This window comes from Eubalaena glacialis, chromosome 3 (assembly GCF_028564815.1).
Source record: "Eubalaena glacialis isolate mEubGla1 chromosome 3, mEubGla1.1.hap2.+ XY, whole genome shotgun sequence".
NCBI classification, from domain to species: Eukaryota; Metazoa; Chordata; class Mammalia; order Artiodactyla; family Balaenidae; genus Eubalaena; species Eubalaena glacialis.
In genome coordinates, this window is record NC_083718.1 from 86,821,548 (window position 1) to 86,892,873 (window position 71,326).

General features: G+C 44.8%; 11 non-coding genes across 11 annotated transcripts; 10 read left to right on the forward strand and 1 right to left on the reverse strand.

The window, feature by feature from the left end:
* The first annotated feature begins 3,913 nt into the window (after positions 1-3,913).
* Positions 3,914-4,077, forward strand: LOC133089228 (U1 spliceosomal RNA). Its single transcript, XR_009700609.1, has one exon. It is a non-coding gene; the product is annotated as a U1 spliceosomal RNA (small nuclear RNA).
* A 5,454-nt stretch (positions 4,078-9,531) lies between these two features.
* On the reverse strand, positions 9,532-9,603 carry TRNAQ-CUG (transfer RNA glutamine (anticodon CUG)). Its single transcript has one exon. It is a non-coding gene; the product is annotated as a tRNA-Gln (tRNA).
* Positions 9,604-13,751: 4,148 nt separating this feature from the next.
* TRNAN-GUU (transfer RNA asparagine (anticodon GUU)) lies at positions 13,752-13,825 on the forward strand. Its single transcript has one exon. It is a non-coding gene; the product is annotated as a tRNA-Asn (tRNA).
* Positions 13,826-21,782: 7,957 nt separating this feature from the next.
* Positions 21,783-21,855, forward strand: TRNAV-CAC (transfer RNA valine (anticodon CAC)). Its single transcript has one exon. It is a non-coding gene; the product is annotated as a tRNA-Val (tRNA).
* A 10,446-nt stretch (positions 21,856-32,301) lies between these two features.
* On the forward strand, positions 32,302-32,374 carry TRNAV-CAC (transfer RNA valine (anticodon CAC)). The gene has a single exon. It is a non-coding gene; the product is annotated as a tRNA-Val (tRNA).
* A 10,454-nt stretch (positions 32,375-42,828) lies between these two features.
* TRNAV-CAC (transfer RNA valine (anticodon CAC)) lies at positions 42,829-42,901 on the forward strand. The gene has a single exon. It is a non-coding gene; the product is annotated as a tRNA-Val (tRNA).
* Positions 42,902-45,098: 2,197 nt separating this feature from the next.
* Positions 45,099-45,172, forward strand: TRNAN-GUU (transfer RNA asparagine (anticodon GUU)). The gene has a single exon. It is a non-coding gene; the product is annotated as a tRNA-Asn (tRNA).
* Positions 45,173-53,341: 8,169 nt separating this feature from the next.
* TRNAV-CAC (transfer RNA valine (anticodon CAC)) lies at positions 53,342-53,414 on the forward strand. Its single transcript has one exon. It is a non-coding gene; the product is annotated as a tRNA-Val (tRNA).
* A 2,200-nt stretch (positions 53,415-55,614) lies between these two features.
* On the forward strand, positions 55,615-55,688 carry TRNAN-GUU (transfer RNA asparagine (anticodon GUU)). The gene has a single exon. It is a non-coding gene; the product is annotated as a tRNA-Asn (tRNA).
* An 8,170-nt stretch (positions 55,689-63,858) lies between these two features.
* TRNAV-CAC (transfer RNA valine (anticodon CAC)) lies at positions 63,859-63,931 on the forward strand. The gene has a single exon. It is a non-coding gene; the product is annotated as a tRNA-Val (tRNA).
* Positions 63,932-66,131: 2,200 nt separating this feature from the next.
* Positions 66,132-66,205, forward strand: TRNAN-GUU (transfer RNA asparagine (anticodon GUU)). The gene has a single exon. It is a non-coding gene; the product is annotated as a tRNA-Asn (tRNA).
* Positions 66,206-71,326: the final 5,121 nt, after the last annotated feature.

Below are 71,326 nucleotides of genomic sequence, written 5' to 3' on the forward strand. Positions count from 1 at the left end.
TGGCCCCCTTGGGTTGTCCTGAGGTTGCGAGGCATGGCTGACAGCTATGGCCATCAGTTTGGCTTGAGCCCTGGCCTGCCTGTTTTCACATCAGGTTCTCTCTTCTTCCTCAGCTTGATCGTGACTATTAAATACCCCAAAGGCCACCCCTAGGAGTTGGGGAATCGTGATTTGTGGGCCTAATTGTAATTTTTGGAGTTTCCACCTAATATCTGCGGCAGACTGGCTGATAAGATGTTGTCCCAGCAGGGATTGACCCTCAGGCGTGGATGGATCAGCATTAGTAAACTTTCTAAAAGCCTCCAGGAGCCGTCCCTGAAAGAGGGCTGGATTTTCTTTTTCTTCTTGGGTCATTCCTTTAACCTTTTCATAGTTAACTGGCTTTTTGATACACTTTCTCATCCCTTCTAATACACACTGTATCATGTGTTTCCTGGCTTCTGTTCCCTCCCGGGAATTATAACTTCAACAAGCCTTCTGATTTGGGACTGTGTCTCCACCCATAACAAAATGTTCCGGCTGGTCCCTGGCAAGCTGGTCAGTGTGCCCCTGTGCTGCTGCCCAAATTCTGATTTTCCTCACGGGCACAGAAAGTTGATAGGACTGTTTGGACATCCTTCCAAGTTAAATCAAAGGCCATAGTTAGGGCCTGAAACCCTTCAACAAACTTACTAGGGTGTTCAGAAAATCGGCCCAGTCTCTGTTTGCATTGGGCTAAATCGGTTAAAGAGAAGGGCACATGTACTCGGATTGTCCCTTTGCCATTTGCCACTTCCCTAAGAGGGCATCCTTTTCCCGATCCTGGGTGATAGGAAGTTCCACTATGAGTTACTCTGGAGGGACTAGTCTCTCCCTCCTGGGGTAACAGCGGGTATAAAGGGACATAGGAAGGTGGAGTTTGGGATTGGTCAGAAGGATCTGGAGAAGTAGGTGCCTCCAGAGAAGCAGGTGGCTCTGGAGAAGCAGGGGAAACTTGGCTCCCTGCGCGGCCCCCACCCCCGAGAACTGGGGAAGCTAAGAAGGGGATCATCTAAAATGTCAGGAGTGCTTTCTGATTCCCCAGGCTTTTGATTACAGGAGCCACATAGAGCAGGCTTTTGGTAAAGGACCATGAAGGCTTGGATATATGGAATCTCAGTCCATTTTCCCATCTTGCGACAGTAAAGATCCAATTGCAAGATGGTATTGTAATTTAGAGACCAATTTTCAGGCCATTTAACTCCACCCCCCCCCCCAACTTATATAAAGGCCAGGCCGTGTTACGGTAGAGTTTAAGTTTTTTCCTTTTCAGCCCATCTATTTAAAAATTTTCCAATTTTTAAGGATACATTCCAGAGGTATTTCTTCTGGCTTAGAAGAGGACCCTCCCATGCTTAGTAACCTGCAACCGAGAGCGCTCCTAGAAATGAAGTCTGGCGTCCCAGAGACATTTTACCAGGAGGCTTCTGTTGGAAGGGGGTCGGAGTGTCCTCTGAATACACTTCTTACCTAATGGGATTTTGAGCATTCTCTACTCTCCCATCAATTCCTAACCAGATGTCTCAGGTCGACCCAGTCCCTTGCACGAGGGGTCCCCGATAGGGGACGTTTGAACCAGTGCCAGTGCATTGCCAGGACTCTCCTTGAGGAGGATCTGTTGTCTATAAAGCTTATGTCCTATAACAAGTTTCCCTATGTTGGGGTGTATTCCTTGAGGTTGAGCATCTATAAAGCCTAAGATGTGGGCTGCTTGGAAGTGGCCAGCCCAATAGGTAGTCTGTAAAGGTATGGGCTGCCAAGGCCTGGAGTGAAGAGGGTCCTAGAAGTACAAAAAGGAACTCCTAGAGGAATTGGAGTTGGGAGCAACGGAAAATGTCACGGAGGGGTCAGGACCTGAAGGCCTAGAGGTGGGAGTATTCCCACAGGGGATTTTTTGGACATAGAGTAAGGTGAGAGACTAGACAGCAAAAGAACCCCAAACCCTTTCCCCTATCTGTATGGCAGCTGCAATAAGATTGGGGAGAGCCTGATGATTCCAGCTGACACAGGCAACAGCGAGTTTGGACAATGTTTCCCATGTAATTTAACATATCAAATGAACCCAGTTAGTTTAGGATCTCTGGGATGTTCCAGGTGCCCTTTGAAGCACCCCAAAGTTAGCTGGAGGTCAAAAGAACTTTAGTTAGAATTTGATACTTGGGAAGTCTGTCAAAAATCTCAAAAAGTTTTAAAACACCTGGTCAGACAGAATCAATTGTAGGTTGCTATGATACAATTATTCCTTGAGCTAAGGTGAAAAAAAGATTTCAAAAATAAATACAGATCTGGGACTTCCCTGGTGGTCCAGTGGTAAAGAATCCTCCTTCCAATGCAGGGGATGTGGGTTTGATGCCTGGTTGGGGATCCAACATGCCGTGGGGCAACTAAGCCTGCACACCACAACTACTGAGCTCGTGCGCCTCAGTGAAAGAGCTCATGTGCCACAAACTACAGAGCCCACGCGCTCTGGAGCCCGTGCGCCACAACTACAGAGCCCATGCGCCACAACTACGGAGCCCACGTGCTGCAACTACTGAAGCCCGCAAACCGAGAGCCCTTGCCACCATAATCATAAGTCCGCGCACCGCAATGAAGAGTAGCCCCTGCTGTCCACAACTAGAGAAAGCCCGCATGCAACAACAAAGACCCAACGCAGCCAAAAATAAATAAAATTTTTTAAAAAAAGAAAGAAAGGCTATTAAATAGTCTCTCCAAATTTTGGTAACTTGAAACTAACTTATATGATACTGATAGGGACAGAGTAAAGGGACAAAGTAGGTAATTAAATAGTTAATCCCACTAGGGGTTTGTAGGTATAGAAAAAAGTATGGGAGACCCCCGAAAGTTAATGATCACTCAAGAAAGCAGGTTTGCTTAACCACAAAGCCAAGCAGGCCTGCTTAGCAACAAAACCATGCAACAGAGCATGAGATATGCCCCAAAACAATAAAATAATGGTGGCACGAGAGCCACATCCTGCCCAGTGATCTCAGTAAGTTAATGACCCCTAGGCCATGCTCTCCGCACACATAAAAAACAATAATTTATGGAAAGGTGACATTTCAAAGTGAAAGACTCTCATTTTACTGAGACCTAAAATAATTAATAAATGAACATGTGTTAAAGAACGTATTTGACTCCAAAGTCAGAGGGTAGCAGATAGGTGTTAAAATCTGTTCAAGGACAGAGTCAAAACAACACCTGAAGACGGGGAATAAAATGAATGAAATTTCCGATGAACGAAATTGAACGTTCAAGAATGGAATAGAGTTCACCGCCAGTCATAATGGTTAATGCGTTTTACTAGACATACACACAATAGTACATCACAAAGACAACTGGATTTGAAAGGAACCGGTTTCCCCTGGACGCCTAAATGTTCTCTATTCCACGCATTGAAAGCCGTTACAGTTCAAAAAAGGTGCTCAGGCTTCAGCAGGCCGCCAGACAGGTGCTCGGCAGGACAGAGGTTAAGCAGCCAGCCACGCGCGCACGGCCCCAACGGGCGGGGGCGGGTGGGAGAAGAGCGAGCGGTGGACGTCACTTCCCCCAGAGGGCGCCCGCCCTCTGGTAGGCTCGGCTGGACGGCGTGGGAGGAGGGAGGCGCGGAGTAGGGCGGGGCGTGGGCTGGAGGGGAGCGGTAATTCCCGTCGGCTTGACGGATGGGGCGTGTCGTATGTAGATATCCAGCGCAGGGGCTGCTGGTTCGTGATCTGGTGGTGAAAGACGACATGATCTCCCGTGGTGTGGGAGCGAATCGAGGGCTGTTGGTTGCAAGTGCATGGACGAGCTGTGTGGAAGGGGCAGGAAGGCTCGGGGCTGCGGGGAGGAAAGTGACCGTGTGTGTACAGTAGAAGGCGTATGAGGCTGTGGGAGGGGCGAAAGCAGTGAACTCATACTTACCTGGCAGGGGAGATACCATGATCACGAAGGTGGTTTTCCCAGGGCGAGGCTTATCCATTGCACTCCGGATGTGCTGACCCCTGCGATTTCCCCAAATGTGGGAAACTCGACTGCATAATTTGTGGTAGTGGGGGACTGCGTTCGCGCTTTCCCCTGATGTTTTTTGAAGTGTAAGAGTAGATTGGTGGGGGTTGCTGTGGGGTTCCTTTTCATTTTGTTTCTCGTGAGTTTTGGAAAGCAGTGTGCTCAGATTGTTTGTTGGCGGTTGCATCGTGGTGTCCCACCACCGAGAAATTTAGTGTGAGAACAGCGAAAACAGTCATGTAGTTATAATAACCGCAAGTTGCTCAGGTCGCGAGAAACGCGGTTGCTGACGCGGTTTTTGCGGTGGTGGCGTTGCGCGTAGCGTAGCTGAGGACCCAGCGTTCCTGTGCTGAGCAGAGCGACGCTTGCGCGCAATGCCTGTGTGAGACAGTGCTGTGATTGCTGAGTGCCGAGAGGTGGAGCTGTAGTACTCTCGGTTGTGTTCCGCGGCGTTGTTTTCTGTGCTGTGCGTAACGTTTCCCGTATGTAAACCACGCAGATTGCAACTGTGGACGGAGCTCAGGTCTCAGCGATCTTTGCAGAAACGTACCCGAAGAAAGAAGCAAGGCACCGCGTGATAACTAATTTTATCTGCTTGTGCGGTGAGGGACTGGAAACATACCTTTCTTACCCAGTTCCGCGTTTCATGCCTTTTCAGCCTGGACTTTGCTTCTGGCGTGATCACCTGCTTGGCTTGTAATCGTTGTTGCAGATTTTACTGTGTAACCGTCGTACTCATTCTTTTCTTCCACCCCAAGCGCTCTGTTTCTATTTCTCGATCCCTTTTCGTTTTTTTCTCTCCGCCTTTCCTGTCAGGCCTTGTCTTATTACTTACCTTCATAAACCAGAAACACCAGCTCTCTTTCAGCCTGCAGTTTGCGCCAGACCTGCCTCACTAGTAGCCTGGCAAGTTACGAAGTTTCCTTCACAACCGTTTTTGTTTCGTTAAATGGCCGCCGGAGTTGTACATAACATTTCTTTCTTCAGTCACAAGTAGTTTCAGCTTTTTTCCTATGGAACTACAGTTTAGAAGAAAACCCCAGGCTCAGCGGTGGCAGTTGTGGGCTTTTCGCAAACCCTTTTCCCCGGGTGTGGTGTTCCCTTGTCCCACTGTCACTTCTGATCCACGAAGTCCTGGCAAATAGAAAGTGCTGGCCCAAACAGGAAAGTTAGGACCATGGAAGGAAGGACTGTCGCTGCCTCGTGGCTACCTCGCGACGGCACTCATAGATCCGCTCAGGTCCAGAAGCCTCGGCGACCCGGAGGGGTGAGGGGTGAGGGGTGAGGGGTGAGGGGTGAGGGGTGAGGGGTGAGGGGTGAGGGGTGAGGGGTGGATACTTAAGGGTAGGTCCAAAGAAAGCTAACTAAAAAGCAGACGGTGCAGATCGAGTATAGATCATTGGAAGTAAAAGTAAAAAATAAAAGTGCTCTTCTCCCCAGCCGCGGGAGTTTTCCCTGTTACGGATGAGAAAACGGGTTTTGAGTTTTTAACAGATTTCCTTAGTCTCAAGGTTGTCCACGATATTATGCTCTGGATCCCTGATCGAGGAGTTTCTGACCAAAAGAAGCCGAACAATACCGTGACTAGGAACTGCTTGGATATTGGTTTCCAGGCCTATCAGACATACCGAGGTTATTACGAGGACATTGGGTTGCGTCTGGGGTTAAGAGCCCAACCTCGGGGGAGGGGGGAGGGGGGAGGGGGGAGGGGGGAGGCGGGAGGCGGGAGGCGGGAGGCGGGAGGCGGGAGGGGCTCCTTTTCAGTCCTGGTGCCTTCTGTTTGAGCTTGGGCCAACTCCAATTTGCTAGGCCAATTTTGCAAGTGTCATATGAAAATAATATTTAGTACTTCGTGAACTTGTGTAGGTTAAATGAGATAACCTAATAATACGCCTAGCATAGTGTGTGGCTTATATTAAGTATGTCCTGACAGGAAGCAAAGATAAGCTTGTACTTCAGGCTTTTGTAACATTTGAATAAATTTTGTATTTGCGGATGTGACATCCATTCACAGAATAAATTCGTATTAAAGAAGAAAAGATTTTATATGGAATTTATGAAACATATAAACGGGACTTGTTTATAGCAGCTTTGTTCATAATAGTCCCCAAATTGGAAACAATGCAAAATGTCCGTCACGAGGTGAACGGATATAATTGTGATATATGCATTCAAAGGAATACTACTCTTGGATAAAATGAAACAAATTCCTGATACATGGCCACAATACGCATTACTCTCGAAAACATCATGCTGAGTGATGAAAAGAGTACATAGTCTGTGGTTCCATTTATGTGAATTTCTAGAACAGGCAAAACTGATCCATAGTGACAGGAACTAGATCACTGATTACCTGGGACAGGAAGTGGTAGGGGGATGCACGGCAGAGGACAGTTTGGAGTACTGGAAATGTTCCTTCTTCTTGAACAGGGTAGTGGTTACATTCATTTGTCAAAAGTCATCAAACTTGAAATGGATGCATTGTATTATTTTCAAATTACAACTCAAGAAATTTGATTTTAAAAAGTAATAAGAATCATTCCAAATTTTAATGTCTTAATTAAATTATTATCATTATTATTAGCCTTAGAGGGTTCTTTTAGAAAAGTCTCTCTCTTGTGGTAAACAATTTGATTGAAAGTTCAACAATTTCTTCATTTTTGTTTTTGTATCTTTTTCTTCCGTTAACTTTATGCACTATTAAATTGAATACTTTAAAATAAAAATAGAATCTATAAGAGCTCAATTTTATAAAAGCAAATTTATATATATATTGATATACCAAAATGACTCCATCAATATTTACCTACCTTAACAGACGTTAGTTTTGAATTTAAGATGCTTCAAATTTTTACATATTTGCATTTTCTGCATCATTTGAATTTTACATAATAAGCATATATAATTTTTGCAAAAATTAGAATAACTTAAAAATAGATTTGAAGAAAAATACGTAAAGATGTTAACAGTAGTTAATTCCAGGAGGTGGGACTATGGATGGCTGCTTATTTTCTTCTTTATATATATTTAACATTTTTAAATTTAAAGAAAATGAATGACCTGGAAGTGAAAGAACAGAATAGCTATGGAAGAGGTATGGGGTAGGTGAGAGGAAAAGATAAAGGGAAGGAAAAACCTAGCTCTGGCAGGAATTGTGTTTAAGTTGGAGGTGTGCGGGGAGCAGCTGTTGGGATAAGAAGGATGTTTGGGAGGCAGGTGGACCATGAGGATATTTAGGACAGTTTTATGCCCGTTACGTGACTCCTCCTTGGTGTTTTTTTCAAAAGAAATATACAGACTTAAATTTCTTGTCAAGCATCTTTACCATTTGTGTTCCTCTTTGATTGGGAGCATATCTTGTGGAGCCAGGCGGGCTTCCGTTCAAATTCCTGCTTTCAAATCCCACTCACTGACTGAGCGACGAGACAAGTTACTTAACCTTTCCATGCCTCAGTTTTCTCATATGGGAAGTGAGGATGATGATATGATATAGGCCTGTTGAAAGGATTAAATGAGTAAACCCATGTAAAACTTGTAGACTATGCCTGGGCACATGGCACTAACATGTAATCACTGAGTGTAAGCGCTTGTGTTTTGGGCACAGCACTGCATAAAGACTGGGTGGGATTTTATTTAAGTTACTGATACTTTTCAGTGGCTGTGGACCCTCCTAGAGAGAGTAAAGCAATCCTCTCTGACCAGCAGTAACCTCCTGGCCTGGGAGGATCCGCAAGTATATTAGCTCACGTGATCAGCTCATCAAAAGGGGAATAATGGTCCAATTCCTTGCTTCAAGAAGGCCCCAATTTTTTAAAAAAAGAAAAATTATGATTTTACAGTGGAAAACATTTCTACACATGACACAAGACCCAGAATTTTAAAAGTGATACATATGACTACATAAAAATTTATATTCAAAATACAAGCAATGAACTTTAAAAATATCACACATGTGATACAAAGTTACATATGCCCCAAAACTTGTTATGGGAAACAGTAGTCCCCTGATCCCATCCCACATTTCTTTTTGCCAGGGATAACCACTTTCTACTCACACAACCAACTGTTTGGCTATTTATCTCCTTATCTCTAAATAAATATTGAGACTCTGATTTTCCAGTTTCCCACCCCAGGCCCTGCAGACCGGCCTGCAGAGGGAAGAGTGGAGTTTGTGTGTTTCCCTACCCGCCAGTCGTCTCCAAGGCAGCCGCCAGGACTTCCACTCGCTTGCAAACCAACACAGCCCACCTCACCCCTCCAAACCCAACCGGCAAAGGGAACTTTGCAAGAACAAATGCCAGGCAAGCAGCTTGGCGATTTGGGGTGGAACCGGGTTCTCGGGCAGGTCGGTAAAGGGTGGGAGCGCTCCAGAGTGAGGCGCCGTGGTCGCCCAAACCCAGCGACTGCCCCCGCTGCAGTGCTCGCCCAGCTCCTCTCCCTTCCAGCCCCTTTCTCCCTTCTGTGTCATTCTCTCCTCTTTCCTGCTCTTTCCCGTCCTCGGATCTTTTCGCCGGCCTCACACCTTTCTCGTCACGTCCTCCAAAGACAGCTGTGTCAGTCGGTCCTTCGTAACCTCTGAAAGTTCCAAAATCTAAAACTCAGAGAGATGCTCCTTAGCACCTGGAAGAGGACATTTTAATTAGCTGTTCAAGTCCACCACAATCCTCATCCATACGTTTCTACCGAGCAGTAGAGGACAGAAGTGTTTCCATCCGGTCACGTCCTGGGGCGTCTTCTCGGTGGAGCAGAGTCGCGGCAGGACGAAGGGGCGCCCGCCGGTCCCGGAGTCGGAGCGGCTCCGGCTCGTCTCCCCTTCGGCCCCGGAGGAGCCGGGCCGGGCGGCCGTGGGTCAGGGACTTGGGGTCTCCTCAGACGCCGGAATCCGCGGCCGGGGCTCCCCTCTCTGGCTGAGCTTGGGACGAAAGGACGAGGTTTCCTGGAGTGAAGGTTCAAATCTTAGCCTAACAGCGGCTTTTCGTGTCCAACGGAGACTTAGGAGCGAGAAATTCTGAATAAAATCATAATAAACTGGGATAGGATCCATTAATATTCGGAATAATAGGGCACCTGAATACAATACAGTACTTCCCATCCAGGTCTGGAACCCTCGACCCGAAAGCTAAGACACTGTCACCCTGGCTGCTCAGCGACGTCACAGCCCCGCCCCGCGACCATGTACTCACAGGGACAACCGCGCAGTTAGTTACAAGACTTGCGGGGCGGAGCCCCCTCGCGGGGCAGGACTCAGTGGGCGCAGCCTCTGCCTTTCGCCCCCGAGACTCAGGGTGACCCGACGAGGGGGCGGCACTGGCTCGGTCGCTGCGCCCCTGGGCGGCGGGGCCGGGGCCTCCGATGGCCCGCGACGGGCAGAGTCGCCAGGGTCGAGCGGGGACGCCGCGGGCTCGTCCCCCCGCCTGCCCGCCACGTCCGCGTGGAGCGCGCGGACCGCGCCTCTCGGGGACGCGGGAGCGGGAAAGCACGTCCCATCTGAGGAGTAAAAAATCCCCTTCTTCTAACTAAACAGGAAGGTCCCACCGAGATTTGAACTCGGATCGCTGGATTCAGAGTCCAGAGTGCTCACCATTACACCATGGAACCTCCTCGATAGGTGCTTACTCTATGTCGCCGAAGATGGGTAAGTACTTATTTAGCCTCCATGCATCCCAGCGATAATGCCAAGGCATTTCTTCTCCGGTCCCGACAAGACTTGAATACGGTTGACCCGCGTGGGTGGTCATCCGTCTTGCTTTCTCTCTGCTCCTCTCCTTTGGTTGACTTCTCTCAGTTCACTTGCACCTCAGAAAATGAGGTAAAATCCACTTTGGGCTTCGGGCCAGGGAAGAGCCCCTGAAAGTCTCCATCATAAACCACATATTCTGCCTCAGTTTGCCAGAGTGTCCCATCCTGAGGTAAAATTTCTGCAAATAATAGTGTTACTTTCCTTTTCTTTGCCTTCACACTTTTCCCATTGCCCAGAGAGGGCAGACGATTGTCAGGGCAGGACTTGGGACTTCCTGGGTCCCTTGGCTACACAGCACCGATGACACTCCAAAGCTGCCACCACCTCCTATGTGTAATATATAAAGTGTGTCAGCAGTGGAGTGGGAATGGGAGGCAAGAGACCTCTCTGCAACGGTCCAGCCACCGCAGGGGGTCTTCCAGGTCCCGACGGAGAGGGCAAGGGACTGAATAGCACCTCGAGTATGGGGTCAGAAGGACCAAGACAACTGATGGTTGCTAGGCACGTTATTTAGAATTTACTGAATCTTACATAGACAGAAGAGGAACTCATTATTAGACAATAATCCCATGGAATTGCTTATCGTCTCAGTTCAGTCACTACCACTGACGTCAACACGTTTACAACAACTATCCTTGAACATTATCTTCCCTTAACCAGGCTCACACACAGCCCCCAGCCATAAGGAACAACCAGGACTCTCAGTTCCCTGAGGTCTCCTGGCTTGAGATAGCTTTGCTAATCTCTTTTACATTCCTCAGGCCTGGGGAAAAGAGTGCATTCCAAGGTAAGGGCTTTGCTTTTTGTGAGAGACATACTGTCTCCTCCAGGAGTTACCTCCGGCTAAGACTGCATGCTTCCCACACCTCTCCTTTTCTTCTTCATACACTTCTGATGAAGGGGGGCTAAGTTCTTCTTACAACCAATGTAGATTTGTTAGATTTACAGTGCAAGTAAAAATTAACGTTTACACCAAACACTGAGACAAACCAGGCCATGCTCACCTGGGGTGACTCAAAGTCAACGACATGCCGTGGAGACCACAAGGCAGGGCTCTGACACTTCGGCAGTCACAGACTCTTTCCTCAGAGCTTGGTCAAGTCAGTTTCATTCCAATTTCTTTATATGTCATGACCCAGAAATTGCACGGCTTAAAAAAAGTGTACACGTATCCAGGTACCCAAGAGCACTCATTGCTGGGTCATAGAGCATGTGTATCCAAGTTGTCTGACAGTGTATACAGTATTTATGTACACAAAATACCACCACACTAAATATTTACATGTGTAATAGGTATAAATCCACATTATGTCTCAAAATAATAATCTGCGTTATTTCATTTCCCCTTTACTTCTTCATTTTCTCCCAAAGCCATTTCTTCCCTTATCCAATACACAGAACAGAAAAATTCGCATTCAAACATAAAAGCTGTCGGCCAATAAACAGAGTCAGAAAGATGCCCAGTGTTGCTGAGAGACGTCCCAGGGACTGGACAAGAGTTGACTCAAGGGAGAAGGAGGCCCTTGTTACCAGGAGGAAGTTCACAGCACCGGGCTGAGGAGACGATGAAACTTCCTTCCGGAAAATCAAGAAGTTGAGCGGCAACAAACAACACGAAGCGCTCCTCCAGGAGAACTTCAAGATCAGTCAAGGTTTATGAGTGCAAGGACCAGAAGGGGACTCTGGCTGATACAGGAAGAAAAGAAATCCGTGGAAAGGACGTTGAGGGATCACAGAATGGCCGGGAGACCCGGAGAGCCGGGCTCTGACAAGGGGCAGAGAAATCCAATGAGGTTAGAACCGCGACGGGTGGAGGGGCGGTCTTTGAGGGACCAAAGCGTGCGTGTTGGGACTGAGAGCCCAAGGTGAGAGGTGGGGATGTGGTGATGGTGGGAGCTGCCGTGTGTCGGGGGCCAGTGAGCAGAACTACCCTGGGAAGGTAACTCTTCTTCCTCCTCCACCTCCTCCCGCTCCTCCAAGGCCTCTCCCCTCTCCCTCCCCCTCGCCCGCTCCCCCCTCCCTTTCTATTGCTCTCCCTCGCTCTCCTCTCCCCTCGTTCCTCGCTCGCTTTCTCCTCACCCCCTTGCGCCGCCCCTTCACCTTCCGATCCGTCCTCCTTCTTCTGTCGCTAGCGCTCCTCCTTCCTTGGCGCGTAAAGAATGCCACCAGACGTCGCACGGTCTGGGAGGTTTCCACAGTCTGCGAGGAAGATGTGGGAATATTTTCCACCATCGCGAGAAGCACGAATGCCTTTCTCTCTGGTCAGGACTCTTTGCGGGTCTTTGGGAGACTGAGTGAGGCGGCGCTCAAGTTGCTCTCGGCGAGGCGACGCAAGAGCGACCATCACCAGACCCCTGCCCTGGTGGAGCTCCCTTGAGGGACGCAGGAAACCGAAGAAGGACGCGGAGGACCCCACCGGCCCCAGAGGCCTCTCCAAAGGGTGGGCAAACGCTCATTTTCTCACCGCCGCAGGTTCTTCCCGTTTCCTCCAGCCCGCGCGTCGGTCCCGGTCCCGCAAGCAGAGAACTGGCGATGAAGGGCGGGCCGGCGACAGCGGAGCAAACCGGAAGAGCAATCACAGGAGCCCATGCTTTGATTCCGTTTACAGAAATTTCTAGAAGAAGCAAACTAATTTAAGGTGAAATAAATAAGGGTAGGGGTTGTCAAAAGAGTCAGAGGATCATGACCATAGTATTTATGATTTCACTGCTGGTAACGTTATTGACCCAGCAGTTACTAAACCCAGGCAACAACGGAATGAAGTAGAATGCTCTCATTGGTCCCATTTTACAGAAGAAAGAAGGGAGGCACAGAAACTTTATTTGTTCAAGGCCACGCAAGGGCAGAACCATTTTTACAACCCAGAGCTTGTGCGCCCGAGAGCACAGATGAGTTGGGTCTTTCTTCTCAGATGTGGGTATATCAGGATTTCTCAGCTGGAGGGGTGGGAAGAAGAGCAAGAAGGAGAGAGAGGGCAAGAGAGGGAGCGAGGGAGGGGTGGAAGCACAAATTCGTTTATTCTTCCCCTCCCCTCCCCTTCCTCCCTCCTTCCCTCCCTGTCCTCTTGCCTCCCGCTTTCTCTCCGACGCCAGCTCTTTCCCTCCTTCCCCACTCTCTAACAGGACAGAAACAAGGCTCATCTCTCTGGGATCCCCGCACCAGCCTCGTGGGAGATCTCAATGCCCACGTCCCCAAACCCGCCTTCCCCCGTCTTTTTTCGCTTCCCGCCGGTTCCCCGCTCCCAGGATCGACCCCACAGAACGCAGCCTGCTCAGCTGGGCGCGGGGAGCTGCACCGCGCAGACGGGGACCTGTAGGCCTTTCCGTTGCCCGCCACACGGGATGCTGCGAAATCAAATAACCAGAATAAAGGCTTTTAGAAAAGAAATGTTCACTTCGAAAACGTTTCCTTATTTCCATTCTCAGGGGTCTTCATGGGACCAAGGGCTAAAGACGACAGTGTATTCATCCAAGTGCTAAGAGCGTCCTGGTGAGTGCCAGACCCTGTTCTGGGCGTGGGGACGCAGGGGCGACCATCACGGCGACCGCTGCCGTTGTGGAAATCGCGTGATGGACACGGGAAACCAAAGCACCACACCGGCCCCCGGAGGCCTCTCGGAAGGGTGGGCAAACTCTCATTCAATGGGTGTCGGCGAGGGAACCGGAAGAGCCGTCATGGATGCCCACCGGGTGTTCAGCTATCCTTGGACCCCATTGGGTTCAGGCCCGGAGGGTCCCGGCCCGGGCTCCGGGTGTCTCCGGGGGCGCTGGCATCTGAGGCGGGTAAGGGGCAAGGCGGGGTCAGGCCATTCTGCTGCCCTTTTGGTTTCGGATAAGGCACCTAAGGCACCAGTTTCAAACAGGATAAAGAACATCATTCATCGCTCTAAATGGTCCGTTTTTCCGAGGCTTTGGAACTGGCACCGTTCTCCTGCGGGGCAGGCGGCACACCCTGGGAATTAGTAAGTGTCTCCTGCAAAGAGAGCCCAGAAAAGCCGCGTGCTGTTGTCTCTGTGGCGCAATCGGTTAGCGCGTTCGGCTGTTAACCGAAAGGTTGGTGGTTCGAGCCCACCCAGGGACGGTGGGAGAGTTTTGTTCGACTTTCGTTTTTTTTTCAGAACCCATTCAGGGTTTTCCGTGCTGAATACCATTCCAGGTGTTCCATGCTGATTATTACCTGTACATCGGCTCACACAAACTTTACCGAACTGCATTCGGGGTCCTATCCACCTCACGACTGCTGCCAGTCTTGGGCCACCCCGCCTTCCCAGCTCTATTGTCTATCGTCTCTACTGGACTCCATACTCGCCTAACTCACGACCTTCTGAAAGAGACCGAGGAATCCACAGTCTGGTGGGATAAAGTCTTTATTCTGCCAAAGTCTATAGACTTGAACAAGAAAGTTGTTTTTTATGTGCCTCAAATTTTTCATCTGTGAACGTTAGTACTTGTTCTGTGAATGATGTTATCAGTGAGCTCATCATCATAATTCTCCTCTGCATTGTTTCTGACAAAGGCATTTCTTCCATGGTTCTTTATTATTTGGTTTCATGGCTTCACGATGACGAATATGCTGCAACCATCATTATTGTACACACACCTCTGACCACTCGTGCAGGTGTTTCCATAGCGTAGAGAACTGCAAGTGCAAGTGCTACCTTTAGTGTTTCTATGCTTCTAATGTTGGTAAATCCTGCAAATTTGCCCTCCACAGAAGTGGGACTGAATCATATTCCATTTTATTTTCCAGTCTTTCAATGTCCCTTTCTTCATTTACTTGCCAACACAGCAATCTTTCTATACATCTCTCTTTGATAGTCTAACTAATAAAGGGAGCAGTGCCCTCCCGACATAACTAAGGGGAAGGACAACAGAGGGACGTTGTGGGCATTACACAGAGATATTCTATTGCATATGTTCGAAAGCTAAACATTCAATATTTTTAAAGTCCCCCAATAACTGTAATGGTTTTCTCTGCTGACCTAGTCAACAGGGTCCAGAGAAGACTGCCCAGAGTGACCTCTTTGACAACGTCCTGCCAAGCAACATATCCAAAGAGAAGAATCTCGCTGATCCCAGAGGTTTTTTTCCTTCTCCCCTTTCCTCTTCTATTTATAAGTTTTGGTTATACTTTTAATTTGATGAAAACAATCTAATGCCTGTCCTCCCTCCTATAAAATGGGGAATTCGCATGGGAATAAGTGTCTCTATATTATTCCTTGACACTTTTTTGTTTGTTTCTTTGTCTGTCTGTTTTGTGGCTGTGACTATAAACATTAGCCCATCTAAGACACCTCGTGGGAGCCAACAGAATCCTGCCCAGCACAGGTTCCTGCTTCAGACCTGGACCCTTAGAGCTATTGGCTCATGTTTGCTCTGTTCTGTTCAGTCTCATGTGAGATTGAACCGTGTGGTTCTCTTTCATACCGTGTGCTTACTGGACAGGTATTTTCTCTCTCTCTCTCTCTCCCTCTCATTTGTGCATCACTAATTTCTCCTCTCAGTGCGGGATTCTGGTTTTAATTTTAGGGAGTGAACTTCTGGGGATAATCCCTGTTGGGTGGTGGTTGACAGGGACCCATTCCCAGTTAGGTAGAAGATGACAGCTAATCCAGACCATGAGTCTTTTTTGTCTGATGCTTGTCCTGAGGATGCTGGTATTTCCTGGTATGTGACACCGCAGCAGTGAGAAGCTGTCCACCTCTTGTCTTTCCACTATTTGCTAAAAACCACGTGGGCCCAGGCAATCCTTGTCAATAACTGCAAAAGTGTAATACCTACAATAAGGACGATCTTAATATGCAATGGTTCCCTCATAAGGAACTCAACATTAATAAGGGGGATTATACAGGAAGAATATTGAATTTTTAGCACGGAATAGGCAGCTTTCTTTCATTGGTATACTCAAGTTTCTAAATAACTAAAAAAATTCAAACCAATGTCCCTTAGGGATTGCTTAAATCAGACTACAGAAAGCAGAGGAAAGACATTTATATCATTACAAACAAGCAACAAAGTCAGCAACATGAGCACTTGTGACAACCGTACAAATCAAGATTTAAACCTTCCAGAACTGTAAGCCAGTTCGGTCCTTAATAAAAATGGATGAGGAGCAATGACTTCATGCACAGATACATACCCTGGAGACTCAAAAGCATAGGACAATGACTTCATGCACAGATACATACCCTGGAGACTCAAAAGCGTATCACTTTCAGCAATGAGGGTCCTCCAAAGACCTAAACGTTGCTTAATTATTTCACTTTGTTTCCCTCACTGGCAAGTGTTATTAATACATATCATTGCCTCTGCTTTCACTTTAAATAATGCCCACCCGTTTGATGGCTTCTTTTCCCTTTTAAATCTATTTTTTCAGAAAGAAATCAATGTATTCTCTCTTCCTCTGGAGAGAATGGACAAATTAGGTCACTAACAATTTAAAGGAGTCACTTCCCCAGTTAACTTCAGGAAAGTAATAATAACTTGTATAAATCTAAAATAAGAAGATTAAGAATTTCTGGGAAAATTGCTTTACTACTTATGCTTTCAATGTGGTATCTATATAAGGAAAAATTTTGTTGTTCAATTCGCGACAAGGAAAAATAACAGATTTAGCTATAGATTAAATTAATGGTCTTGATTACTTGGAACAACAACGACAAACAAGAAAGGATATTGATAACAAAGATGAATCTTAATACTTTTAAGAAATTTAAATAATTTATACATTGGATATATAATGGCATTTAAAATGTTTCTGTCATGTTGTGTTTTTTTTTTTTTTTGAGGTGACTCAGTAAAATTAGATTGGCTTAATAATTTTGCTCTAAAAATGACTGAATATATATATATATATATATATTTTTCAGATTACCTTGTAATATAGAAAATAATGATGGTATAGCATTCTAGTATATAAGTCTTGGCTTAATTATGGCTTGAAAATCTGAGTTAAGTTGGACTTCCTAAATTTCCTATACTGGTTGTACTAGTCAAATAAGCAAACATATCCAATAAGTATTTCAACTTCTAAAAATTTAAATTTATGTGTTGAAGTATATTAAATATACTTGTCAAGTACACTAAATATACTAATATCTTCAAAGAGGAATGAATACTTGTACTTCTAGAAACCAGACGACTCAATTATTCCACTTACAATTTTTGGTAAATATTTTTAGGCGTCATCTAATGTATGATTCCATATATACCAATATATGATTCCAACAGTCTCATGTTCCAATATGGGTCAGCCTAAATTACAAATTCAACACCTAGAGTTAATTTTAATCCTTTGACCAATATTAAATTGATTTAATTAACGAATCATCTTTGGTGGCCTGCAAATTCTCTCTGTCTTTGTCCTTCCCCTTTGCCCTAATTTCCTCATAGGTCGGCTGAAAACAGCGCTTTCGTTGGGGAATGCTGTTGCTTTCGGGGTTCACATATATTTCTATATTTTGTAGGTTTGTGGCTGGTGCTGTGGCTATTCTTATGTGTTCCCTTGACAAAAGTTCAGTAGAGTGGCTTGTGTTTTCACTGCTCTGACACGTCAGAATCATAACCTTCATGCTGCGCACTGCACAGCTTCTGAAACCTTCTCAAAGCGCCTCCTTGCTTCTTGTTACACATTCACTTTTTGCATGGCACTTGCTTTTCATCACAGCAAGCACCAAAATCCAGCTTGGCAAAGACATGATATCATTGAAAAGAATGTAGAATAATCTAATGTTGGCAGATTTTACTATGTAAATTACACCTCAATAAAGCTTACTTTTTTAAAAAAAAGGACAAACAAAACCAAATGTTGACAGGATGGAGAGCACTGGAAATTCTTATTCATTTCTGGAAAAGATATACAAAAGTTCCACAGGTTGGAAAAAAATTTGGCAGCATCCACTGAGGGTCATACATACACAGTTATATGCTGTGGCCCAGAAATCGTACTTTTAGCTGTGCTATACCTTTGACCTGTGCTCTCCAATATGATAGGTACAAGCCACATGTAGCTACTGAACACTTGAAAGTTGCTAGGGCCACAGGTTGTAATGATAATATTTTGACGTAATAAGTCTCCTAAAACATTCACATAGATGAAAATAGAAAATTCAAAATTCCTTGTGACAGGTTTGAAAACTAATAAAGGGAAACGTCACTCAAATGAAGTCGGGAGACCAGAAGTGGGAGCTCTCATGGGGTACCACTCAAGTTCAAAGACAGGAAGTATCGTCAATTACAAACCCAAACAGAAGAAGCATCAACAGCAAGAATCATCGATTACAGGCCCCAACAGAAAAACATATTCGTTGCATCTCCTGCAAGAATTCAGCAACTTGGCAATGAGAAACCATCATCACCCTGAACTTTCACTTTTCTCCAATGGACTTGGGTTCAAAACAACCTCCCTCAGCTTCCTCCTCTTTCTCTGTAAAGTAAGTTTCCTTCCTCTCCTTTGTTTGTGGGACTTGCCTATGGCTTTTGCTATAGCTTGCTTGTCCTGAATTGCAATTCTCCCGCTATTCCTGAATAAACCCTTTCTGCTGGAAAAAAACAAAAAACAAAAAACCCCCCAACTTTTATATATTTTTATTTTTATAAATTTTTAAAATTTATTTTGTTTATTTGTTTTTGGCTGCGTTGGGTCTTCGTTGCTGGGCGAGGGTTTTCTCTAGTTGCAGTGACTGGGGGCTACGCTTCATTGTGGTGGCTTCTCTTGTTGCGGAACATGGGCTCTAGGCGGGCAGGCGTCAGTAGTTGTGGCATGAGGGCTCAGTAGTTGTGGCTCACGGGCTCTAGAGAGTAGGCTCAGTAGTTGGGGCGCACGGGCTTAGTTGCTCCACAGCATGTGGGATCTTCCCGGAACAGGGCTCGACCCCGTGTCCCCTGCCTTGGCAGGCAGATTACTAACCAATGCGCAACCAGGGAAGCCCCCAAAAGTATTATTTTGAAAGTCAACACTGGCATTATTCTCTTGGAATGGGGTGCCCTAGGAAAATGTGTATGTCCACCAAAAGTCATAAAAAAATGTTCGTACCATTTCAGAATATCCTCAACTGGAAACAACTGAAATGTCCAACAGTAGAAAACTATGTCGAGTTATATTCTCACAAGGAATACACACAGAGACAAAGAACTACGTGAAAAATAGGGTTAAATTTCATAGACATAATGGTGAGTGAAAGAAGTCAGACCCATGCCCCTCCATCCCCCCAAACCCAGTGCATGCCCCGTGATTCAATTTATGTGAAAGTAACAGGCAGAGAGGTTGGGAGGGGTATGTGTGTGATTACTCTGAGCTCTTGCATGGGAAGAGTCATGAGGAAGCCTTCTGTGGTCTGTTAATTTTCCATACCTTAGTTATTCAGGTTGCTTCAGCAGTTATTCAGGTTGGTGTACACTGGTAATGGTTTGGGAACGGTACACTCTTTGTACTTTATGCATATTATGCCTCATTTTTAAAAAGTTTAATGCCACTCGGTTACTGTTAAAGTGATGTTGATACTTTTTCTTCTGCTTTGTCCTGGGCTAGGAGGGAAAGTAAGTTCAAAGTAGTTACTGTGATATGTTTGCTGTCCTCAGATTTTTGGCTTCCCTTCACTATCGGATATCTGACTACTTACTCATGTGCTGCTCACAACCATTACCTTAAGCTGACATTCCACTGTTAATACTGTGTCAAAGAGAGAATCAAGTGTTCATGACCAAATCTGCTCTTTGAAGAATAAATATGAGTCAAGGAAGGGGGTGGGGTATATGAAATTGAGAAATTCTGATGAGGAAAGTAGTTCAATTAGGCTTAACTCACAGGTGCCAAAGGGGGACACTGGCAGGTAGTACACAAAGAAAAGCCGCCACATGCATTTCACCACTGAACTCTCAAGAAGTTTTGAGCATCCACACATAGCCAAAAGCGTTTACCTGATTAGTTCGGAACTTCACTAGATTAACCCGTCCAGAGTAGCTGTTTGATGGCTTTCAGCTATCTGTTCCTCTAGGAAAGGGAAAACCCCCCTTTCTCAGGCTTTGTTTGTGTGTGCGTGTGTGTGTGTGTTTCCTCTCTTCTCTTTTCTGGCTCTTTTATAAATCCTGTCTTTGTTTAATGACAACATCCTAATAACTGTTTCCCATTTTTATTAGTAACCATGTGAGCTAACTCATTCAAAATCTCTTTACTACTTGAAGTAAGTCAGAAAGAGAAAAACAAATATCGTATATTAACGCATATCTGTGGAACCTAGAAAAATGGTTCAGATGACCCGGCTTGCAGGGCAGAAAGAGAGACACAGATGTCGAGAACAAACATATGGACCCCCAACGGGGGGAAAGCGGCAGAGGGGTTGGTGGTGGTGGGATGCGTTGGGAGATTGGGATTGACATATATACACTAATATATATAAAATAAGTATTAAGAACCTGCTGTATAAAAAAATTTTTAAAAATTCAAAAATAATCTCTTTACTACTAATGTTGAAGTATGATTTTCATATTCACATCTGTATACACTATGTTGGTAGCTTTGAAATCTATTCTTGGGTGGAGACTGCCATGGAAAGGGAGAGTTTAGGCCTTAAATGGTTGGAAGATAGGTCCTTCTTAGTCTTTAAATAGACAGTTTCCAGTTAGTATGTGTTTAACAAACTCATCGTCATTCTCTCTGCGTCTAACGTCGTTGCTTCTCCAATGGTCCTGTTTACTCTTTCTCCTCTTCTTCTTCATTTCATTAATGAGTTTGGCGAGGTTTGTAGGCCTACCTTTCAATCTTCTTTTCCTTTTGAAATCTTGGAGGTTGAACAAGGAAGGGATGCAAATCTCAGTGAAGTTTTCTCAGTTACCCGTGAGCATGGTGGCCAAGGGCAGGGGCTCTGGAGGCAAACTGCCTGGGTCTGAGTGCTGGCTCTCACTGTCACCGGGGGTGAGACCCTGGAAAGGTTAGCTCAGCTTTTCAGTGCCTCAGTGTTCTCATCTGCAACAAGGGGTGGTAAAGTCCTACACTATCTTCCAGGGTTGTTATGTGGACTTAGTAAGTTATTCCACAGTAAAGCACTGAGGAACAGTGCTGGTCACTGAGTAAAGCTCGAGAAAGCTGGTATTATCGTTATCATGAAGTCTTTTATTTCCCCTTCTAACTGTACCACTGCTGACTTTCAACATGCCCCAGAACAAATTGCGATTGTTTAAATGTTTAGCTGACCTCTTCTCCCTCATATTAGTGACCTGCATCTGGAAAATTGGTTGGTTTGGACGGTGATCTAACCGGTGATCGAAAGGCAGTGGGGGACTGGATCCAGCTTCATCAGATTCTTGGACCTTGGGCAGGCATGACGATCGTTTAGCTCATGGTAGACGATCTCTTGCACATGTTTCTACAGCAAGAGCTTTTCATAGATAGTCAGACTTACGTTAAGTATTATAAGAAAAGTGCAAGTGTGTACCAGTGACCTGTCTTTTTGGTTGTTGTTGTTTGAAGAAATCAAAGGAAGAAAAGAGAATTTACCTGGAAGTTGTAGATTTCCTCCTTCAGGTACGACGGAGTGTTTGTAGCAAGCTAGCATTCACCCTGAAAACGACTCAATCAAGTCTGGATGAAAGGAATTCTGTTTGCAGGCTTTGGAGAAATGCAGCTAGGACCCACAGGATCCGCTCCAGAGAGAGAGAAGCTCACTGGAGTGAACCTACTTCTCTACCTTTTCCCCTTAGGCCCAAAGGGCACTTGCCCGAAGCCCCGGCTCCCGCGGCTTCTGGGAGCTGAGGAGTCAGCAGCGGGGGCGACCCCTGCACTCGCGGGCACAGCCGTGGATCCGCGGACTCTGCGGTCGGTGCGGGAGCCCGAAGGCCGGCTGTGGGAGGCTCGGGGGTCCTCCCTTCGGGGCCGGCGAGGAACCCTGAAAGCAGGGCCTCTCGGAAGCCGCAGTCTCCTTGCCTGAGAGATCTCGGGGCTTCAAGGTTCATTCTTCAGTTGAAAAAGTTGGCGACTAGGATAGTGGTGGCAGGACCTACGGATTTCAGGGACGTGCCACTAAGGCGGTAGCACCCGCCGTGTTTCCGTAGTGTAGCGGTTATCACGTTCGCCTCACACGCGAAAGGTCCCCGGTTCGAAACCGGGCGGAAACAAACGTCCTTCCTTTCTGAAGTTTTTACCTTCCCATTCAAAAAACCCAAACGGGCGAAAGGCAGGGGGTGAGGCAGCGGGCGCAGCCTCAGTTTCCATCCCCAAGGTACAGGGCAGGAGTCCCCTTACTGCCTGAGAGCCTGCTCAGCACCAGGAACCCGCCCTCCTTTCTCTGCTCTGAGGCACTGCGGAGGGCAGGCCACAGCCAGCTAATCCAAGTGGGCAAAGGACCAGGCTGACTTCGGGTCATTTTTACATCCGGAAATCCCCTCACCTACTAAGCAGGCGCCTAAACCTCTTCCACATGTTCACACGAGTTATGTCTCTGAAAACCAAGGAGTTCATCCCTGTGAAGCACACTTGGCTTTCCCCCACCTCGGCACACGTACGCAACAGTTTGATTTGCGTGACGCAACAAAAGAGACCGAACCCAACTGTGCACCGGGGACCCGAGCCAAAGACACAGAAATGAACAACGTCAGGCTCCACGAATTGAGCCGGTCGCGGAGGGGAAGGAGCCCGTACCGGTGCCGTCTCCAGGAGAGCCCCCAGAGCCAGGGCAGAGATCAGGAAGTGGACGGATCCGCCCATCACCTGCTGACATCCCAGTCGGCACCTGACTCAAGGGAAAAGCGAGGTTCAGAAAGAGAGCAGGACCTTGGCTCGGCAGCACACAGCGCTGAAGCTAGAGCAGGACGGACCTTGGGTCCTGTCTCAGGGCCCAAGGCGTCGCCCAAGACTGGAGAGGTGAAGGGTGATGAGCAGCCGGGCAAGGGCTGGGAGCCTTGCACAGCTGCATTCAGCCCTGGGCTTCTGGGAAATCTCCGTTCCTGCGCTCCGGGTCTCTGAAGTTTAATCTTGACTTTTACCATTTGCATCTGGAGACGCTACGTCGGGGCTCCTCAATGGTTCCCTGGTGGTCTAGTGGCTAGGATTCGGCGCTTTCACCGCTGCGGCCCGGGTTCGATTCCCGGTCAGGGAAGCCTTTGTAAACATTTTTTTCTTTTTTTCCCCTTCAGCGTCTCCACTGGCAGGAGTCTTCCTCTTCCTGCCCCGACCAGAGCTGTGTTTTGCTTCAAGGTTCAGATGCAGAAGAGCTTCTGCACTGAGTCCCCAAATGCCGCTGAGTCCCGGCCTCAGGGTCCTTGACGTCGCGCAGGCTGGAGGACGTGAGATGTAAGGAACAGCCTGGGCTGGCCGGCTCTCGCCTCGGCTCTTTTCTCCCTGCATGGTACAAACCCGAAGTCTTATTTACCGCGTTCTCATCCCAAGAGAATCGGGGACTCGAGTTCCAAACATTCATTAAGAACCCAAACCAAAGCCCTTTGAAACATACAAGAAAGTTGCAAGAGTAATAACATCGTATATTCTGTACGTAAGTGCACAGTAAACATTTTCCCACGTTGGGTTTCTCACTCTCTCTCCGTATATAAGAATGGCGACACCACTTGAGAGCTCCTTGCAGACATCTCCACTCAAGATTGCTCCTTTCGTTTGGCGTGTCTCTCAAAGGCAGCTTCTGCGGGACTTGTCCTCCAAGACCAGGGGAAGCCTCTGTCCTCGCGAGGAGGCCCCCTTGCCCTTTCAGGAACCTGAAATCCGTTCTCTTCAGGCTGTAGAGAAGCTTCAGGAGGAGTTTTATTCAGCTCCCCCCCGCCCCCGAAGTGCAGGCCAGGCACGTTCTGTGCTAGTAGGAATCCCCCCGGACCGGCTACCCTCCGGTCTCCTTCCCGGTTGCCTTGGCGGGCAGTGGGGTCTCGGGTCAGCCTGAGCGCTGGAACCGCCTACCTCGGGAAAGGCCCTTCTGGGAAGTGCAGCTGCCCCTTGGCTGTGGCCTGGATCTCTGTGCCCTGCACGGAGCGTAAAGGGTTCTGACAGGACACAAAGGTGACGAATCCTTCCCTGTAGTGAGTGGGAGGATGAGAGGACCAGATGGGAAATGCGTCCAAGGGAGGGGGGAGTATTCTCAAGTGCTTGTCAGAATTGTCTGCATGGGTGGCTGCCCTATGATAATAGTGCTTAGTGTTGTCTTTTCCTGACCTCGCCCCAGTCTCAGGTCCAGTGCGATCGGCTGCTCTAAACTTTCCGTTTTCCCGAAGCTTTGGAACTGGTACCGTTTTCCTGCGAGAAAGGCGGCACAGCCTAGGAATTGGTAAGTGTCTACTCCATAGAGAGGCCAGAAGAGCAGCGTGCTGCTGTCCTGTGGCGCAATGGGTTAGCGCGTTCGGCGCTAATCGAAAGGTTGGTGGTTCGAGCCCACCCAGGAACGGTGAGAGAGGTTTTAGAACCCATTCAGCGTTTTCCGTGCTGATTACCATTCCAAGTGTTCCATGCTGATTACCATTCCAGGTGTTCCATGCTGATTATCACCTGTACATCTGCTCCCGCAAAGTTTACCGAACTGCATTCGGGGTCCTATCCCGGATAGTCTTTTTTGTCTGAGGCTTGTCCTGAGGATTCTGGTATTTCCTGGTATGTGACACCGCAGCAGTGAGAAGCTGTCCACCTCTTGTCTTTCCACTATTTGCTAAAAACCACGTGGGCCCAGTCAACCCTTGTCAATAACTGCAAAGCTGTAATATCTACAATAAGGATGATCTTAATATGCAATGGTTCCCTCCTAAGGAACTCAGCATTAATAAGGGGGATTAACAGGCTCCCTGACTTCAGACTATATTACAAAGCTACAGTAATCAAGACAGTTTGGTACTGGCACCAAAACAGAAATATAGATCAATGGAACAGGATAGAAAGCCCAGAGATAAGCCCACGCACATATGGTCACCTTATCTTTGATAAAGGAGGCAAGCATATACAGTGGAGAAAAGACAGCCTCTTCAATAAGTGGTGCTGGGAAAATTGGACAGGTACATGTAAAAGTATGAAATTAGAACACTCCCTAACACCATACACAAAAATAAACTCAAAATGGATTAAAGACCTAAGTGTAAGGCCAGACACTATCAAACTCTTAGAGGAAAACATAGGCAGAACACTGTATGACATAAGTCACAGCAAGATCCTTTTTGACCCAGGTCCTAGAGAAATGGAAATAAAAACACAAATAAACAAATGGGACCTAATGAAACTTAAAAGCTTTTGCACAGCAAAAGAAACCATAAACAAGACCAAAAGACAACCCTCAGAATGGGAGAAAATATTTGCAAATGAAGCAACGGACAAAGGATTAATCTCCAAGATTTACAAGCAGCTCATGCAGCTCAATAACAAAAAAACAAACAACCCAATCCAAAAATGGGCAGAAGACCTAGATAGACATTTCTCCAAAGAAGATATACAGATTGCCAACAGACACGTGAAAGAATGCTCAACATCATTAATCATTAGAGAAATGCAAATCAAAACTACAATGAGGTATCATCTCACACCGGTCAGAATGGCCATCATCAAAAAATCTAGAAACAATAAATGCTGGAGAGGGTGTGGAGAAAAGGGAACACTCTTGCACTGTTGGTGGGAATGTAAATTGATACAGCCACTATGGAGAACAGTATGGAGGTTCCTTAAAAAACTAAAAATAGAACTACCATATGACCCAGAAATCCCACTACTGGGCATATACCCTGAGAAAACCATAATTCAGAAAGAGTCATGTACCAAAATATGCATTGCAGCTCTGTTTACAATAGCCAGGACATGGAAGCAACCTAGGTGTCCATCATCGGATGAATGGATAAAGAAGATGTGGCACATATATACAATGGAATATTACTCAGCCATAAAAAGAAATGAAATGGAGGTGTTTGTAATGAGGTGGATGGAGTTAGAGTCTGTCATACAGAGTGAAGTAAGTCAGAAAGAGAAAAACAAATACAGTATGCTAACACATATATATGGAATCTAAGGGAAAAAAAAAAAAAAAAGAGGTCATGAAGAACCTAGTGGCAAGATGGGAATAAAGACACAGACCTACTAGAGAATGGACTTGAGGATATGGGGAGGGGGAGGGGTGAGATGTGACAGGGTGAGAGAGTGTCATGGACATATATACACTACCAAATGTAAAATAGATCGCTAGTGGGAAGCAGCCGCATAGCACAGGGAGATCAGCTCGGTGCTTTGTGACCACCTAGAGGGGTGGGATAGGGAGGGTGGGAGGGAGGGAGATGCAAGAGGGAAGAGATATGGCAACATATGTATATGTGTAACTGATTCACTTTGTTGTAAAGCAGAAGCTAGCACACCATTGTAAAGCAATTATACTCCAATAAAGATGTTTAAAAAAAAAAAGGGGGGGGATTAATACAGGAAGAATATTGAATTTTTAGCACGGAATAGGCAGCTTTCTTTCATTGGTATACTCAAGTTCCTAAATAACTGAAAAAATTCAAACAAGTGTCCTTCAGGGATTGCTGAAATCAGACGACAGAAAGCAGAGGAGAGACATATCATTACAAACAAGCAACAAATTCAGCAGCATGAGCACTTGTGACAACCCTACAAATCAAGATTTAAACCTTCCAGAACTGTAAGCCAGTTCGGTCGTTAATAAAAATGGATGAGGAGCAATGACTTCATGCACAGATACATACCCTGGAGACTCAAAAGCATAGGACAATGACTTCATGCACAGACACATACCCTGGAGACTCAAAAGCATATCACAGAATTACTCCGATTTTCATTAATGAGCTTCCTTCAAGGACCTAATGTGGCTTACTTATTTCATTGTGTTTCCCTCACTGTCAGTTGCTGTTAAAACATATCATTGCCTCTGCTTTCACCTTAAATAATGCCCACTAGTTTGATGAATTTTTTTCCCTTTAAATATATTTTCTCAGAAGCAAAACAATATACTTTCTCTTCCTTGGGAGAGAATAGACAAATTAGGCCTCTAAACATTTAAATTAATTAAAAATTAATTCCCCAATTAATTTCAGGAAAGTAATAATCACTTGTATAAATTTAAAATAAGAAAATTAAGAATTTCTGGGAAGAATGCTTTACCACTTATGCTTTCAATGTGGTATTTCTATAAGGAAAAATTTTGTTGTTGAATTGGTGACAAGGAACAATAACAGATTTAGCTGTAGATTAAATTAATGGTCTTGATTACTCGGAACAACAGTGAGAAACGAAATGAAATTGATTACAAAGATGACCCTTAATACTTTGAAGCAATTTAAATAATTTATACATTTTATATATAATGACATTTAAAATGTTTATGTCCTGTCGTGTGCTTTTATCGAGGTTACTCAGAAAAATTAGATTGGTTTAATAATTTTGGTCTAAAAACGACTATATATATATTTTCAGATTATGTTATGATGTAGAAAAGAATGGTGGTATAATATACTGTTATATAAGTCTTGGCTTTATTTTGGCTTGAAAATCTGAGTTACGTTGGACTTCCTAAATTTCCTGTACTGGTTGTACTGGTTAAATAAGCAAACGTATCCAATAAGTTTTCAACGACTAATAATTTAAATTTATGTGTTGAAGTATATTAAATATACTAGTCAAGTACATTAAATATACTAATTTCTTTAAAGAGGAATGAATACTTGTAATTCTAGGAACCAGACGACTCAATTATTCCACTTACAATTTTTGGTAAATATTTTTAGCCGTCATCTAGTATATGATTCCATATATACCAATATATGATTCCAACATTCTCATGGTCCAGCATGTGTCAGCTTGAATTACAAGTTCAAGATCTAGAGTTAACTTTAATCCTTTGACTAACATTAAATTGATTTAATTAACGAATCATCTTTGGTTGCCTGCAAATTCTCTCTGTCTTCGTCCTTCCCGTTTGCCCTAATTTCATGATAGGTCGGTTGACAACAGCGCTTTCGTTGGGGAATGCTGTTGTTTTCTGGGTTCACATATATTTCTATATGTTGTAGGTTTGTGGCTGGTGCTGTGGCTATTCTTATGTGTTCCCTTGACAAAAGTTCAGTAGAGTGGCTTGTGTTTTCACTGCTCTGACACGTCAGAATCATAACCTTCATGCTGCGCACTGCACAGCTTCTGAAACCTTCTCAAAGCGCCTCCTTGCTTCTTGTTACACATTCACTTTTTGCATGGCACTTGCTTTTTATCACAGCAAGCACCAAAATCCAGCTTGGCAAAGACATGATATCATTGAAAAGAATGTAGAATAATCTAATGTTGGCAGATTTTACTATGTAAATTACACCTCAATAAAGCTTACTTTTTTAAAAAAAAGGACAAACAAAACCAAATGTTGACAGGATGGCGAGCACTGGAAATTCTTATTCATTTCTGGAAAGGGTATACAAAAGTTCCACAGGTTGGAAAAAAATTTGGCAGCATCCACTGAGGGTCATACATACACAGTTATATGCTGTGGCCCAGAAATCGTACTTTTAGCTGTGCTATACCTTTGACCTGTGCTCTCCAATATGATAGGTACAAGCCACATGTAGCTACTGAACACTTGAAAGTTGCTAGGGCCACAAGTTGTAATGATAATATTTTGACGTAATAAGTCTCCTAAAACATTCACATAGATGAAAATAGAAAATTCAAAATTCCTTGTGACAGGTTTGAAAACTAATAAAGGGAAACGTCACTCAAATGAAGTCGGGAGACCAGAAGTGGGAGCTCTCATGGGGTACCACTCAAGTTCAAAGACAGGAAGTATCGTCAATTACAAACCCAAACAGAAGAAGCATCAACAGCAAGAATCATCGATTACAGGCCCCAACAGAAAAACATATTCGTTGCATCTCCTGCAAGAATTCAGCAACTTGGCAATGAGAAACCGTCATCACCCTGAACTTTCACTTTTCTCCAATGGACTTGGGTTCAAAACAACCTCCCTCAGCTTCCTCCTCTTTCTCTGTAAAGTAAGTTTCCTTCCTCTCCTTTGTTTGTGGGACTTGCCTATGGCTTTTGCTATAGCTTGCTTGTCCTGAATTGCAATTCTCCCGCTATTCCTGAATAAACCCTTTCTGCTGGAAAAAAACAAAAAACAAAAAACCCCCCAACTTTTATATATTTTTATTTTTATAAATTTTTAAAATTTATTTTGTTTATTTGTTTTTGGCTGCGTTGGGTCTTCGTTGCTGGGCGAGGGTTTTCTCTAGTTGCAGTGACTGGGGGCTACGCTTCATTGTGGTGGCTTCTCTTGTTGCGGAACATGGGCTCTAGGCGGGCAGGCGTCAGTAGTTGTGGCATGAGGGCTCAGTAGTTGTGGCTCACGGGCTCTAGAGCGTAGGCTCAGTAGTTGGGGTGCACGGGCTTAGTTGCTCCACAGCATGTGGGATCTTCCCGGAACAGGGCTCGACCCCGTGTCCCCTGCCTTGGCAGGCAGATTCTTAACCAATGCGCAACCAGGGAAGCCCCCAAAAGTATTATTTTGAAAGTCAACACTGGCATTATTCTCTTGGAATGGGGTGCCCTAGAAAAATGTGTATGTCCACCAAAGGTCATAAAAAAATGTTCGTACCATTTCAGAATATCTTCAATTGGAAACAACTGAAATGTCCAACAGTAGAAAACTATGTCGAGTTATATTCTTACAAGGAATACACACAGAGACAAAGAACTACGTGAAAAATAGGGTTAAATTTCATAGACATAATGGTGAGTGAAAGAAGTCAGACCCATGCCCCTCCAACCCCCCAAACCCAGTGCATGCCCTGTGATTCAATTTATGTGAAAGTAACAGGCAGAGAGGTTGGGAGGGGTATGTGTGTGATTACTCTGAGCTCTTGCATGGGAAGAGTCATGAGGAAGCCTTCTGTGGTCTGGTAATTTTCCATACCTTAGTTATTCAGGTTGCTTCAGCAGTTATTCAGGTTGGTGTACACTGGTAATGGTTTGGGAACTGTACACTCTTAGTACTTTATGCATATTATGCCTCATTTTTAAAAAGTTTAATGCCACTCGGTTACTGTTAAAGTGATGTTGATACTTTTTCTTCTGCTTTGTCCTGGGCTAGGAGGGAAAGTAAGTTCAAAGTAGTTACTGTGATATGTTTGCTGTCCTCAGATTTTTGGCTTCCCTTCACTATCGGATATCTGACTACTTACTCATGTGCTGCTCACAACCATTACCTTAAGCTGACATTCCACTGTTAATACTGTGTCAAAGAGAGAATCAAGTGTTCATGACCAAATCTGCTCTTTTAAGAATAAATATGAGTCAAGGAAGGGGGTGGGGTATATGAAATTGAGAAATTCTGATGAGGAAAGTAGTTCAATTAGGCTTAACTCACAGGTGCCAAAGGGGGACACTGGCAGGTAGTACACAAAGAAAAGCCGCCACATGCATTTCACCACTGAACTCTCAAGAAGTTTTGAGCATCCACACATAGCCAAAAGCGTTTACCTGATTAGTTCGGAACTTCACTAGATTAACCCGTCCAGAGTAGCTGTTTGATGGCTTTCAGCTATCTGTTCCTCTAGGAAAGGGAAAACCCCCCTTTCTCAGGCTTTGTTTGTGTGTGCGTGTGTGTGTGTGTTTCCTCTCTTCTCTTTTCTGGCTCTTTTATAAATCCTGTCTTTGTTTAATGACAACATCCTAATAACTGTTTCCCATTTTTATTAGTAACCATGTGAGCTAACTCATTCAAAATCTCTTTACTACTTGAAGTAAGTCAGAAAGAGAAAAACAAATATCGTATATTAACGCATATCTGTGGAACCTAGAAAAATGGTTCAGATGACCCGGCTTGCAGGGCAGAAAGAGAGACACAGATGTCGAGAACAAACATATGGACCCCCAACGGGGGGAAAGCGGCAGAGGGGTTGGTGGTGGTGGGATGCGTTGGGAGATTGGGATTGACATATATACACTAATATATATAAAATAAGTATTAAGAACCTGCTGTATAAAAAAATTTTTAAAAATTCAAAAATAATCTCTTTACTACTAATGTTGAAGTATGATTTTCATATTCACATCTGTATACACTATGTTGGTAGCTTTGAAATCTATTCTTGGGTGGAGACTGCCATGGAAAGGGAGAGTTTAGGCCTTAAATGGTTGGAAGATAGGTCCTTCTTAGTCTTTAAATAGACAGTTTCCAGTTAGTATGTGTTTAACAAACTCATCGTCATTCTCTCTGCGTCTAACGTCGTTGCTTCTCCAATGGTCCTGTTTACTCTTTCTCCTCTTCTTCTTCATTTCATTAATGAGTTTGGCGAGGTTTGTAGGCCTACCTTTCAATCTTCTTTTCCTTTTGAAATCTTGGAGGTTGAACAAGGAAGGGATGCAAATCTCAGTGAAGTTTTCTCAGTTACCCGTGAGCATGGTGGCCAAGGGCAGGGGCTCTGGAGGCAAACTGCCTGGGTCTGAGTGCTGGCTCTCACTGTCACCGGGGGTGAGACCCTGGAAAGGTTAGCTCAGCTTTTCAGTGCCTCAGTGTTCTCATCTGCAACAAGGGGTGGTAAAGTCCTACACTATCTTCCAGGGTTGTTATGTGGACTTAGTAAGTTATTCCACAGTAAAGCACTGAGGAACAGTGCTGGTCACTGAGTAAAGCTCGAGAAAGCTGGTATTATCGTTATCATGAAGTCTTTTATTTCCCCTTCTAACTGTACCACTGCTGACTTTCAACATGCCCCAGAACAAATTGCGATTGTTTAAATGTTTAGCTGACCTCTTCTCCCTCATATTAGTGACCTGCATCTGGAAAATTGGTTGGTTTGGACGGTGATCTAACCGGTGATCGAAAGGCAGTGGGGGACTGGATCCAACTTCATCAGATTCTTGGACCTTGGGCAGGCATGACGATCGTTTAGCTCATGGTAGACGATCTCTTGCACATGTTTCTACAGCAAGAGCTTTTCATAGATAGTCAGACTTACGTTAAGTATTATAAGAAAAGTGCAAGTGTGTACCAGTGACCTGTCTTTTTGGTTGTTGTTGTTTGAAGAAATCAAAGGAAGAAAAGAGAATTTACCTGGAAGTTGTAGATTTCCTCCTTCAGGTACGACGGAGTGTTTGTAGCAAGCTAGCATTCACCCTGAAAACGACTCAATCAAGTCTGGATGAAAGGAATTCTGTTTGCAGGCTTTGGAGAAATGCAGCTAGGACCCACAGGATCCGCTCCAGAGAGAGAGAAGCTCACTGGAGTGAACCTACTTCTCTACCTTTTCCCCTTAGGCCCAAAGGGCACTTGCCCGAAGCCCCGGCTCCCGCGGCTTCTGGGAGCTGAGGAGTCAGCAGCGGGGGCGACCCCTGCACTCGGGGGCACAGCCGTGGATCCGCGGACTCTGCGGTCGGTGCGGGAGCCCGAAGGCCGGCTGTGGGAGGCTCGGGGGTCCTCCCTTCGGGGCCGGCGAGGAACCCTGAAAGCAGGGCCTCTCGGAAGCCGCAGTCTCCTTGCCTGAGAGATCTCGGGGCTTCAAGGTTCATTCTTCAGTTGAAAAAGTTGGCGACTCGGATAGTGGTGGCAGGACCTACGGATTTCAGGGACGTGCCACTAAGGCGGTAGCACCCGCCGTGTTTCCGTAGTGTAGCGGTTATCACGTTCGCCTCACACGCGAAAGGTCCCCGGTTCGAAACCGGGCGGAAACAAACGTCCTTCCTTTCTGAAGTTTTTACCTTCCCATTCAAAAAACCCAAACGGGCGAAAGGCAGGGGGTGAGGCAGCGGGCGCAGCCTCAGTTTCCATCCCCAAGGTACAGGGCAGGAGTTCGCTTACTGCCTGAGAGCCTGCTCAGCACCAGGAACCCGCCCTCCTTTCTCTGCTCTGAGGCACTGCGGAGGGCAGGCCACAGCCAGCTAATCCAAGTGGGCAAAGGACCAGGCTGACTTCGGGTCATTTTTACATCCGGAAATCCCCTCACCTACTAAGCAGGCGCCTAAACCTCTTCCACATGTTCACACGAGTTATGTCTCTGAAAACCAAGGAGTTCATCCCTGTGAAGCACACTTGGCTTTCCCCCACCTCGGCACACGTACGCAACAGTTTGATTTGCGTGACGCAACAAAAGAGACCGAACCCAACTGTGCACCGGGGACCCGAGCCAAAGACACAGAAATGAACAACGTCAGGCTCCACGAATTGAGCCGGTCGCGGAGGGGAAGGAGCCCGTACCGGTGCCGTCTCCAGGAGAGCCCCCAGAGCCAGGGCAGAGATCAGGAAGTGGACGGATCCGCCCATCACCTGCTGACATCCCAGTCGGCACCTGACTCAAGGGAAAAGCGAGGTTCAGAAAGAGAGCAGGACCCTGGCTCGGCAGCACACAGCGCTGAAGCTAGAGCAGGACGGACCTTGGGTCCTGTCTCAGGGCCCAAGGCGTCGCCCAAGACTGGAGAGGTGAAGGGTGATGAGCAGCCGGGCAAGGGCTGGGAGCCTTGCACAGCTGCATTCAGCCCTGGGCTTCTGGGAAATCTCCGTTCCTGCGCTCCGGGTCTCTGAAGTTTAATCTTGACTTTTACCATTTGCATCTGGAGACGCTACGTCGGGGCTCCTCAATGGTTCCCTGGTGGTCTAGTGGCTAGGATTCGGCGCTTTCACCGCTGCGGCCCGGGTTCGATTCCCGGTCAGGGAAGCCTTTGTAAACTTTTTTTTTTCTTTTTTTCCCCTTCAGCGTCTCCACTGGCAGGAGTCTTCCTCTTCCTGCCCCGACCAGAGCTGTGTTTTGCTTCAAGGTTCAGATGCAGAAGAGCTTCTGCACTGAGTCCCCAAATGCCGCTGAGTCCCGGCCTCAGGGTCCTTGACGTCGCGCAGGCTGGAGGACGTGAGATGTAAGGAACAGCCTGGGCTGGCCGGCTCTCGCCTCGGCTCTTTTCTCCCTGCATGGTACAAACCCGAAGTCTTATTTACCGCGTTTTCATCCCAAGAGAATCGGGGACTCGAGTTCCAAACATTCATTAAGAACCCAAACCAAAGCCCTTTGAAACATACAAGAAAGTTGCAAGAGTAATAACATCGTATATTCTGTACGTAAGTGCACAGTAAACATTTTCCCACGTTGGGTTTCTCACTCTCTCTCCGTATATAAGAATGGCGACACCACTTGAGAGCTCCTTGCAGACATCTCCACTCAAGATTGCTCCTTTCGTTTGGCGTGTCTCTGAAAGGCAGCTTCTGCGGGACTTGTCCTCCAAGACCAGGGGAAGCCTCTGTCCTCGCGAGGAGGCCCCCTTGCCCTTTCAGGAACCTGAAATCCGTTCTCTTCAGGCGGTAGAGAAGCTTCAGGAGGAGTTTTATTCAGCTCCCCCCCGCCCCCGAAGTGCAGGCCAGGCACGTTCTGTGCTAGTAGGAATCCCCCCGGACCGGCTGCCCTCCGGTCTCCTTCCCGGTTGCCTTGGCGGGCAGTGGGGTCTCGGGTCAGCCTGAGCGCTGGAACCGCCTACCTCGGGAAAGGCCCTTCTGGGAAGTGCAGCTGCCCCTTGGCTGTGGCCTGGATCTCTGTGCCCTGCACGGAGCGTAAAGGGTTCTGACAGGACACAAAGGTGACGAATCCTTCCCTGTAGTGAGTGGGAGGATGAGAGGACCAGATGGGAAATGCGTCCAAGGGAGGGGGAGTATTCTCAAGTGCTTGTCAGAATTGTCTGCATGGGTGGCTGCCCTATGATAATAGTGCTTAGTGTTGTCTTTTCCTGACCTCGCCCCAGTCTCAGGTCCAGTGCGATCGGCTGCTCTAAACTTTCCGTTTTTCCGAAGCTTTGGAACTGGTACCGTTTTCCTGCGAGAAAGGCGGCACAGCCTAGGAATTGGTAAGTGTCTACTCCATAGAGAGGCCAGAAGAGCAGCGTGCTGCTGTCTCTGTGGCGCAATGGGTTAGCGCGTTCGGCGCTAATCGAAAGGTTGGTGGTTCGAGCCCACCCAGGAACGGTGAGAGAGGTTTTAGAACCCATTCAGCGTTTTCCGTGCTGATTACCATTCCAAGTGTTCCATGCTGATTACCATTCCAGGTGTTCCATGCTGATTATCACCTGTACATCTGCTCCCACAAAGTTTACCGAACTGCATTCGGGGTCCTATCCCGGATAGTCTTTTTTGTCTGAGGCTTGTCCTGAGGATTCTGGTATTTCCTGGTATGTGACACCGCAGCAGTGAGAAGCTGTCCACCTCTTGTCTTTCCACTATTTGCTAAAAACCACGTGGGCCCAGTCAACCCTTGTCAATAACTGCAAAGCTGTAATATCTACAATAAGGATGATCTTAATATGCAATGGTTCCCTCCTAAGGAACTCAGCATTAATAAGGGGGATTAACAGGCTCCCTGACTTCAGACTATATTACAAAGCTACAGTAATCAAGACAGTTTGGTACTGGCACCAAAACAGAAATATAGATCAATGGAACAGGATAGAAAGCCCAGAGATAAGCCCACGCACATATGGTCACCTTATCTTTGATAAAGGAGGCAAGCATATACAGTGGAGAAAAGACAGCCTCTTCAATAAGTGGTGCTGGGAAAATTGGACAGGTACATGTAAAAGTATGAAATTAGAACACTCCCTGACACCATACACAAAAATAAACTCAAAATGGATTAAAGACCTAAGTGTAAGGCCAGACACTATCAAACTCTTAGAGGAAAACATAGGCAGAACACTGTATGACATAAGTCACAGCAAGATCCTTTTTGACCCAGGTCCTAGAGAAATGGAAATAAAAACACAAATAAACAAATGGGACCTAATGAAACTTAAAAGCTTTTGCACAGCAAAAGAAACCATAAACAAGACCAAAAGACAACCCTCAGAATGGGAGAAAATATTTGCAAATGAAGCAACGGACAAAGGATTAATCTCCAAGATTTACAAGCAGCTCATGCAGCTCAATAACAAAAAAACAAACAACCCAATCCAAAAATGGGCAGAAGACCTAAATAGACATTTCTCCAAAGAAGAGATACAGATTGCCAACAGACACATGAAAGAATGCTCAACATCATTAATCATTAGAGAAATGCAAATCAAAACTACAATGAGGTATCATCTCACACCGGTCAGAATGGCCATCATCAAAAAATCTAGAAACAATAAATGCTGGAGAGGGTGTAGAGAAAAGGGAACACTCTTGCACTGTTGGTGGGAATGTAAATTGATACAGCCACTATGGAGAACAGTATGGAGGTTCCTTAAAAAACTAAAAATAGAACTACCATATGACCCAGCAATCCCACTACTGGGCATATACCCTGAGAAAACCATAATTCAGAAAGAGTCATGTACCAAAATATGCATTGCAGCTCTGTTTACAATAGCCAGGACATGGAAGCAACCTAGGTGTCCATCATCGGATGAATGGATAAAGAAGATGTGGCACATATATACAATGGAATATTACTCAGCCATAAAAAGAAATGAAATGGAGGTGTTTGTAATGAGGTGGATGGAGTTAGAGTCTGTCATACAGAGTGAAGTAAGTCAGAAAGAGAAAAACAAATACAGTATGCTAACACATATATATGGAATCTAAGGGAAAAAAAAAAAAAAAAAAGAGGTCATGAAGAACCTAGTGGCAAGATGGGAATAAAGACACAGACCTACTAGAGAATGGACTTGAGGATATGGGGAGGGGGAGGGGTGAGATGTGACAGGGTGAGAGAGTGTCATGGACATATATACACTACCAAATGTAAAATAGATCGCTAGTGGGAAGCAGCCGCATAGCACAGGGAGATCAGCTCGGTGCTTTGTGACCACCTAGAGGGGTGGGATAGGGAGGGTGGGAGGGAGGGAGATGCAAGAGGGAAGAGATATGGCAACATATGTATATGTGTAACTGATTCACTTTGTTGTAAAGCAGAAGCTAGCACACCATTGTAAAGCAATTATACTTCAATAAAGATGTTTAAAAAAAAATAAGGGGGATTAATACAGGAAGAATATTGAATTTTTAGCACGGAATAGGCAGCTTTCTTTCATTGGTATACTCAAGTTCCTAAATAACTGAAAAAATTCAAACAAGCGTCCTTCAGGGATTGCTGAAATCAGACGACAGAAAGCAGAGGAGAGACATATCATTACAAACAAGCAACAAAGTCAGCAGCATGAGCACTTGTGACAACCCTACAAATCAAGATTTAAACCTTCCAGAACTGTAAGCCAGTTCGGTCGTTAATAAAAATGGATGGGGAGCAATGACTTCATGCACAGATACATACCCTGGAGACTCAAAAGCATAGGACAATGACTTCATGCACAGACACATACCCTGGAGACTCAAAAGCATATCACAGAATTACTCCGATTTTCATTAATGAGCTTCCTTCAAGGACCTAATGTGGCTTACTTATTTCATTGTGTTTCCCTCACTGTCAGTTGCTGTTAAAACATATCATTGCCTCTGCTTTCACCTTAAATAATGCCCACTAGTTTGATGAATTTTTTTCCCTTTAAATATATTTTCTCAGAAGCAAAACAATATACTTTCTCTTCCTTGGGAGAGAATAGACAAATTAGGCCTCTAAACATTTAAATTAATTAAAAATTAATTCCCCAATTAATTTCAGGAAAGTAATAATCACTTGTATAAATTTAAAATAAGAAAATTAAGAATTTCTGGGAAGAATGCTTTACCACTTATGCTTTCAATGTGGTATTTCTATAAGGAAAAATTTTGTTGTTGAATTGGTGACAAGGAACAATAACAGATTTAGCTGTAGATTAAATTAATGGTCTTGATTACTCGGAACAACAGTGAGAAACGAAATGAAATTGATTACAAAGATGACCCTTAATACTTTGAAGCAATTTAAATAATTTATACATTTTATATATAATGACATTTAAAATGTTTATGTCCTGTCGTGTGCTTTTATCGAGGTTACTCAGAAAAATTAGATTGGTTTAATAATTTTGGTCTAAAAACGACTATATATGTATTTTCAGATTATGTTATGATGTAGAAAAGAGTGGTGGTATAATATACTGTTATATAAGTCTTGGCTTTATTTTGGCTTGAAAATCTGAGTTACGTTGGACTTCCTAAATTTCCTGTACTGGTTGTACTGGTTAAATAAGCAAACGTATCCAATAAGTTTTCAACGACTAATAATTTAAATTTATGTGTTGAAGTATATTAAATATACTAGTCAAGTACATTAAATATACTAATTTCTTTAAAGAGGAATGAATACTTGTAATTCTAGGAACCAGACGACTCAATTATTCCACTTACAATTTTTGGTAAATATTTTTAGGCGTCATCTAGTATATGATTCCATATATACCAATATATGATTCCAACATTCTCATGGTCCAGCATGTGTCAGCTTGAATTACAAGTTCAAGATCTAGAGTTAACTTTAATCCTTTGACTAACATTAAATTGATTTAATTAACGAATCATCTTTGGTTGCCTGCAAATTCTCTCTGTCTTCGTCCTTCCCGTTTGCCCTAATTTCATGATAGGTCGGTTGACAACAGCGCTTTCGTTGGGGAATGCTGTTGTTTTCTGGGTTCACATATATTTCTATATGTTGTAGGTTTGTGGCTGGTGCTGTGGCTATTCTTATGTGTTCCCTTGACAAAAGTTCAGTAGAGTGGCTTGTGTTTTCACTGCTCTGACACGTCAGAATCATAACCTTCATGCTGCGCACTGCACAGCTTCTGAAACCTTCTCAAAGCGCCTCCTTGCTTCTTGTTACACATTCACTTTTTGCATGGCACTTGCTTTTTATCACAGCAAGCACCAAAATCCAGCTTGGCAAAGACATGATATCATTGAAAAGAATGTAGAATAATCTAATGTTGGCAGATTTTACTATGTAAATTACACCTCAATAAAGCTTACTTTTTTAAAAAAAAGGACAAACAAAACCAAATGTTGACAGGATGGCGAGCACTGGAAATTCTTATTCATTTCTGGAAAGGGTATACAAAAGTTCCACAGGTTGGAAAAAAATTTGGCAGCATCCACTGAGGGTCATACATACACAGTTATATGCTGTGGCCCAGAAATCGTACTTTTAGCTGTGCTATACCTTTGACCTGTGCTCTCCAATATGATAGGTACAAGCCACATGTAGCTACTGAACACTTGAAAGTTGCTAGGGCCACAAGTTGTAATGATAATATTTTGACGTAATAAGTCTCCTAAAACATTCACATAGATGAAAATAGAAAATTCAAAATTCCTTGTGACAGGTTTGAAAACTAATAAAGGGAAACGTCACTCAAATGAAGTCGGGAGACCAGAAGTGGGAGCTCTCATGGGGTACCACTCAAGTTCAAAGACAGGAAGTATCGTCAATTACAAACCCAAACAGAAGAAGCATCAACAGCAAGAATCATCGATTACAGGCCCCAACAGAAAAACATATTCGTTGCATCTCCTGCAAGAATTCAGCAACTTGGCAATGAGAAACCGTCATCACCCTGAACTTTCACTTTTCTCCAATGGACTTGGGTTCAAAACAACCTCCCTCAGCTTCCTCCTCTTTCTCTGTAAAGTAAGTTTCCTTCCTCTCCTTTGTTTGTGGGACTTGCCTATGGCTTTTGCTATAGCTTGCTTGTCCTGAATTGCAATTCTCCTGCTATTCCTGAATAAACCCTTTCTGCTGGAAAAAAACAAAAAACAAAAAACAAAAAACCCCCCAACTTTTATATATTTTTATTTTTATAAATTTTTAAAATGTATTTTGTTTATTTGTTTTTGGCTGCGTTGGGTCTTCGTTGCTGGGCGAGGGTTTTCTCTAGTTGCAGTGACTGGGGGCTACGCTTCATTGTGGTGGCTTCTCTTGTTGCGGAACATGGGCTCTAGGCGGGCAGGCGTCAGTAGTTGTGGCATGAGGGCTCAGTAGTTGTGGCTCACGGGCTCTAGAGCGTAGGCTCAGTAGTTGGGGTGCACGGGCTTAGTTGCTCCACAGCATGTGGGATCTTCCCGGAACAGGGCTCGACCCCGTGTCCCCTGCCTTGGCAGGCAGATTCTTAACCAATGCGCAACCAGGGAAGCCCCCAAAAGTATTATTTTGAAAGTCAACACTGGCATTATTCTCTTGGAATGGGGTGCCCTAGAAAAATGTGTATGTCCACCAAAGGTCATAAAAAAATGTTCGTACCATTTCAGAATATCTTCAATTGGAAACAACTGAAATGTCCAACAGTAGAAAACTATGTCGAGTTATATTCTTACAAGGAATACACACAGAGACAAAGAACTACGTGAAAAATAGGGTTAAATTTCATAGACATAATGGTGAGTGAAAGAAGTCAGACCCATGCCCCTCCAACCCCCCAAACCCAGTGCATGCCCTGTGATTCAATTTATGTGAAAGTAACAGGCAGAGAGGTTGGGAGGGGTATGTGTGTGATTACTCTGAGCTCTTGCATGGGAAGAGTCATGAGGAAGCCTTCTGTGGTCTGGTAATTTTCCATACCTTAGTTATTCAGGTTGCTTCAGCAGTTATTCAGGTTGGTGTACACTGGTAATGGTTTGGGAACTGTACACTCTTAGTACTTTATGCATATTATGCCTCATTTTTAAAAAGTTTAATGCCACTCGGTTACTGTTAAAGTGATGTTGATACTTTTTCTTCTGCTTTGTCCTGGGCTAGGAGGGAAAGTAAGTTCAAAGTAGTTACTGTGATATGTTTGCTGTCCTCAGATTTTTGGCTTCCCTTCACTATCGGATATCTGACTACTTACTCATGTGCTGCTCACAACCATTACCTTAAGCTGACATTCCACTGTTAATACTGTGTCAAAGAGAGAATCAAGTGTTCATGACCAAATCTGCTCTTTGAAGAATAAATATGAGTCAAGGAAGGGGGTGGGGTATATGAAATTGAGAAATTCTGATGAGGAAAGTAGTTCAATTAGGCTTAACTCACAGGTGCCAAAGGGGGACACTGGCAGGTAGTACACAAAGAAAAGCCGCCACATGCATTTCACCACTGAACTCTCAAGAAGTTTTGAGCATCCACACATAGCCAAAAGCGTTTACCTGATTAGTTCGGAACTTCACTAGATTAACCCGTCCAGAGTAGCTGTTTGATGGCTTTCAGCTATCTGTTCCTCTAGGAAAGGGAAAACCCCCCTTTCTCAGGCTTTGTTTGTGTGTGCGTGTGTGTGTGTGTTTCCTCTCTTCTCTTTTCTGGCTCTTTTATAAATCCTGTCTTTGTTTAATGACAACATCCTAATAACTGTTTCCCATTTTTATTAGTAACCATGTGAGCTAACTCATTCAAAATCTCTTTACTACTTGAAGTAAGTCAGAAAGAGAAAAACAAATATCGTATATTAACGCATATCTGTGGAACCTAGAAAAATGGTTCAGATGACCCGGCTTGCAGGGCAGAAAGAGAGACACAGATGTCGAGAACAAACATATGGACCCCAACGGGGGGAAAGCGGCAGAGGGGTTGGTGGTGGTGGGATGCGTTGGGAGATTGGGATTGACATATATACACTAATATATATGAAATAACGATCAAGAACCTGCTGTATAAAAAAAATTTTTTTAATTCAAAAATAATCTCTTTACTACTAATGTTGAAGTATGATTTTCATATTCACATCTGTATACACTATGTTGGTAGCTTTGAAATCTATTCTTGGGTGGAGACTGCCATGGAAAGGGAGAGTTTAGGCCTTAAATGGTTGGAAGATAGGTCCTTCTTAGTCTTTAAATAGACAGTTTCCAGTTAGTATGTGTTTAACAAACTCATCGTCATTCTCTCTGCGTCTAACATCGTTGCTTCTCCAATGGTCCTGTTTACTCTTTCTCCTCTTCTTCTTCATTTCATTAATGAGTTTGGCGAGGTTTGTAGGCCTACCTTTCAATCTTCTTTTCCTTTTGAAATCTTGGAGGTTGAACAAGGAAGGGATGCAAATCTCAGTGAAGTTTTCTCAGTTACCCGTGAGCATGGTGGCCAAGGGCAGGGGCTCTGGAGGCAAACTGCCTGGGTCTGAGTGCTGGCTCTCACTGTCACGGGGGGTGAGACCCTGGAAAGGTTAGCTCAGCTTTTCAGTGCCTCAGTGTTCTCATCTGCAACAAGGGGTGGTAAAGTCCTACACAATCTTCCAGGGTTGTTATGTGGACTTAGTAAGTTATTCCACAGTAAAGCACTGAGGAACAGTGCTGGTCACTGAGTAAAGCTCGAGAAAGCTGGTATTATCGTTATCATGAAGTCTTTTATTTCCCCTTCTAACTGTACCACTGCTGACTTTCAACATGCCCCAGAACAAATTGCGATTGTTTAAATGTTTAGCTGACCTCTTCTCCCTCATATTAGTGACCTGCATCTGGAAAATTGGTTGGTTTGGACGGTGATCTAACCGGTGATCGAAAGGCAGTGGGGGACTGGATCCAGCTTCATCAGATTCTTGGACCTTGGGCAGGCATGACGATCGTTTAGCTCATGGTAGACGATCTCTTGCACATGTTTCTACAGCAAGAGCTTTTCATAGATAGTCAGACTTACGTTAAGTATTATAAGAAAAGTGCAAGTATGTACCAGTGACCTGTCTTTTTGGTTGTTGTTGTTTGAAGAAATCAAAGGAAGAAAAGAGCATTTACCTGGAAGTTGTAGATTTCCTCCTTCAGGTACGACGGAGTGTTTGTAGCAAGCTAGCATTCACCCTGAAAACGACTCAATCAAGTCTGGATGAAAGGAATTCTGTTTGCAGGCTTTGGAGAAATGCAGCTAGGACCCACAGGATCCGCTCCAGAGAGAGAGAAGCTCACTGGAGTGAACCTACTTCTCTACCTTTTCCCCTTAGGCCCAAAGGGCACTTGCCCGAAGCCCCGGCTCCCGCGGCTTCTGGGAGCTGAGGAGTCAGCAGCGGGGGCGACCCCTGCACTCGGGGGCACAGCCGTGGATCCGCGGACTCTGCGGTCGGTGCGGGAGCCCGAAGGCCGGCTGTGGGAGGCTCGGGGGTCCTCCCTTCGGGGCCGGCGAGGAACCCTGAAAGCAGGGCCTCTCGGAAGCCGCAGTCTCCTTGCCTGAGAGATCTCGGGGCTTCAAGGTTCATTCTTCAGTTGAAAAAGTTGGCGACTAGGATAGTGGTGGCAGGACCTACGGATTTCAGGGACGTGCCACTAAGGCGGTAGCACCCGCCGTGTTTCCGTAGTGTAGCGGTTATCACGTTCGCCTCACACGCGAAAGGTCCCCGGTTCGAAACCGGGCGGAAACAAACGTCCTTCCTTTCTGAAGTTTTTACCTTCCCATTCAAAAAACCCAAACGGGCGAAAGGCAGGGGGTGAGGCAGCGGGCGCAGCCTCAGTTTCCATCCCCAAGGTACAGGGCAGGAGTTCGCTTACTGCCTGAGAGCCTGCTCAGCACCAGGAACCCGCCCTCCTTTCTCTGCTCTGAGGCACTGTGGAGGGCAGGCCACAGCCAGCTAATCCAAGTGGGCAAAGGACCAGGCTGACTTCGGGTCATTTTTACATCCGGAAATCCCCGCACCTACTAAGCAGGCGCCTAAACCTCTTCCACGTGTTCACACGAGTTATGTCTCTGAAAACCAAGGAGTTCATCCCTGTGAAGCACACTTGGCTTTCCCCCACCTCGGCACACGTACGCAACAGTTTGATTTGCGTGACGCAACAAAAGAGACCGAACCCAACTGTGCACCGGGGACCCGAGCCAAAGACACGGAAATGAACAACGTCAGGCTCCACGAATTGAGCCGGTCGCGGAGGGGAAGGAGCCCGTACCGGTGCCGTCTCCAGGAGAGCCCCCAGAGCCAGGGCAGAGATCAGGAAGTGGACGGATCCGCCCATCACCTGCTGACATCCCAGTCGGCACCTGACTCAAGGGAAAAGCGAGGTTCAGAAAGAGAGCAGGACCTTGGCTCGGCAGCACACAGCGCTGAAGCTAGAGCAGGACGGACCTTGGGTCCTGTCTCAGGGCCCAAGGCGTCGCCCAAGACTGGAGAGGTGAAGGGTGATGAGCAGCCGGGCAAGGGCTGGGAGCCTTGCACAGCTGCATTCAGCCCTGGGCTTCTGGGAAATCTCCGTTCCTGCGCTCCGGGTCTCTGAAGTTTAATCTTGACTTTTACCATTTGCATCTGGAGACGCTACGTCGGGGCTCCTCAATGGTTCCCTGGTGGTCTAGTGGCTAGGATTCGGCGCTTTCACCGCTGCGGCCCGGGTTCGATTCCCGGTCAGGGAAGCCTTTGTAAACTTTTTTTTTTCTTTTTTTCCCCTTCAGCGTCTCCACTGGCAGGAGTCTTCCTCTTCCTGCCCCGACCAGAGCTGTGTTTTGCTTCAAGGTTCAGATGCAGAAGAGCTTCTGCACTGAGTCCCCAAATGCCGCTGAGTCCCGGCCTCAGGGTCCTTGACGTCGCGCAGGCTGGAGGACGTGAGATGTAAGGAACAGCCTGGGCTGGCCGGCTCTCGCCTCGGCTCTTTTCTCCCTGCATGGTACAAACCCGAAGTCTTATTTACCGCGTTCTCATCCCAAGAGAATCGGGGACTCGAGTTCCAAACATTCATTAAGAACCCAAACCAAAGCCCTTTGAAACATACAAGAAAGTTGCAAGAGTAATAACATCGTATATTCTGTACGTAAGTGCACAGTAAACATTTTCCCACGTTGGGTTTCTCACTCTCTCTCCGTATATAAGAATGGCGACACCACTTGAGAGCTCCTTGCAGACATCTCCACTCAAGATTGCTCCTTTCGTTTGGCGTGTCTCTGAAAGGCAGCTTCTGCGGGACTTGTCCTCCAAGACCAGGGGAAGCCTCTGTCCTCGCGAGGAGGCCCCCTTGCCCTTTCAGGAACCTGAAATCCGTTCTCTTCAGGCTGTAGAGAAGCTTCAGGAGGAGTTTTATTCAGCTCCCCCCCGCCCCCGAAGTGCAGGCCAGGCACGTTCTGTGCTAGTAGGAATCCCCCCGGACCGGCTGCCCTCCGGTCTCCTTCCCGGTTGCCTTGGCGGGCAGTGGGGTCTCGGGTCAGCCTGAGCGCTGGAACCGCCTACCTCGGGAAAGGCCCTTCTGGGAAGTGCAGCTGCCCCTTGGCTGTGGCCTGGATCTCTGTGCCCTGCACGGAGCGTAAAGGGTTCTGACAGGACACAAAGGGGACGAATCCTTCCCTGTAGTGAGTGGGAGGATGAGAGGACCAGATGGGAAATGCGTCCAAGGGAGGGGGGAGTATTCTCAAGTGCTTGTCAGAATTGTCTGCATGGGTGGCTGCCCTATGATAATAGTGCTTAGTGTTGTCTTTTCCTGACCTCGCCCCAGTCTCAGGTCCAGTGCGATCGGCTGCTCTAAACTTTCCGTTTTTCCGAAGCTTTGAAACTGGTACCGTTTTCCTGCGAGAAAGGCGGCACAGCCTAGGAATTGGTAAGTGTCTACTGCATAGAGAGGCCAGAAGAGCAGCGTGCTGCTGTCTCTGTGGCGCAATGGGTTAGCGCGTTCGGCTGTTAATCGAAAGGTTGGTGGTTCGAGCCCACCCAGGGACGGTGGGAGAGGTTTTAGAACCCATTCAGCGTTTTCCGTGCTGATTACCATTCCAAGTGTTCCATGCTGATTACCATTCCAGGTGTTCCATGCTGATTATCACCTGTACATCTGCTCCCGCAAAGTTTACCGAACTGCATTCGGGGTCCTATCCCGGATAGTCTTTTTTGTCTGAGGCTTGTCCTGAGGATTCTGGTATTTCCTGGTATGTGACACCGCAGCAGTGAGAAGCTGTCCACCTCTTGTCTTTCCACTATTTGCTAAAAACCACGTGGGCCCAGTCAACCCTTGTCAATAACTGCAAAGCTGTAATATCTACAATAAGGATGATCTTAATATGCAATGGTTCCCTCCTAAGGAACTCAGCATTAATAAGGGGGATTAACAGGCTCCCTGACTTCAGACTATATTACAAAGCTACAGTAATCAAGACAGTTTGGTACTGGCACCAAAACAGAAATATAGATCAATGGAACAGGATAGAAAGCCCAGAGATAAGCCCACGCACATATGGTCACCTTATCTTTGATAAAGGAGGCAAGCATATACAGTGGAGAAAAGACAGCCTCTTCAATAAGTGGTGCTGGGAAAATTGGACAGGTACATGTAAAAGTATGAAATTAGAACACTCCCTGACACCATACACAAAAATAAACTCAAAATGGATTAAAGACCTAAGTGTAAGGCCAGACACTATCAGACTCTTAGAGGAAAACATAGGCAGAACACTCTATTACATAAACCACAGCAAGATCCTTTTTGACCCAGCTCCTAGAGAAATGGAAATAAAAACACAAATAAACAAATGGGACCTAATGAAACTTAAAAGCTTTTGCACAGCAAAGGAAACCATAAACAAGACCAAAAGACAACCCTCAGAATGGGAGAAAATATTTGCAAATGAAGCAACTGACAAAGGATTAATCGCCAAGATTTACAAGCAGCTCATGCAGCTCAATAACAAAAAAACAAACAACCCAATCCAAAAATGGGCAGAAGACCTAGATAGACATTTCTCCAAAGAAGATATACAGTATGCCAACAGACACGTGAAAGAATGCTCAACATCATTAATCATTAGCGAAATGCAAATCAAAACTACAATGAGGTATCATCTCACACCGGTCAGAATGGCCATCATCAAAAAATCTAGAAACAATAAATGCTGGAGAGGGTGTGGAGAAAAGGGAACACTCTTGCACTGTTGGTGGGAATGTAAATTGATACAGCCACTATGGAGAACAGTATGGAGGTTCCTTAAAAAACTAAAAATAGAACTACCATACGACCCAGCAATCCCACTACTGGGCATATACCCTGAGAAAACCATAATTCAGAAAGAGTCATGTACCAAAATATTCATTGCAGCTCTGTTTACAATAGCCAGGACATGGAAGCAACCTAGGTGTCCATCATCGGATGAATGGATAAAGAAGATGTGGCACATATATACAATGGAATATTACTCAGCCATAAAAAGAAATGAAATGGAGGTATTTGTAATGAGGTGGATGGAGTTAGAGTCTGTCATACAGAGTGAAGTAAGTCAGAAAGAGAAAAAGAAATACAGTATGCTAACACATATATATGGAATCTAAGGGGGAAAAAAAAGGTCATGAAGAACCTAGTGGCAAGACGGGAATAAAGACACAGACCTACTAGAGAATGGACTTGAGGATATGGGGAGGGGGAGGGGTGAGATGTGACAGGGTGAGAGAGTGTCATGGACATATATACACTACCAAATGTAAAATAGATAGCTAGTGGGAAGCAGCCGCATAGCACAGGGAGATCAGCTCGGTGCTTTGTGACCACCTAGAGGGGTGGGATAGGGAAGGTGGGAGGGAGGGAGATGCAAGAGGGAAGAGATATGGGAACATATGTATATGTATAACTGATTCACTTTGTTATAAAGCAGAAACTAACACACCATTGTAAAGCAATTATACTTCAATAAAGATGTTTAAAAAAAAATAAGGGGGATTAATACAGGAAGAATGTTGAATTTTTAGCACGGAATAGGCAGCTTTCTTTCATTGGTATACTCAAGTTCCTAAATAACTGAAAAAATTCAAACAAGTGTCCTTCAGGGATTGCTGAAATAAGACGACAGAAAGCAGAGGAGAGACATATCATTACAAACAAGCAACAAAGTCAGCAGCCTGAGCACTTGTGACAACCCTACAAATCAAGATTTAAACCTTCCAGAACTGTAAGCCAGTTCGGTCGCTAATAAAAATGGATGAGGAGCAATGACTTCATGCACAGATACATACCCTGGAGACTCAAAAGCATAGGACAATGACTTCATGCACAGACACATACCCTGGAGACTCAAAAGCATATCACAGAATTACTCCGATTTTCATTAATGAGCTTCCTTCAAGGACCTAATGTGGCTTACTTATTTCATTGTGTTTCCCTCACTGTCAGTTGCTGTTAAAACATATCATTGCCTCTGCTTTCACCTTAAATAATGCCCACTAGTTTGATGAATTTTTTTCCCTTTAAATATATTTTCTCAGAAGCAAAACAATATACTTTCTCTTCCTTGGGAGAGAATAGACAAATTAGGCCTCTAAACATTTAAATTAATTAAAAATTAATTCCCCAATTAATTTCAGGAAAGTAATAATCACCTGTATAAATTTAAAATAAGAAAATTAAGAATTTCTGGGAAGAATGCTTTACCACTTATGCTTTCAATGTGGTATTTCTATAAGGAAAAATTTTGTTGTTGAATTGGTGACAAGGAACAATAACAGATTTAGCTGTAGATTAAATTAATGGTCTTGATTACTCGGAACAACAGTGAGAAACGAAATGAAATTGATTACAAAGATGACCCTTAATACTTTGAAGCAATTTAAATAATTTATACATTTTATATATAATGACATTTAAAATGTTTATGTCCTGTCGTGTGCTTTTATCGAGGTTACTCAGAAAAATTAGATTGGTTTAATAATTTTGGTCTAAAAACGACTATATATGTATTTTCAGATTATGTTATGATGTAGAAAAGAGTGGTGGTATAATATACTGTTATATAAGTCTTGGCTTTATTTTGGCTTGAAAATCTGAGTTACGTTGGACTTCCTAAATTTCCTGTACTGGTTGTACTGGTTAAATAAGCAAACGTATCCAATAAGTTTTCAACGACTAAAAATTTAAATTTATGTGTTGAAGTATATTAAATACACTAGTCAAGTACATTAAATATACTAATTTCTTTAAAGAGGAATGAATACTTGTAATTCTAGGAACCAGACGACTCAATTATTCCACTTACAATTTTTGGTAAATATTTTTAGGCGTCATCTAATATATGATTCCATATATACCAATATATGATTCCAACATTCTCATGGTCCAACATGTGTCAGCTTAAATTACAAGTTCAAGATCTAGAGTTAACTTTAATCCTTTGACTATCATTAAATTGATTTAATTAACGAATCATCTTTGGTGGCCTGCAAATTCTCTCTGTCTTCGTCCTTCCCGTTTGCCCTAATTTCATGATAGGTCGGTTGACAACAGCGCTTTCGTTGGGGAATGCTGTTGTTTTCTGGGTTCACATATATTTCTATATGTTGTAGGTTTGTGGCTGGTGCTGTGGCTATTCTTATGTGTTCCCTTGACAAAAGTTCAGTAGAGTGGCTTGTGTTTTCACTGCTCTGACACGTCAGAATCATAACCTTCATGCTGCGCACTGCACAGCTTCTGAAACCTTCTCAAAGCGCCTCCTTGCTTCTTGTTACACATTCACTTTTTGCATGGCACTTGCTTTTCATCACAGCAAGCACCAAAATCCAGCTTGGCAAAGACATGATATCATTGAAAAGAATGTAGAATAATCTAATGTTGGCAGATTTTACTATGTAAATTACACCTCAATAAAGCTTACTTTTTTAAAAAAAAGGACAAACAAAACCAAATGTTGACAGGATGGAGAGCACTGGAAATTCTTATTCATTTCTGGAAAAGATATACAAAAGTTCCACAGGTTGGAAAAAAATTTGGCAGCATCCACTGAGGGTCATGCATACACAGTTATATGCTGTGGCCCAGAAATCGTACTTTTAGCTGTGCTATACCTTTGACCTGTGCTCTCCAATATGATAGGTACAAGCCACATGTAGCTACTGAACACTTGAAAGTTGCTAGGGCCACAGGTTGTAATGATAATATTTTGACGTAATAAGTCTCCTAAAACATTCACATAGATGAAAATAGAAAATTCAAAATTCCTTGTGACAGGTTTGAAAACTAATAAAGGGAAACGTCACTCAAATGAAGTCGGGAGACCAGAAGTGGGAGCTCTCATGGGGTACCACTCAAGTTCAAAGACAGGAAGTATCGTCAATTACAAACCCAAACAGAAGAAGCATCAACAGCAAGAATCATCGATTACAGGCCCCAACAGAAAAACATATTCGTTGCATCTCCTGCAAGAATTCAGCAACTTGGCAATGAGAAACCGTCATCACCCTGAACTTTCACTTTTCTCCAATGGACTTGGGTTCAAAACAACCTCCCTCAGCTTCCTCCTCTTTCTCTGTAAAGTAAGTTTCCTTCCTCTCCTTTGTTTGTGGGACTTGCCTATGGCTTTTGCTATAGCTTGCTTGTCCTGAATTGCAATTCTCCCGCTATTCCTGAATAAACCCTTTCTGCTGGAAAAAAACAAAAAACAAAAAACCCCCCAACTTTTATATATTTTTATTTTTATAAATTTTTAAAATTTATTTTGTTTATTTGTTTTTGGCTGCGTTGGGTCTTCGTTGCTGGGCGAGGGTTTTCTCTAGTTGCTGTAACTGGGGGCTACGCTTCATTGTGGTGGCTTCTCGTGTTGCGGAACATGGGCTCTAGGCGGGCAGGCGTCAGTAGTTGTGGCATGAGGGCTCAGTAGTTGTGGCTCACGGGCTCTAGAGAGTAGGCTCAGTAGTTGGGGCGCACGGGCTTAGTTGCTCCACAGCATGTGGGATCTTCCCGGAACAGGGCTCGACTCCGTGTCCCCTGCCTTGGCAGGCAGATTACTAACCAATGCGCAACCAGGGAAGCCCCCAAAAGTATTATTTTGAAAGTCAACACTGGCATTATTCTCTTGGAATGGGGTGCCCTAGGAAAATGTGTATGTCCACCAAAAGTCATAAAAAAATGTTCGTACCATTTCAGAATATCCTCAACTGGAAACAACTGAAATGTCCAACAGTAGAAAACTATGTCGAGTTATATTCTCACAAGGAATACACACAGAGACAAAGAACTACGTGAAAAATAGGGTTAAATTTCATAGACATAATGGTGAGTGAAAGAAGTCAGACCCATGCCCCTCCATCCCCCCAAACCCAGTGCATGCCCCGTGATTCAATTTATGTGAAAGTAACAGGCAGAGAGGTTGGGAGGGGTATGTGTGTGATTACTCTGAGCTCTTGCATGGGAAGAGTCATGAGGAAGCCTTCTGTGGTCTGGTAATTTTCCATACCTTAGTTATTCAGGTTGCTTCAGCAGTTATTCAGGTTGGTGTACACTGGTAATGGTTTGGGAACGGTACACGCTTTGTACTTTATGCATATTATGCCTCATTTTTAAAAAGTTTAATGCCACTCGGTTACTGTTAAAGTGATGTTGATACTTTTTCTTCTGCTTTGTCCTGGGCTAGGAGGGAAAGTAAGTTCAAAGTAGTTACTGTGATATGTTTGCTGTCCTCAGATTTTTGGCTTCCCTTCACTATCGGATATCTGACTACTTACTCATGTGCTGCTCACAACCATTACCTTAAGCTGACATTCCACTGTTAATACTGTGTCAAAGAGAGAATCAAGTGTTCATGACCAAATCTGCTCTTTGAAGAATAAATATGAGTCAAGGAAGGGGGTGGGGTATATGAAATTGAGAAATTCTGATGAGGAAAGTAGTTCAATTAGGCTTAACTCACAGGTGCCAAAGGGGGACACTGGCAGGTAGTACACAAAGAAAAGCCGCCACATGCATTTCACCACTGAACTCTCAAGAAGTTTTGAGCATCCACACATAGTCAAAAGCGTTTACCTGATTAGTTCGGAACTTCACTAGATTAACCCGTCCAGAGTAGCTGTTTGATGGCTTTCAGCTATCTGTTCCTCTAGGAAAGGGAAAACCCCCCTTTCTCAGGCTTTGTTTGTGTGTGCGTGTGTGTGTGTGTTTCCTCTCTTCTCTTTTCTGGCTCTTTTATAAATCCTGTCTTTGTTTAATGACAACATCCTAATAACTGTTTCCCATTTTTATTAGTAACCATGTGAGCTAACTCATTCAAAATCTCTTTACTACTTGAAGTAAGTCAGAAAGAGAAAAACAAATATCGTATATTAACGCATATCTGTGGAACCTAGAAAAATGGTTCAGATGACCCGGCTTGCAGGGCAGAAAGAGAGACACAGATGTCGAGAACAAACATATGGACCCCAACGGGGGGAAAGCGGCAGAGGGGTTGGTGGTGGTGGGATGCGTTGGGAGATTGGGATTGACATATATACACTAATATATATAAAATAAGTATTAAGAACCTGCTGTATAAAAAAATTTTTTAAAAGTCAAAAAATAATCTCTTTACTACTAATGTTGAAGTATGATTTTCATATTCACATCTGTATACACTATGTTGGTAGCTTTGAAATCTATTCTTGGGTGGAGACTGCCATGGAAAGGGAAAGTTTAGGCCTTAAATGGTTGGAAGATAGGTCCTTCTTAGTCTTTAAATAGACAGTTTCCAGTTAGTATGTGTTTAACAAACTCATCGTCATTCTCTCTGCGTCTAACGTCGTTGCTTCTCCAATGGTCCTGTTTACTCTTTCTCCTCTTCTTCTTCATTTCATTAATGAGTTTGGCGAGGTTTGTAGGCCTACCTTTCAATCTTCTTTTCCTTTTGAAATCTTGGAGGTTGAACAAGGAAGGGATGCAAATCTCAGTGAAGTTTTCTCAGTTACCCGTGAGCATGGTGGCCAAGGGCAGGGGCTCTGGAGGCAAACTGCCTGGGTCTGAGTGCTGGCTCTCACTGTCACCGGGGGTGAGACCCTGGAAAGGTTAGCTCAGCTTTTCAGTGCCTCAGTGTTCTCATCTGCAACAAGGGGTGGTAAAGTCCTACACTATCTTCCAGGGTTGTTATGTGGACTTAGTAAGTTATTCCACAGTAAAACACTGAGGAACAGTGCTGGTCACTGAGTAAAGCTCGAGAAAGCTGGTATTATCGTTATCATGAAGTCTTTTATTTCCCCTTCTAACTGTACCACTGCTGACTTTCAACATGCCCCAGAACAAATTGCGATTGTTTAAATGTTTAGCTGACCTCTTCTCCCTCATATTAGTGACCTGCATCTGGAAAATTGGTTGGTTTGGACGGTGATCTAACCGGTGATCGAAAGGCAGTGGGGGACTGGATCCAACTTCATCAGATTCTTGGACCTTGGGCAGGCATGACGATCGTTTAGCTCATGGTAGACGATCTCTTGCACATGTTTCTACAGCAAGAGCTTTTCATAGATAGTCAGACTTACGTTAAGTATTATAAGAAAAGTGCAAGTATGTACCAGTGACCTGTCTTTTTGGTTGTTGTTGTTTGAAGAAATCAAAGGAAGAAAAGAGAATTTACCTGGAAGTTGTAGATTTCCTCCTTCAGGTACGACGGAGTGTTTGTAGCAAGCTAGCATTCACCCTGAAAACGACTCAATCAAGTCTGGATGAAAGGAATTCTGTTTGCAGGCTTTGGAGAAATGCAGCTAGGACCCACAGGATCCGCTCCAGAGAGAGAGAAGCTCACTGGAGTGAACCTACTTCTCTACCTTTTCCCCTTAGGCCCAAAGGGCACTTGCCCGAAGCCCCGGCTCCCGCGGCTTCTGGGAGCTGAGGAGTCAGCAGCGGGGGCGACCCCTGCACTCGGGGGCACAGCCGTGGATCCGCGGACTCTGCGGTCGGTGCGGGAGCCCGAAGGCCGGCTGTGGGAGGCTCGGGGGTCCTCCCTTCGGGGCCGGCGAGGAACCCTGAAAGCAGGGCCTCTCGGAAGCCGCAGTCTCCTTGCCTGAGAGATCTCGGGGCTTCAAGGTTCATTCTTCAGTTGAAAAAGTTGGCGACTCGGATAGTGGTGGCAGGACCTACGGATTTCAGGGACGTGCCACTAAGGCGGTAGCACCCGCCGTGTTTCCGTAGTGTAGCGGTTATCACGTTCGCCTCACACGCGAAAGGTCCCCGGTTCGAAACCGGGCGGAAACAAACGTCCTTCCTTTCTGAAGTTTTTACCTTCCCATTCAAAAAACCCAAACGGGCGAAAGGCAGGGGGTGAGGCAGCGGGCGCAGCCTCAGTTTCCATCCCCAAGGTACAGGGCAGGAGTTCGCTTACTGCCTGAGAGCCTGCTCAGCACCAGGAACCCGCCCTCCTTTCTCTGCTCTGAGGCACTGCGGAGGGCAGGCCACAGCCAGCTAATCCAAGTGGGCAAAGGACCAGGCTGACTTCGGGTCATTTTTACATCCGGAAATCCCCTCACCTACTAAGCAGGCGCCTAAACCTCTTCCACATGTTCACACGAGTTATGTCTCTGAAAACCAAGGAGTTCATCCCTGTGAAGCACACTTGGCTTTCCCCCACCTCGGCACACGTACGCAACAGTTTGATTTGCGTGACGCAACAAAAGAGCCCGAACCCAACTGTGCACCGGGGACCCGAGCCAAAGACACAGAAATGAACAACGTCAGGCTCCACGAATTGAGCCGGTCGCGGAGGGGAAGGAGCCCGTACCGGTGCCGTCTCCAGGAGAGCCCCCAGAGCCAGGGCAGAGATCAGGAAGTGGACGGATCCGCCCATCACCTGCTGACATCCCAGTCGGCACCTGACTCAAGGGAAAAGCGAGGTTCAGAAAGAGAGCAGGACCTTGGCTCGGCAGCACACAGCGCTGAAGCTAGAGCAGGACGGACCTTGGGTCCTGTCTCAGGGCCCAAGGCGTCGCCCAAGACCGGAGAGGCGAAGGGTGATGAGCAGCCGGGCAAGGGCTGGGAGCCTTGCACAGCTGCATTCAGCCCTGGGCTTCTGGGAAATCTCCGTTCCTGCGCTCCGGGTCTCTGAAGTTTAATCTTGACTTTTACCATTTGCATCTGGAGACGCTACGTCGGGGCTCCTCAATGGTTCCCTGGTGGTCTAGTGGCTAGGATTCGGCGCTTTCACCGCTGCGGCCCGGGTTCGATTCCCGGTCAGGGAAGCCTTTGTAAACATTTTTTTTTTTTCTTTTTTTCCCCTTCAGCGTCTCCACTGGCAGGAGTCTTCCTCTTCCTGCCCCGACCAGAGCTGTGTTTTGCTTCAAGGTTCAGATGCAGAAGAGCTTCTGCACTGAGTCCCCAAATGCCGCTGAGTCCCGGCCTCAGGGTCCTTGACGTCGCGCAGGCTGGAGGACGTGAGATGTAAGGAACAGCCTGGGCTGGCCGGCTCTCGCCTCGGCTCTTTTCTCCCTGCATGGTACAAACCCGAAGTCTTATTTACCGCGTTCTCATCCCAAGAGAATCGGGGACTCGAGTTCCAAACATTCATTAAGAACCCAAACCAAAGCCCTTTGAAACATACAAGAAAGTTGCAAGAGTAATAACATCGTATATTCTGTACGTAAGTGCACAGTAAACATTTTCCCACGTTGGGTTTCTCACTCTCTCTCCGTATATAAGAATGGCGACACCACTTGAGAGCTCCTTGCAGACATCTCCACTCAAGATTGCTCCTTTCGTTTGGCGTGTCTCTGAAAGGCAGCTTCTGCGGGACTTGTCCTCCAAGACCAGGGGAAGCCTCTGTCCTCGCGAGGAGGCCCCCTTGCCCTTTCAGGAACCTGAAATCCGTTCTCTTCAGGCTGTAGAGAAGCTTCAGGAGGAGTTTTATTCAGCTCCCCCCCGCCCCCGAAGTGCAGGCCAGGCACGTTCTGTGCTAGTAGGAATCCCCCCGGACCGGCTGCCCTCCGGTCTCCTTCCCGGTTGCCTTGGCGGGCAGTGGGGTCTCCGGTCAGCCTGAGCGCTGGAACCGCCTACCTCGGGAAAGGCCCTTCTGGGAAGTGCAGCTGCCCCTTGGCTGTGGCCTGGATCTCTGTGCCCTGCACGGAGCGTAAAGGGTTCTGACAGGACACAAAGGTGACGAATCCTTCCCTGTAGTGAGTGGGAGGATGAGAGGACCAGATGGGAAATGCGTCCAAGGGAGGGGGGAGTATTCTCAAGTGCTTGTCAGAATTGTCTGCATGGGTGGCTGCCCTATGATAATAGTGCTTAGTGTTGTCTTTTCCTGACCTCGCCCCAGTCTCAGGTCCAGTGCGATCGGCTGCTCTAAACTTTCCGTTTTTCCGAAGCTTTGGAACTGGTACCGTTTTCCTGCGAGAAAGGCGGCACAGCCTAGGAATTGGTAAGTGTCTACTGCATAGAGAGGCCAGAAGAGCAGCGTGCTGCTGTCTCTGTGGCGCAATGGGTTAGCGCGTTCGGCTGTTAATCGAAAGGTTGGTGGTTCGAGCCCACCCAGGGACGGTGGGAGAGGTTTTAGAACCCATTCAGCGTTTTCCGTGCTGATTACCATTCCAAGTGTTCCATGCTGATTACCATTCCAGGTGTTCCATGCTGATTATCACCTGTACATCTGCTCCCGCAAAGTTTACCGAACTGCATTCGGGGTCCTATCCCGGATAGTCTTTTTTGTCTGAGGCTTGTCCTGAGGATTCTGGTATTTCCCGGTATGTGACACCGCAGCAGTGAGAAGCTGTCCACCTCTTGTCTTTCCACTATTTGCTAAAAACCACGTGGGCCCAGTCAACCCTTGTCAATAACTGCAAAGCTGTAATATCTACAATAAGGATGATCTTAATATGCAATGGTTCCCTCCTAAGGAACTCAGCATTAATAAGGGGGATTAACAGGCTCCCTGACTTCAGACTATATTACAAAGCTACAGTAATCAAGACAGTTTGGTACTGGCACCAAAACAGAAATATAGATCAATGGAACAGGATAGAAAGCCCAGAGATAAGCCCACGCACATATGGTCACCTTATCTTTGATAAAGGAGGCAAGCATATACAGTGGAGAAAAGACAGCCTCTTCAATAAGTGGTGCTGGGAAAATTGGACAGGTACATGTAAAAGTATGAAATTAGAACACTCCCTGACACCATACACAAAAATAAACTCAAAATGGATTAAAGACCTAAGTGTAAGGCCAGACACTATCAGACTCTTAGAGGAAAACATAGGCAGAACACTCTATTACATAAACCACAGCAAGATCCTTTTTGACCCAGCTCCTAGAGAAATGGAAATAAAAACACAAATAAACAAATGGGACCTAATGAAACTTAAAAGCTTCTGCACAGCAAAGGAAACCATAAACAAGACCAAAAGACAACCCTCAGAATGGGAGAAAATATTTGCAAATGAAGCAACTGACAAAGGATTAATCTCCAAGATTTACAAGCAGCTCATGCAGCTCAATAACAAAAAAACAAACAACCCAATCCAAAAATGGGCAGAAGACCTAGATAGACATTTCTCCAAAGAAGATATACAGATTGCCAACAGACTCGTGAAAGAATGCTCAACATCATTAATCATTAGAGAAATGCAAATCAAAACTACAATGAGGTATCATCTCACACCGGTCAGAATGGCCATCATCAAAAAATCTAGAAACAATAAATGCTGGAGAGGGTGTGGAGAAAAGGGAACACTCTTGCACTGTTGGTGGGACTGTAAATTGATACAGCCACTATGGAGAACAGTATGGAGGTTCCTTAAAAAACTAAAAATAGAACTACCATACGACCCAGCAATCCCACTACTGGGCATATACCCTGAGAAAACCATAATTCAGAAAGAGTCATGTACCAAAATATTCATTGCAGCTCTGTTTACAATAGCCAGGACATGGAAGCAACCTAGGTGTCCATCATCGGATGAATGGATAAAGAAGATGTGGCACATATATACAATGGAATATTACTCAGCCATAAAAAGAAATGAAATGGAGGTATTTGTAATGAGGTGGATGGAGTTAGAGTCTGTCATACAGAGTGAAGTAAGTCAGAAAGAGAAAAAGAAATACAGTATGCTAACACATATATATGGAATCTAAGGGGGAAAAAAAAGGTCATGAAGAACCTAGTGGCAAGACGGGAATAAAGACACAGACCTACTAGAGAATGGACTTGAGGATATGGGGAGGGGGAGGGGTGAGATGTGACAGGGTGAGAGAGTGTCATGGACATATATACACTACCAAATGTAAAATAGATAGCTAGTGGGAAGCAGCCGCATAGCACAGGGAGATCAGCTCGGTGCTTTGTGACCACCTAGAGGGGTGGGATAGGGAGGGTGGGAGGGAGGGAGATGCAAGAGGGAAGAGATATGGGAACATATGTATATGTATAACTGATTCACTTTGTTATAAAGCAGAAACTAACACACCATTGTAAAGCAATTATACTTCAATAAAGATGTTTAAAAAAAAAATAAGGGGGATTAATACAGGAAGAATGTTGAATTTTTAGCACGGAATAGGCAGCTTTCTTTCATTGGTATACTCAAGTTCCTAAATAACTGAAAAAATTCAAACAAGCGTCCTTCAGGGATTGCTGAAATCAGACGACAGAAAGCAGAGGAGAGACATATCATTACAAACAAGCAACAAAGTCAGCAGCATGAGCACTTGTGACAACCCTACAAATCAAGATTTAAACCTTCCAGAACTGTAAGCCAGTTCGGTCGCTAATAAAAATGGATGAGGAGCAATGACTTCATGCACAGATACATACCCTGGAGACTCAAAAGCATAGGACAATGACTTCATGCACAGACACATACCCTGGAGACTCAAAAGCATATCACAGAATTACTCCGATTTTCATTAATGAGCTTCCTTCAAGGACCTAATGTGGCTTACTTATTTCATTGTGTTTCCCTCACTGTCAGTTGCTGTTAAAACATATCATTGCCTCTGCTTTCACCTTAAATAATGCCCACTAGTTTGATGAATTTTTTTCCCTTTAAATATATTTTCTCAGAAGCAAAACAATATACTTTCTCTTCCTTGGGAGAGAATAGACAAATTAGGCCTCTAAACATTTAAATTAATTAAAAATTAATTCCCCAATTAATTTCAGGAAAGTAATAATCACCTGTATAAATTTAAAATAAGAAAATTAAGAATTTCTGGGAAGAATGCTTTACCACTTATGCTTTCAATGTGGTATTTCTATAAGGAAAAATTTTGTTGTTGAATTGGTGACAAGGAACAATAACAGATTTAGCTGTAGATTAAATTAATGGTCTTGATTACTCGGAACAACAGTGAGAAACGAAATGAAATTGATTACAAAGATGACCCTTAATACTTTGAAGCAATTTAAATAATTTATACATTTTATATATAATGACATTTAAAATGTTTATGTCCTGTCGTGTGCTTTTATCGAGGTTACTCAGAAAAATTAGATTGGTTTAATAATTTTGGTCTAAAAACGACTATATATGTATTTTCAGATTATGTTATGATGTAGAAAAGAATGGTGGTATAATATACTGTTATATAAGTCTTGGCTTTATTTTGGCTTGAAAATCTGAGTTACGTTGGACTTCCTAAATTTCCTGTACTGGTTGTACTGGTTAAATAAGCAAACGTATCCAATAAGTTTTCAACGACTAAAAATTTAAATTTATGTGTTGAAGTATATTAAATACACTAGTCAAGTACATTAAATATACTAATTTCTTTAAAGAGGAATGAATACTTGTAATTCTAGGAACCAGACGACTCAATTATTCCACTTACAATTTTTGGTAAATATTTTTAGGCGTCATCTAATATATGATTCCATATATACCAATATATGATTCCAACATTCTCATGGTCCAACATGTGTCAGCTTAAATTACAAGTTCAAGATCTAGAGTTAACTTTAATCCTTTGACTATCATTAAATTGATTTAATTAACGAATCATCTTTGGTGGCCTGCAAATTCTCTCTGTCTTCGTCCTTCCCGTTTGCCCTAATTTCATGATAGGTCAGTTGACAACAGTGCTTTCGTTGGGGAATGCTGTTGTTTTCTGGGTTCACATATATTTCTATATGTTGTAGGTTTGTGGCTGGTGCTGTGGCTATTCTTATGTGTTCCCTTGACAAAAGTTCAGTAGAGTGGCTTGTGTTTTCACTGCTCTGACACGTCAGAATCATAACCTTCATGCTGCGCACTGCACAGCTTCTGAAACCTTCTCAAAGCGCCTCCTTGCTTCTTGTTACACATTCACTTTTTGCATGGCACTTGCTTTTCATCACAGCAAGCACCAAAATCCAGCTTGGCAAAGACATGATATCATTGAAAAGAATGTAGAATAATCTAATGTTGGCAGATTTTACTATGTAAATTACACCTCAATAAAGCTTACTTTTTTAAAAAAAAGGACAAACAAAACCAAATGTTGACAGGATGGAGAGCACTGGAAATTCTTATTCATTTCTGGAAAAGATATACAAAAGTTCCACAGGTTGGAAAAAAATTTGGCAGCATCCACTGAGGGTCATGCATACACAGTTATATGCTGTGGCCCAGAAATCGTACTTTTAGCTGTGCTATACCTTTGACCTGTGCTCTCCAATATGATAGGTACAAGCCACATGTAGCTACTGAACACTTGAAAGTTGCTAGGGCCACAGGTTGTAATGATAATATTTTGACGTAATAAGTCTCCTAAAACATTCACATAGATGAAAATAGAAAATTCAAAATTCCTTGTGACAGGTTTGAAAACTAATAAAGGGAAACGTCACTCAAATGAAGTCGGGAGACCAGAAGTGGGAGCTCTCATGGGGTACCACTCAAGTTCAAAGACAGGAAGTATCGTCAATTACAAACCCAAACAGAAGAAGCATCAACAGCAAGAATCATCGATTACAGGCCCCAACAGAAAAACATATTCGTTGCATCTCCTGCAAGAATTCAGCAACTTGGCAATGAGAAACCATCATCACCCTGAACTTTCACTTTTCTCCAATGGACTTGGGTTCAAAACAACCTCCCTCAGCTTCCTCCTCTTTCTCTGTAAAGTAAGTTTCCTTCCTCTCCTTTGTTTGTGGGACTTGCCTATGGCTTTTGCTATAGCTTGCTTGTCCTGAATTGCAATTCTCCCGCTATTCCTGAATAAACCCTTTCTGCTGGAAAAAAACAAAAAACAAAAAACCCCCCAACTTTTACATATTTTTATTTTTATAAATTTTTAAAATGTATTTTGTTTATTTGTTTTTGGCTGCGTTGGGTCTTCGTTGCTGGGCGAGGGTTTTCTCTAGTTGCAGTGACTGGGGGCTACGCTTCATTGTGGTGGCTTCTCTTGTTGCGGAACATGGGCTCTAGGCGGGCAGGCGTCAGTAGTTGTGGCATGAGGGCTCAGTAGTTGTGGCTCACGGGCTCTAGAGCGTAGGCTCAGTAGTTGGGGTGCACGGGCTTAGTTGCTCCACAGCATGTGGGATCTTCCCGGAACAGGGCTCGACCCCGTGTCCCCTGCCTTGGCAGGCAGATTCTTAACCAATGCGCAACCAGGGAAGCCCCCAAAAGTATTATTTTGAAAGTCAACACTGGCATTATTCTCTTGGAATGGGGTGCCCTAGAAAAATGTGTATGTCCACCAAAGGTCATAAAAAAATGTTCGTACCATTTCAGAATATCTTCAATTGGAAACAACTGAAATGTCCAACAGTAGAAAACTATGTCGAGTTATATTCTTACAAGGAATACACACAGAGACAAAGAACTACGTGAAAAATAGGGTTAAATTTCATAGACATAATGGTGAGTGAAAGAAGTCAGACCCATGCCCCTCCAACCCCCCAAACCCAGTGCATGCCCTGTGATTCAATTTATGTGAAAGTAACAGGCAGAGAGGTTGGGAGGGGTATGTGTGTGATTACTCTGAGCTCTTGCATGGGAAGAGTCATGAGGAAGCCTTCTGTGGTCTGGTAATTTTCCATACCTTAGTTATTCAGGTTGCTTCAGCAGTTATTCAGGTTGGTGTACACTGGTAATGGTTTGGGAACTGTACACTCTTAGTACTTTATGCATATTATGCCTCATTTTTAAAAAGTTTAATGCCACTCGGTTACTGTTAAAGTGATGTTGATACTTTTTCTTCTGCTTTGTCCTGGGCTAGGAGGGAAAGTAAGTTCAAAGTAGTTAGTGTGATATGTTTGCTGTCCTCAGATTTTTGGCTTCCCTTCACTATCGGATATCTGACTACTTACTCATGTGCTGCTCACAACCATTACCTTAAGCTGACATTCCACTGTTAATACTGTGTCAAAGAGAGAATCAAGTGTTCATGACCAAATCTGCTCTTTGAAGAATAAATATGAGTCAAGGAAGGGGGTGGGGTATATGAAATTGAGAAATTCTGATGAGGAAAGTAGTTCAATTAGGCTTAACTCACAGGTGCCAAAGGGGGACACTGGCAGGTAGTACACAAAGAAAAGCCGCCACATGCATTTCACCACTGAACTCTCAAGAAGTTTTGAGCATCCACACATAGCCAAAAGCGTTTACCTGATTAGTTCGGAACTTCACTAGATTAACCCGTCCAGAGTAGCTGTTTGATGGCTTTCAGCTATCTGTTCCTCTAGGAAAGGGAAAACCCCCCTTTCTCAGGCTTTGTTTGTGTGTGCGTGTGTGTGTGTGTTTCCTCTCTTCTCTTTTCTGGCTCTTTTATAAATCCTGTCTTTGTTTAATGACAACATCCTAATAACTGTTTCCCATTTTTATTAGTAACCATGTGAGCTAACTCATTCAAAATCTCTTTACTACTTGAAGTAAGTCAGAAAGAGAAAAACAAATATCGTATATTAACGCATATCTGTGGAACCTAGAAAAATGGTTCAGATGACCCGGCTTGCAGGGCAGAAAGAGAGACACAGATGTCGAGAACAAACATATGGACCCCCAACGGGGGGAAAGCGGCAGAGGGGTTGGTGGTGGTGGGATGCGTTGGGAGATTGGGATTGACATATATACACTAATATATATAAAATAAGTATTAAGAACCTGCTGTATAAAAAAATTTTTTAAAAGTCAAAAAATAATCTCTTTACTACTAATGTTGAAGTATGATTTTCATATTCACATCTGTATACACTATGTTGGTAGCTTTGAAATCTATTCTTGGGTGGAGACTGCCATGGAAAGGGAAAGTTTAGGCCTTAAATGGTTGGAAGATAGGTCCTTCTTAGTCTTTAAATAGACAGTTTCCAGTTAGTATGTGTTTAACAAACTCATCGTCATTCTCTCTGCGTCTAACGTCGTTGCTTCTCCAATGGTCCTCTTTACTCTTTCTCCTCTTCTTCTTCATTTCATTAATGAGTTTGGCGAGGTTTGTAGGCCTACCTTTCAATCTTCTTTTCCTTTTGAAATCTTGGAGGTTGAACAAGGAAGGGATGCAAATCTCAGTGAAGTTTTCTCAGTTACCCGTGAGCATGGTGGCCAAGGGGAGGGGCTCTGGAGGCAAACTGCCTGGGTCTGAGTGCTGGCTCTCACTGTCACGGGGGTGAGACCCTGGAAAGGTTAGCTCAGCTTTTCAGTGCCTCAGTGTTCTCATCTGCAACAAGGGGTGGTAAAGTCCTACACTATCTTCCAGGGTTGTTATGTGGACTTAGTAAGTTATTCCACAGTAAAGCACTGAGGAACAGTGCTGGTCACTGAGTAAAGCTCGAGAAAGCTGGTATTATCGTTATCATGAAGTCTTTTATTTCCCCTTCTAACTGTACCACTGCTGACTTTCAACATGCCCCAGAACAAATTGCGATTGTTTAAATGTTTAGCTGACCTCTTCTCCCTCATATTAGTGACCTGCATCTGGAAAATTGGTTGGTTTGGACGGTGATCTAACCGGTGATCGAAAGGCAGTGGGGGACTGGATCCAGCTTCATCAGATTCTTGGACCTTGGGCAGGCATGACGATCGTTTAGCTCATGGTAGACGATCTCTTGCACATGTTTCTACAGCAAGAGCTTTTCATAGATAGTCAGACATACCTTAAGTATTATAAGAAAAGTGCAAGTGTGTACCAGTGACCTGTCTTTTTGGTTGTTGTTGTTTGAAGAAATCAAAGGAAGAAAAGAGAATTTACCTGGAAGTTGTAGATTTCCTCCTTCAGGTACGACGGAGTGTTTGTAGCAAGCTAGCATTCACCCTGAAAACGACTCAATCAAGTCTGGATGAAAGGAATTCTGTTTGCAGGCTTTGGAGAAATGCAGCTAGGACCCACAGGATCCGCTCCAGAGAGAGAGAAGCTCACTGGAGTGAACCTACTTCTCTACCTTTTCCCCTTAGGCCCAAAGGGCACTTGCCCGAAGCCCCGGCTCCCGCGGCTTCTGGGAGCTGAGGAGTCGGCAGCGGGGGCGACCCCTGCACTCGGGGGCACAGCCGTGGATCCGCGGACTCTGCGGTCGGTGCGGGAGCCCGAAGGCCGGCTGTGGGAGGCTCGGGGGTCCTCCCTTCGGGGCCGGCGAGGAACCCTGAAAGCAGGGCCTCTCGGAAGCCGCAGTCTCCTTGCCTGAGAGATCTCGGGGCTTCAAGGTTCATTCTTCAGTTGAAAAAGTTGGCGACTCGGATAGTGGTGGCAGGACCTACGGATTTCAGGGACGTGCCACTAAGGCGGTAGCACCCGCCGTGTTTCCGTAGTGTAGCGGTTATCACGTTCGCCTCACACGCGAAAGGTCCCCGGTTCGAAACCGGGCGGAAACAAACGTCCTTCCTTTCTGAAGTTTTTACCTTCCCATTCAAAAAACCCAAACGGGCGAAAGGCAGGGGGTGAGGCAGCGGGCGCAGCCTCAGTTTCCATCCCCAAGGTACAGGGCAGGAGTTCGCTTACTGCCTGAGAGCCTGCTCAGCACCAGGAACCCGCCCTCCTTTCTCTGCTCTGAGGCACTGCGGAGGGCAGGCCACAGCCAGCTAATCCAAGTGGGCAAAGGACCAGGCTGACTTCGGGTCATTTTTACATCCGGAAATCCCCTCACCTACTAAGCAGGCGCCTAAACCTCTTCCACGTGTTCACACGAGTTATGTCTCTGAAAACCAAGGAGTTCATCCCTGTGAAGCACACTTGGCTTTCCCCCACCTCGGCACACGTACGCAACAGTTTGATTTGCGTGACGCAACAAAAGAGCCCGAACCCAACTGTGCACCGGGGACCCGAGCCAAAGACACAGAAATGAACAACGTCAGGCTCCACGAATTGAGCCGGTCGCGGAGGGGAAGGAGCCCGTACCGGTGCCGTCTCCAGGAGAGCCCCCAGAGCCAGGGCAGAGATCAGGAAGTGGACGGATCCGCCCATCACCTGCTGACATCCCAGTCGGCACCTGACTCAAGGGAAAAGCGAGGTTCAGAAAGAGAGCAGGACCTTGGCTCGGCAGCACACAGCGCTGAAGCTAGAGCAGGACGGACCTTGGGTCCTGTCTCAGGGCCCAAGGCGTCGCCCAAGACCGTAGAGGCGAAGGGTGATGAGCAGCCGGGCAAGGGCTGGGAGCCTTGCACAGCTGCATTCAGCCCTGGGCTTCTGGGAAATCTCCGTTCCTGCGCTCCGGGTCTCTGAAGTTTAATCTTGACTTTTACCATTTGCATCTGGAGACGCTACGTCGGGGCTCCTCAATGGTTCCCTGGTGGTCTAGCGGCTAGGATTCGGCGCTTTCACCGCTGCGGCCTGGGTTCGATTCCCGGTCAGGGAAGCCTTTGTAAACATTTTTTTTTTTTCTTTTTTTCCCCTTCAGCGTCTCCACTGGCAGGAGTCTTCCTCTTCCTGCCCCGACCAGAGCTGTGTTTTGCTTCAAGGTTCAGATGCAGAAGAGCTTCTGCACTGAGTCCCCAAATGCCGCTGAGTCCCGGCCTCAGGGTCCTTGACGTCGCGCAGGCTGGAGGACGTGAGATGTAAGGAACAGCCTGGGCTGGCCGGCTCTCGCCTCGGCTCTTTTCTCCCTGCATGGTACAAACCCGAAGTCTTATTTACCGCGTTCTCATCCCAAGAGAATCGGGGACTCGAGTTCCAAACATTCATTAAGAACCCAAACCAAAGCCCTTTGAAACATACAAGAAAGTTGCAAGAGTAATAACATCGTATATTCTGTACGTAAGTGCACAGTAAACATTTTCCCACGTTGGGTTTCTCACTCTCTCTCCGTATATAAGAATGGCGACACCACTTGAGAGCTCCTTGCAGACATCTCCACTCAAGATTGCTCCTTTCGTTTGGCGTGTCTCTGAAAGGCAGCTTCTGCGGGACTTGTCCTCCAAGACCAGGGGAAGCCTCTGTCCTCGCGAGGAGGCCCCCTTGCCCTTTCAGGAACCTGAAATCCGTTCTCTTCAGGCTGTAGAGAAGCTTCAGGAGGAGTTTTATTCAGCTCCCCCCCGCCCCCGAAGTGCAGGCCAGGCACGTTCTGTGCTAGTAGGAATCCCCCCGGACCGGCTGCCCTCCGGTCTCCTTCCCGGTTGCCTTGGCGGGCAGTGGGGTCTCGGGTCAGCCTGAGCGCTGGAACCGCCTACCTCGGGAAAGGCCCTTCTGGGAAGTGCAGCTGCCCCTTGGCTGTGGCCTGGATCTCTGTGCCCTGCACGGAGCGTAAAGGGTTCTGACAGGACACAAAGGGGACGAATCCTTCCCTGTAGTGAGTGGGAGGATGAGAGGACCAGATGGGAAATGCGTCCAAGGGAGGGGGGAGTATTCTCAAGTGCTTGTCAGAATTGTCTGCATGGGTGGCTGCCCTATGATAATAGTGCTTAGTGTTGTCTTTTCCTGACCTCGCCCCAGTCTCAGGTCCAGTGCGATCGGCTGCTCTAAACTTTCCGTTTTCCCGAAGCTTTGGAACTGGTACCGTTTTCCTGCGAGAAAGGCGGCACAGCCTAGGAATTGGTAAGTGTCTACTCCATAGAGAGGCCAGAAGAGCGGCGTGCTGCTGTCTCTGTGGCGCAATGGGTTAGCGCGTTCGGCTGTTAATCGAAAGGCTGGTGGTTCGAGCCCACCCAGGGACGGTGGGAGAGGTTTTAGAACCCATTCAGCGTTTTCCGTGCTGATTACCATTCCAAGTGTTCCATGCTGATTACCATTCCAGGTGTTCCATGCTGATTATCACCTGTACATCTGCTCCCGCAAAGTTTACCGAACTGCATTCGGGGTCCTATCCCGGATAGTCTTTTTTGTCTGAGGCTTGTCCTGAGGATTCTGGTATTTCCCGGTATGTGACACCGCAGCAGTGAGAAGCTGTCCACCTCTTGTCTTTCCACTATTTGCTAAAAACCACGTGGGCCCAGTCAACCCTTGTCAATAACTGCAAAGCTGTAATATCTACAATAAGGATGATCTTAATATGCAATGGTTCCCTCCTAAGGAACTCAGCATTAATAAGGGGGATTAACAGGCTCCCTGACTTCAGACTATATTACAAAGCTACAGTAATCAAGACAGTTTGGTACTGGCACCAAAACAGAAATATAGATCAATGGAACAGGATAGAAAGCCCAGAGATAAGCCCACGCACATATGGTCACCTTATCTTTGATAAAGGAGGCAAGCATATACAGTGGAGAAAAGACAGCCTCTTCAATAAGTGGTGCTGGGAAAATTGGACAGGTACATGTAAAAGTATGAAATTAGAACACTCCCTGACACCATACACAAAAATAAACTCAAAATGGATTAAAGACCTAAGTGTAAGGCCAGACACTATCAGACTCTTAGAGGAAAACATAGGCAGAACACTGTATGACATAAACCACAGCAAGATCCTTTTTGACCCAGCTCCTAGAGAAATGGAAATAAAAACACAAATAAACAAATGGGACCTAATGAAACTTAAAAGCTTCTGCACAGCAAAGGAAACCATAAACAAGACCAAAAGACAACCCTCAGAATGGGAGAAAATATTTGCAAATGAAGCAACTGACAAAGGATTAATCTCCAAGATTTACAAGCAGCTCATGCAGCTCAATAACAAAAAAACAAACAACCCAATCCAAAAATGGGCAGAAGACCTAGATAGACATTTCTCCAAAGAAGATATACAGATTGCCGACAGACACGTGAAAGAATGCTCAACATCATTAATCATTAGAGAAATGCAAATCAAAACTACAATGAGGTATCATCTCACACCGGTCAGAATGGCCATCATCAAAAAATCTAGAAACAATAAATGCTGGAGAGGGTGTGGAGAAAAGGGAACACTCTTGCACTGTTGGTGGGACTGTAAATTGATACAGCCACTATGGAGAACAGTATGGAGGTTCCTTAAAAAACTAAAAATAGAACTACCATACGACCCAGCAATCCCACTACTGGGCATATACCCTGAGAAAACCATAATTCAGAAAGAGTCATGTACCAAAATATTCATTGCAGCTCTGTTTACAATAGCCAGGACATGGAAGCAACCTAGGTGTCCATCATCGGATGAATGGATAAAGAAGATGTGGCACATATATACAATGGAATATTACTCAGCCATAAAAAGAAATGAAATGCAGGTATTTGTAATGAGGTGGATGGAGTTAGAGTCTGTCATACAGAGTGAAGTAAGTCAGAAAGAGAAAAAGAAATACAGTATGCTAACACATATATATGGAATCTAAGGGGGAAAAAAAAGGTCATGAAGAACCTAGTGGCAAGACGGGAATAAAGACACAGACCTACTAGAGAATGGACTTGAGGATATGGGGAGGGGGAGGGGTGAGATGTGACAGGGTGAGAGAGTGTCATGGACATATATACACTACCAAATGTAAAATAGATAGCTAGTGGGAAGCAGCCGCATAGCACAGGGAGATCAGCTCGGTGCTTTGTGACCACCTAGAGGGGTGGGATAGGGAGGGTGGGAGGGAGGGAGATGCAAGAGGGAAGAGATATGGCAACATATGTATATGTGTAACTGATTCACTTTGTTGTAAAGCAGAAGCTAGCACACCATTGTAAAGCAATTATACTTCAATAAAGATGTTTAAAAAAAAAAAGGGGGGGGGATTAATACAGGAAGAATATTGAATTTTTAGCACGGAATAGGCAGCTTTCTTTCATTGGTATACTCAAGTTCCTAAATAACTGAAAAAATTCAAACAAGCGTCCTTCAGGGATTGCTGAAATCAGACGACAGAAAGCAGAGGAGAGACATATCATTACAAACAAGCAACAAAGTCAGCAGCCTGAGCACTTGTGACAACCCTACAAATCAAGATTTGAACCTTCCAGAACTGTAAGCCAGTTCGGTCGCTAATAAAAATGGATGAGGAGCAATGACTTCATGCACAGATACATACCCTGGAGACTCAAAAGCATAGGACAATGACTTCATGCACAGACACATACCCTGGAGACTCAAAAGCATATCACAGAATTACTCCGATTTTCATTAATGAGCTTCCTTCAAGGACCTAATGTGGCTTACTTATTTCATTGTGTTTCCCTCACTGTCAGTTGCTGTTAAAACATATCATTGCCTCTGCTTTCACCTTAAATAATGCCCACTAGTTTGATGAATTTTTTTCCCTTTAAATATATTTTCTCAGAAGCAAAACAATATACTTTCTCTTCCTTGGGAGAGAATAGACAAATTAGGCCTCTAAACATTTAAATTAATTAAAAATTAATTCCCCAATTAATTTCAGGAAAGTAATAATCACCTGTATAAATTTAAAATAAGAAAATTAAGAATTTCTGGGAAGAATGCTTTACCACTTATGCTTTCAATGTGGTATTTCTATAAGGAAAAATTTTGTTGTTGAATTGGTGACAAGGAACAATAACAGATTTAGCTGTAGATTAAATTAATGGTCTTGATTACTCGGAACAACAGTGAGAAACGAAATGAAATTGATTACAAAGATGACCCTTAATACTTTGAAGCAATTTAAATAATTTATACATTTTATATATAATGACATTTAAAATGTTTATGTCCTGTCGTGTGCTTTTATTGAGGTTACTCAGAAAAATTAGATTGGTTTAATAATTTTGGTCTAAAAACGACTATATATATATTTTCAGATTATGTTATGATGTAGAAAAGAATGGTGGTATAATATACTGTTATATAAGTCTTGGCTTTATTTTGGCTTGAAAATCTGAGTTACGTTGGACTTCCTAAATTTCCTGTACTGGTTGTACTGGTTAAATAAGCAAACGTATCCAATAAGTTTTCAACGACTAATAATTTAAATTTATGTGTTGAAGTATATTAAATATACTAGTCAAGTACATTAAATATACTAATTTCTTTAAAGAGGAATGAATACTTGTAATTCTAGGAACCAGACGACTCAATTATTCCACTTACAATTTTTGGTAAATATTTTTAGGCGTCATCTAGTATATGATTCCATATATACCAATATATGATTCCAAAATTCTCATGGTCCAGCATGTGTCAGCTTGAATTACAAGTTCAAGATCTAGAGTTAACTTTAATCCTTTGACTAACATTAAATTGATTTAATTAACGAATCATCTTTGGTTGCCTGCAAATTCTCTCTGTCTTCGTCCTTCCCGTTTGCCCTAATTTCATGATAGGTCGGTTGACAACAGCGCTTTCGTTGGGGAATGCTGTTGTTTTCTGGGTTCACATATATTTCTATATGTTGTAGGTTTGTGGCTGGTGCTGTGGCTATTCTTATGTGTTCCCTTGACAAAAGTTCAGTAGAGTGGCTTGTGTTTTCACTGCTCTGACATGTCAGAATCATAACCTTCATGCTGCGCACTGCACAGCTTCTGAAACCTTCTCAAAGCGCCTCCTTGCTTCTTGTTACACATTCACTTTTTGCATGGCACTTGCTTTTTATCACAGCAAGCACCAAAATCCAGCTTGGCAAAGACATGATATCATTGAAAAGAATGTAGAATAATCTAATGTTGGCAGATTTTACTATGTAAATTACACCTCAATAAAGCTTACTTTTTTAAAAAAAAGGACAAACAAAACCAAATGTTGACAGGATGGCGAGCACTGGAAATTCTTATTCATTTCTGGAAAGGGTATACAAAAGTTCCACAGGTTGGAAAAAAATTTGGCAGCATCCACTGAGGGTCATACATACACAGTTATATGCTGTGGCCCAGAAATCGTACTTTTAGCTGTGCTATACCTTTGACCTGTGCTCTCCAATATGATAGGTACAAGCCACATGTAGCTACTGAACACTTGAAAGTTGCTAGGGCCACAAGTTGTAATGATAATATTTTGACGTAATAAGTCTCCTAAAACATTCACATAGATGAAAATAGAAAATTCAAAATTCCTTGTGACAGGTTTGAAAACTAATAAAGGGAAACGTCACTCAAATGAAGTCGGGAGACCAGAAGTGGGAGCTCTCATGGGGTACCACTCAAGTTCAAAGACAGGAAGTATCGTCAATTACAAACCCAAACAGAAGAAGCATCAACAGCAAGAATCATCGATTACAGGCCCCAACAGAAAAACATATTCGTTGCATCTCCTGCAAGAATTCAGCAACTTGGCAATGAGAAACCGTCATCACCCTGAACTTTCACTTTTCTCCAATGGACTTGGGTTCAAAACAACCTCCCTCAGCTTCCTCCTCTTTCTCTGTAAAGTAAGTTTCCTTCCTCTCCTTTGTTTGTGGGACTTGCCTATGGCTTTTGCTATAGCTTGCTTGTCCTGAATTGCAATTCTTCCTGCTATTCCTGAATAAACCCTTTCTGCTGGAAAAAAACAAAAAACAAAAAACCCCCCAACTTTTATATATTTTTATTTTTATAAATTTTTAAAATTTATTTTGTTTATTTGTTTTTGGCTGCGTTGGGTCTTCGTTGCTGGGCGAGGGTTTTCTCTAGTTGCAGTGACTGGGGGCTACGCTTCATTGTGGTGGCTTCTCTTGTTGCGGAACATGGGCTCTAGGCGGGCAGGCGTCAGTAGTTGTGGCATGAGGGCTCAGTAGTTGTGGCTCACGGGCTCTAGAGCGTAGGCTCAGTAGTTGGGGTGCACGGGCTTAGTTGCTCCACAGCATGTGGGATCTTCCCGGAACAGGGCTCGACCCCGTGTCCCCTGCCTTGGCAGGCAGATTCTTAACCAATGCGCAACCAGGGAAGCCCCCAAAAGTATTATTTTGAAAGTCAACACTGGCATTATTCTCTTGGAATGGGGTGCC